A 54,727-nucleotide genomic window follows, 5' to 3' on the forward strand; every position below is an offset into this window, starting at 1 on the left:
TGTTTAAATACATGAAGCAGGGCAGATACTCAGACTGGATAAACTGAGGAAACGCAATTTTAAATCCAGTAACGTTCGGGCATGGTATGAATTTTAAACATGAATTTTAAACATGAATTTTAAATTAAAAAGAACACCCGCTCAAACTGCGGGACCACTCCGGAACATGCCCTTACGTCGTTGCTTGACTCGAAACTATTTTCCCCAATCTATCGGACCTGAGTGTATATGCTGAATACCCTTCATATATTCAATACGGTTCAAAATAATAAATCAAAAGCAACGTAGGGTTTAGGTATTTTTTACATAGGATATGGTATGAAAGTTTGAAATAAATCGGTTAAGTAGTTTTTGAAAGGCAGATAACGCTGCAAATCGTGTTTTATCCAGGTACTTTCTGCAAAAAGCTTCGTCACTGAGTCGCTTGTCGATATTTTTGCATAGAAAAATTACAGAATAGTTTTGAAATGATGCATTATAATATACAAAAGTTTTGATCAATTCACATCACCCGAATTTTTAAAAAATCGCAAAAAGCATTTTTTCACGCTGAAACCTTTACTTCACACCCCCCCCCCCCCCCCTCAAGCTACCTACATCTGCGCCACAAAACAGCTACATTTGTTTGCTGTCCGTTGCACCCTTATTTCCTCTACTTTCAGTATTTTATCTATAGCTAATACCCAGCGGAACCTATTCGCCGTCTTCTCGACTCTCTCGCTTCATCAGTTTACCTGTGTCGTACTACAGTTGATAAGCGCAAGCCACCGAACGATCGTCCCTCGAATAAAATCTGTGTTGCTTGCTTCGGATCGGTTCATTCCTTGCTGACTTCATAGTTATGGTACTGGTCGAGTATAGGACTCGCAGTCTCCACAAAACCGTCCTCAGTGTCACACGTGCGCTCGTTCAGACACAGTAACTCCAGGTCGCGCGCGCTGCTCTAGTTTCTACTAAGCTGTAAAGTTCCTTCCTACTTCCCGATCATTCTAAAGTGGTTTTAATAGCTAGCGGTAGACCTATCGGTTTGACTAACCGTGAATAAGTCGCTTCATATATTCGTATAGTGTGATTGGTTTATTTATTACTGAAAAAGTGCTTTGGGTAAAATAAGAAGTTGCAGTCAATTAATGTGGTGATATACATGTCAGAAATTAAGTAATAAAAACCAATTGGTAATTGGTATCGATATCGAATATGCCGTCTCCAGATAGTAAAAAAATTTAGTGTTATGTAGGATGTTGTTGTGGTATCAATAATTCATAACAGAAAGTGAGAGATTGCGAAAATGCGTCACACCAATGCGCTCGCGGTTGTGTTTTTTGCTGCCGTTCAAATCACCCTCACAACAAACACGCCTAATTCCCCAACGACGGAGACCCCCAGGGTAAGCACTCTGTTAAACCTGGCCAACGAGACGGAGCTCGTCGATACGACACTACTAATCAAAGAATTCAAAAGTACGAACCCCGCACACGATGAGTCGACTATTGCCAGTAGTAGTACTAGCAGTAGCAGTAGCAGTAGTGATCCAACAGAAAGCCCCATTAGCACTAGCAGCACAGCTTCGATCGGAAACGCAACCGAGCCGTCCGGCGCAGCAGAAAACAAAACGATGACCCCTCAGGAAATCCAGAAGCTACTGATCCCTCCGGCCAAAGTCAAGGCCGCCATTCTACACCTCAATGAGTCGGAAGATACACATGAGAAGAATACGAAGTAAGTCACTGTTATTAATATTCCAGCAGCCAATGCACTGCGTGCAGCTACTTGCGTATCCTTGCGAATCTGAATCGTAGGCGTAACTTTATCAAGTATAGTACGCCGACGTCGGCTTGCATTAAACAGTTTGATTCGTTGCGGGCCGCACTGGCAGTAATTCAACTTAGAAGCGTCGCTTACCTTTTTTTTTAAAAATTACTCGTTTATTTCATCATACTTAGGGAGAGGTCGTGGGTATGTGTGTTTTGCCCGGATGCTTCCATTGCTGCAGAATTAAATGTTAAGGTAAAAAAATAATAGATTTATCGAATGAATTTCTTTCTCGATTACGGAGACATTTATAAACGATTTTATGTTCGAGTTCGTCGCTGTTGTGCTATCTTATGACAAACGCCATTTTGGGGTAAACTGAGTTAGATATGCCACATTACTTGTTTGAAAAATCTCTACAAAGTGGCGTTTTCAGAATTTTGAAATTCTACTTGGTTAGTTAGATATAGCGAGAAACATGATGAGAAACTGTGAGCTTTTTGCTTCAAATTACTGTATCTAGGGATTTGCTCAAGTTATATTGAAGTTTTAGATGCTTTTATGTGTGAAAATGTCTGAGGAACATAAACATTTTTAAAAGAAAATTACACGAGTTGTGAGAAAAACACAGTTTAGTTTTAAACTGGAAATAAAGCATATTAGGCAACACTGTAATCAAAAATAACATTTTTTTTCTAGATTCCCTGACCCATTTCCTTCAAAATGCAACTCACCGATTGTTTATAGACCATATGAACGCAAAGATATGAAAAAGTTAAAAATTGATGATTTTTTCTATGGAAAATTTTCCATGACACGTCCTACAAATTTTGTCATCAATACACCTATGACACGTGTGAGTGCGACTTTTGTTTACATTCATAGTAAAAACTCGCAACATAGTCAACCGATCTTCGTAATGCATCGTAGATTAATGCAGAATAGATAGAAGCATCAATTGTCTTCTTTTAATTGTTTATACCATTTATAAGTTTCAAAATATTCAATCTCGAACTTTAAAAATCGTTTTTTCTCGAAATGTGCTAAATGGCGCTTGTCATAAGATAGCACAACAGCGACGAGTTGGGCAAATCACACAATAAGTCGACCCCCCAATTTTCACCAATTCAAATATCACAATTATCTTGGCTTGGGAAGTAATAAAAGATTTGTAGCGTATCATTAGAAAAAGAAAAAGTGGTATTTTCATTTGAACCTATAAAAATTTAGCTGCGATCATATTTCATTTTGCAACAATTTTTATTTTTATATTGAAATGTAAGCATTTAATGCAAGTACTATACCACAATGTGTGCTTTGTGAGGACTGGTTTATACTTATTTTTAAAGTAGATTGCTTTTTGACGGTTCAATAGAGAAGCCTGTTCACTGTTTGCTGCATCTGTTTTTTTTTGCTGCCTAAAAGTGAGCCATTTTTGTCCTATTTGACATTCAATTATCAATGCCACGTAAAACTTTTTTAACTGTCTACTACCAAGTTTTTGTTCTGTTTAACATAGCTTAAAAACATATTGGCAGTTCGCGGAAGCTGCGGATTTTTCATTTCAACTACATATAAAACTAATAAACACTGTCATTTGAACGGATTAGGTTCAACTGAGAACGCCTGAAAAATCAACATCCTTGAATACGAAAAAACAGTTTTTATGCTACCCTTTACACAACCTTCATGAAAATAAGTAAATGTATTCGGGTCATTGTTTGAATACTGCTGATTTTGTGGTGCAACTGCTTTTTTCGTTTTTAAAGATGGCTGCTTTTCGAGGCGTTCTCAGTTGAACCTTAATTTTTTTGTTAATACAGTAATGTTTCGATTATATCACGCTTATATATCCATATATGTATGCATGCATCTGTGTATATACATATGTATATGTACGCATCTTAGTATGCATATGTAAATCAGTATGTATATATTTAAATGAATATATGTACATGCACTTATATATTGTTTTATACATATATACATCCATCCCTATATATAACTAGGCGTGATATAATCGAAACATTACTGTAACACTAACATTTCTGAACTAAGCCGTGTGGTGTCCGGCAGGCTATTTTTTGCGCTATTTCAACCAAGAATAGAACCACTGGAAACTTGCTCCCATGTCGTAAGAGGCGACTAACAACATGTTAGTTCCTAGGTCAAGGAGTTGATCCGTACCAAAGACTTAACCTGGACATAACTTGAGGTTTTGCATCATAGCCTTTAGGATTTTTTTAATTGGCTTAAGATGAAGCTGTCGAACCACACACAAAGTTTTTTGATTGGCAAGCGATCTGTAGATGTGTCAAAATGAGCCAGTTTGTTTTTAAATCTGTAACCGTCTACCGACAAATCTACATTGTCGAATACCTTCGAAAGTGACTTCTTAAGCTCTCATGAAGATCTGACTCTAGCTTTGTACTAGTTTTGCTTTCCTAAACAGTGGTAAACATTTCAACACTCCAGAACTTCACTCTGTTAAAAAAGGTGCGGCCGTCGGAAACTAAAACTTCGTAAAATCGCACTCCTGATCCTTTCTTCAAAATCATCCAATGCAGATCTCTGCGTCACTCTTCCGAGTTTGAACCGCTCATATGGTAGTCGGTCTTTTCCACTTTCCACTTTCCACTCTTCTTCTGGGCCGCCTGTGGATCAAAAGCCCTTGTCGTTGTGCTTATTACATTTATTACGCATAATAAACATGTTTGCAATTTGGCATTTAACCCAATTATGGAAACGTGTCTGATAGGGAGAGTGGAGATGTCATTAATATTTCACAGTTAATTTCTTCACATTCCTTTGAGCTATCTTTTATACTTTTTGTACGCTTACTTTGTTCTGCAAACTTTGGAAATGATCATTGAAGTGTTAGTAAGAAGCAATACTTTCCATGGCCGGCTGTTCGGAGTTCAAATTGCTCGTTTCGAATTATCAGAAATTGAACGCGAGCGACTTTTTTAGGGGAATGTGTTTGCTCAATATATGGGAACAAGCATACCAATAGAAAGCTAGAACCCTAATAATAACTGATAAAAGAATTTTAATTTATTCTGTCAACATGAAAAAATTATTAACAATTTCGTAAAATGATAATTTTTCACCATTTTGAAAAATGTGGTCGGTTGTCAGCACCCTAAGAAAATTTACAAACAATGAAAAAATGTGAATGAAAATTATCAAGGTTCAAAAAGAAACAGAAATTTATTCATTTCAACAACCATCAAAGGCGTGTTGAACATCATTCTTCATCAGAACCACAATCTGTGTATATGAAAAACTGCTGCGAATATTACGCACTGCTAATGCACTGACGGATCGCATTCACTACAATTCTCGACAAACATGTGATTACGGCTTAAAAGCCAACTGTCAAAATTCTCTTTGAAATGAAATTCCGGACAAACCGTTACTCACCAATCACAGATGTTGGTAGTAGACGAAAGAGAAAAGTTTTGAACTGTGTTTAGCCAGTAACGGTTTGTCCGGAATATCCTTTCAAAGAGAATTTCGACAGTTGGCTTTTAAGCCGTAATCTGACGGCGCCAGTGGTTGAGTGGTAAGCGTGACCGCCACTCATTTCAATTTGCCTGGGTTCAATTCCAGCTGAGGTCGCTGAGATTTTTCTGAGTTGAAAAAATCTGTGGTCACGTCTTCCTTCGGAAGGGAAGTAAAGCCGTTGGTCCCCGGTCTATGAGTTTGGTGGATCGATATCATCTAGTCCAGATAGTTAAGTCACCTCTGGCGTCGGTAAAGAAGAAGTGATCCAACTTCTATACTCTTACTAACAAAAATATCCTTCTCCTGTGATATTTGTGGAGTGCGCAGTAGTATATACGGCCTATAGCAAAAGCAAGTATCGGACTACCAATTCCTTCCCTTTCCTTCCGCGATCAACGTTCGGGCCTGGCCGGCACCGGTATTGATCAATACTTTAGGATTACCAGGAGTTGCATATTGGAAGATGTTTCGCTATTCCCAAGCATAATTATCTACTTATTCTCTGTGCAACTTCAGCTAGTCCAGATCGATAACGGAGTAGCAGCCAGGGGTGGTCGCACAAGCTCAAGCTCAAGTTGGCTTTTAAGCCATAATCATATGTTTGTCGAGAATTGAGTGAGTTTCAGGCAGCCCATTTTTTGACCACTGCTTCAGACAAATCAGATAGAAGCCAAAGAGGGAGGTTTCTGCAGGGTAACCCCCCCCCCCTTTTTGGTCCCCCTTTTTTGGTCGTAACAATCTGGTGTATACAGTGCGACGCAGTGGTGAAAACACGACCAGCTGAGTTTTCTTTATGTAAATGTAAAACGCTAAACCGGAGGTCGCCTTCCTGGGTTTCAGAATGGTGTTAAAGATCGATCTCTGGTATCTATTCGTAAACCCGTACCAAAAATTCCCGTATTGATTAGGTTATCGAGAACTCAGCATTTGCTACAAAAATGGGGTGCCGACCACCGACCATGTTTGAGTGCCGACAACCGATTTTAGTAACCTTTTTGAAAACTGAACAAAAAAAATTAAAGGGTTGTGTACAGGACACGACCACGGTGACATTAAAAATGTAGCTTTTTTCAAGATCGTGCAAATGTATTTTATCTATCACACATATCGACTCAAGTTCTTGCTCACTCGCCTGTTTTTTATGTTACAATTTGCTATATACCCTCCCCATTAAAACATAATTTATTGAAGGTCTTTTAACAGTAATCTATTAATTAATCAAGTATCTCACTAGGTAATTGGCATTATTTGGCTAATCCATCTAGTAAAAATAGGCTGGTCTGTCCAGAAAATATATTTAAAAGAAAAGTTCCATATTTAGAACCGTGACGAGGAAGCCCACGCCCAGCAACGGAAATATACAGATTCTTCATGAAATATGAAATTTCATTTTCCATTTAAATTTTCAATAATGTATTAATGAACTTAAGTAAACAATCTTAAGGTTAAGTATTTCTTGATCGATTAGTGGTGAAAAAAATGAAATTATTTGATAAATTACATTGTTATGCAACGTTCGCACTACCAGTTAAAACGGGTTTTATGCTATCTTGGTGACATTTTCTCTTGTTGCTAATTATTAAAACGAGTTATAACTCTGTAGTGTAAACATTGTATTATTAAACCAATTCTGCAGCGTTTTATGTTATATAGGTGTTTTATGTGGTAATAGGACTGACATAATTATATCTTCAGTACAGCGGTTTGTTGCATAATTTCAAACAGATATATTTTAAAATTTAAATTAGTATACCCAACCGTTCTATTTGTTGTATACTTTAAAACGCAATTAGAACTGTGTTTTAAATACATAGGGCAGGACAGATACTCTGACTGGATAAACTGGGAAAACAATTTTAAGTCCAGTAACGATTAAGACATGGCTTGAATTTGAATCGAATAAGAACACCCGCCTAAACTGCTGCTGGGACGGTAAGTTCTGTTTCAAAATTTTCCGTTGTGTACAGTACGAAACAAAAGTGTTTGAAATTAGAAAACAAAAAGTTCTGCTGGGAATGTGATTGTTTCCGATGCAATTACTCTCAGGTTTTTTTACGCAGGGGATACAGGCCGTGCAAATGAAAACCGCCTAAATTTAAAAAAAAACGCGTAAATGAAAACCGCGGAAATTTCAAAATTCGCGTAAAAAATACCGCGTAATAAAACCTGAGTGTACTCCCCTATATAAAATACTACGCTGCTGAACAGTGCAATAACTACAGAAGCACGTTGTCAGATGCCTTACTGATAAAAAACATATAACCAAAATATGAAACATATGAAAACCAATAGGCTCTTTACCCTAGGCAGCTACAATGTGCCGTAAACATGGATTAACAAGTTACAACGCACACGCATGCATAAAAATAAATATATTTTATTCAAACGCAACACTCTTAAGCAGCACACACCGTATTGAATTAAATCCAAACCACCCCACCCACCCACTTTGCAAATCATTCTGTGACACCGTGCTGGTACCCGAAAAATCCGCACACGGCCACCGCTGCCGAAAATGCATAGCGTCTACCGCTTATTGTAGTGCCCAGACGCTGCAGCCATGATCTTACCCGTTCGACATAAGAACAAAAACTGATTCAAACGGGTACGCGTCACCTCTATTTATAAACTAACCGTATATGGTTTAGTCACTTAGGTGCGAGTGTGTGCAAATGCCAACGTTACCGAAAATCGATAGCGCTTATTGCATCGCCCGGAGACGACGTTGCTCGTATGAGACAAGAGCAACAACTGATTTAAACGGACATGCGTCGCTTCTATTTATGACTTTTCGTCTTTCATTGAGTCACTAAGCTGCCCTCTTTTGACGGCTGTGTCTGAGAAATCTGCCTCACGAATGGTAATTTTCCCGTTTTTCGTGAACTTTTTAATTTTACCAATTTCCAAAAGTCTACTTTTATTGGGGAGATATTAAATTATTACCAATATTTAAGTTAGGTGTTTCTGAATCGGTTGGTGTATGAATGATTAAAATCCATCTAGTAATATCGGAGTTATAAGCGTGCAAACCTTACATAGTTTCGTTACATGGGAGATAGTTTAGATTTTAGAATGACACCTAGCCCCAGATAGTGGAGTAAGACATTTTTAATGTCAAAAAATTGTGGCGAACTTTTCAGTGTCATTCAATGTTGAATCACAAAATAGAATAAATTCACATCGTAAATATTCAATGCGCATACTTTTTCGATCGATTTACTTCTTTCTATAGCACTAAGCAAATCATCAGAAAAAACTTTTAAGTAGAGTTTCACTTGTTCAAAAAATATATTGGTTGTAGAACAGAACATTCGAGTCTGTTTGCTTCAGCAATCGGCACAGAAAGATCGCGCTAATATAACACATAAATGATATTTACTAGAATGTCCATGTCTACTTTCTGTCAAAAGTTACGTAGGGGTACCGACAAACGACCAGTGCCGGAAACCGATTACTTTCCCCTACATATTGCAAAGATCATATTGTCTATAGATGAATAGAATATCTCTATTATAATCGACGCGGCTTCATCCTTTTATGTAACGCCCCGCGGAATAATAATTCTTAAAATGCCTATTCGGCATTCATATTTCTACTGAAGGTCGCACTCCAGAAAACTTTCATCCAAAATTAAAAGACAAATCGCGTGCGTACTTAGCTAAATCACAATATCTAGCAAGATTCATTTCCCTACCTACTATCACCAATCCTATTCTACTTCACTTGTGGATGATGGAGAGAATTCCTCGGTTATAATAGTCACAAGTGTTGAACTAACATTCCATCCCATCCCAAAAATGACCTTCATGGGCGTGGCCACCTACATTATTGATCATACTATAATCTTAGTCGCTTTAGGTTGCACGTTGAGTACGATGTACTACTCCCAAGTATCACACAATTGGTTCAATGTACAATTCCAACAGGCTTTGATCAATCACGGGAAACATACGAGCGATCAAATAAGCTAAGCTAAGCTATTGACTTGATTTGGATATCTGTTCATTTGTACCCCCTCCCCCAGGACCGTCGGAACACTTCTTTCCCAAGTGGGTAGTAAGATTCGGAATGATTTCTACCCGTACTGACGAAAGCTCAGACATGGCGTGGTTAAGTGAAAATGAAAATTCCCTGATAATAGCTGATGGCCATTTGAAAACACCCTTTGTCGACAGGCTGTATGACCGACGGCTCAGTTAAAATATGTTAGTTGATTACTGATACTACATGGAACATTTGTACAGCTAAGCCCACATTACGCCTTTTATTTGAATTACGTTGCATTATTTTTCCTTTCCCTGCGATAGAGCCTTCTTTGGTGGGTACTGAAACCCGCGTGATAGTGTGGACTAATGGGAAGGTAGCTCCGTCGACTAACATCCTTCCAGGCTTAATGGGTTTTGAATACCGAGGGCAAAAATAATCTTTTTCAATGCAAATCATATCCATTTAATACATCTGGCCCCTGGATGGTCTACTTCCGGACCAAAGATCATTTAGCATCATCGATATATCGCGTTATCAAACTAAACACTCTCGGGCGTATACAAAGAAGTAGCCGCCCGGGAAGTAGAGATCGATGGTGTAGTCTCCGAGAGGGGCCTTGATGGCGAAATATGGGATTTCTTCAAAGGTTGACTCCCTTTGGTTTAGTAAGTGAAAATTCTAGTATGCAAGCAATTGCGTTCAACCTTTTGCCAGATCTGGTTTTTAAAAATTGCTTTTTTTTTAACGGAACTGGTCTACCTGTACGCCTTTATGTGCTGCAGGGCTTGAACTACCGTCATTGCAAATAATGGGGCCATAGACCCTCGTGACGATTGAATATCTTTTTATAGTCACGTAAATAAAACAAACAATAGAGTTACCCATTAAAGAAACAAAGTACGGTGTGGAAAATGCGACTCCGCATGAACTGTCGACATATCCCACATATAAATTATACGGGGAAAATAGAAGCATTCTTTTGAGGAACGCTCCGAGAAGAAATGCTAAAGAGGGCCATCGGCTACAACTAAGAGCAGGATTCTGGCAATCCAATTGAGGAAACATTTTCTAATGTCCCTATAAATTTTCGAAAGAGGAGAATCATTTCTCCTAAGCTTCCTCGTAAAAGCCCGAGAGTGTCCCTTGATTGATGTAAGTATGTCAGTTCTATCATTTTCCTAGATTTTACACAATGCATTTGCATTATATAAAACCTTGTAAACTTCCGACGTAGATCTTTCACAACATTTTTCGCCAGGAGCGTTTTGGGGATCAAAACGTGCTATTATTTCCATCAGATTAGCCTTTATTCGGTACCAGGTATTGAAGTTTGCTTTTCAAGTCCGAATCAAAAACAAAAACTTATTGATAGTTTCCAGCTGGTTCTAGAAGACTTTAAATCCCACGATATACTACGCGTCCACTATATCAGAAACAATCGAATAAAAACAAGAATTTTCTCCAGTGGAAGTGTACAACGGTTTGACAAGCTTGATTATCTACACTGCGATCAAAAGTGAGACGAAACGAGTACCCAGCGCAAACAACCGCGGACGGTCTCCCCCTCCGTAATGGGCAGAGAGAGCACAGAATTGTACGCGCAAAAGTCAAAGACTTTCTGAGCGTCGGATGGCCCGAATTTTTTCGAAAAAATGCTGCGTTAGAAGCGCAAATTAAAAACTTGATGAAGCTGAAAAACGCGGTTATTGGCACCGGTTCGTCGACGGATTAACGAGAAAAACAATATTTCGTCTAATGGCTAGGCCCTACGTTGTGTAATCGATTCAACCTTTAATCGAAGTACACTGAACCTAGAATCCTTTTTCGGCGACAACAGCATTACAATATTAAACGACAGATAGAGGTTCGAGATGAAATGATAATACTGTATATAAAAGTAATGATTGTTCTTTAAAAACACAAATTTGTCTGACAGCAAAGATGCTCGCAAGCATTGTAATGTACATATCACCGTAACATTCATCAGGTGATGCTATGCATAGCTTCTATGCTAATTATTATGACAGTAGTGGTGAGGGCGGTAATAAAGGAGGCGGTGCTGCAAACATTGCACAGTGGTCCAGATCGCTAATTTAGGAGGAATTTTTACTTTCTGACAAACCTGTATAATTTAGCCGTATCTTGTTTTAGGATGAATTTGTGTACTTTAGAAGATGCTTCTTTTTATTGGAATAGTTATTAGGGTGGTTCTAATTTATCTAAAATACGAAAATAAACTTTTTACTGATGAAAGATAGAGCTCCACAGTCTTCCACAAAGTTGTAAAGTAACTTATTTTGAATAAATTTGTTGAACATATTAAAGCTCTATCTCTTTTAGTTTTTGTTATACAAGAAATTTAAAAAAAAAGATTAGGGTGTTCCTGAAAAAAACGTTTTTTTAGTATAACTTTCGTATCTTTTACTTTTTGTTAACACAACCTTTGAACAGCTTATTGAAAACTTCAAGCCGAGTATTTTTCTCCAAGACACCGAAGGTCTAACTTTTTTCTTTAAAAAGTTATGGACACTTTTCGTTAAAAAAATAGCCTATTTCAAGGCTCAATATCGCTGATGCGGGCACCTAAAATTGAATTCTGTTTCCACCACATGAAAGACCATACTTATTAGTATATTTGAGCAAAAATTGGCGAATACGATATTTTTTTAAAATTTGCAATTTAGATTTAAAGTTTGTAGTTTTGCATGTTCAACGCATTAAAGCATTTACACACATATCGTTGTATTATGAAAAAAGCCACTTTCAAATATCATTCTCTCATCGCAGCAAGCTTTGCATAAGTGAAACGACTGTCAAAAAAGGTTTCTGATTTTATTCGTTTTAAATAAAACTAGTAAATATGGAGTTGTTAGTGCTTGTTAGTGCTCGGAAGAAAATAAAAATCTTCATGTTGGAATTTAGAAGGTTGTGGATTCGGAGTAAGCGCACGCAAATTCGGTTTGAGCTGGAAAATTTTGTGTGGCTTGAAGGAAAGCTAAGATTCGAAGTCGAAGGTAAAGGTAAAGGCCGAAAGAGGAAACCATTTTCCGAAATATGTCGCAGAGCCAAAATAAAAAGATTAGGAAAGTTGCGCGATAAGTATTCCACGGAAGAACTTGGTTTAGCGTCAGCCGTCAACGCTAATTCTACTGGTTTCCGTTTAGTTGGCAGACAAATCGAACGATTGTCGAAAAGTCCCGTCAGATCTACCGTAGAGAATTTAGGATCTATGGCTGTCCCGATTGCAGAAGCGTTTACTGCGGAGGAGGCACTTAGATTTATTTGTGAAAATGATTTTTCTAAGGCGCAGTACCAAAACATACGCAGCTCAGTTATGCAGAAGGGTTTGGACATTTATCCCGCGTATAATAAAATAGTAGAAGAAAAGAAACTATGCTATCCGATCGGTATGTACTATTCTCAAAGATTCGTCCCTGAATCAACAATTTTTTTCAGGAATTTCTGTTCAGCCTTCTTGTGCGTATGTTCCCCTTCAAGCTCTTGTTAACCATACCGTGGAACGACTCATCTCGTTTCTGAATATTGGAGTTCTACCACTGCATCCTGAGGATAATACGTTTGTTATCTTTAAGTGGGGCTGCGATGGAAGCAGCAACCATTCCCGGTAGGCAACATTATTTTTCTTCTAAACTTTGACTGACAGTCTCTTTTCCACTTGAACATAGATACAAGCAAATGTGCGTTGACGAAGATGAAAATGGAGAACTATTCGAGTATAACGATTCGCATATATTTGCTCTATCTATAGTACCTTTACGTGTAGTTAGTCGCCGGAAAGATGAGTCAAGAGATTGCATTCTTTGGAATAATGATTTTCCATCTTCAGTATCCCTGTGCCGACCAGTAAAATTAATTTTCAAGAAGGAAAATCCTGAACTAACAAAGGATGAAGTTGCCGCGATGAACAAGCAAATCGATGAATTAGTCCCGACTATAGTAAATGTTAATATGCGCAAGATTCCGATTAGTTCAAGCTTCATATTTTCCATGGTTGATACGAAGGTAGTGAATGACGTAACAGGCACACCGTCTCAAGCGTGTTATATATGCAAACGCTCCGGAAAGCGATTGAATGATCCTTTACTGGAAGCCAGCGATCCACCGGATAGTTTATATGTTTTTTCACCTTTACATGCATTAATACGAGCAATGGAGTTACTATTGAATATTGCTTACCGTTTAGCTCTAGCAAAACCGCGTTGGCGCGTAGGCAAAAATACCAGCGAGCTTAAGGAACGACAAATAAAAATTCGACAAGCGTTACGTGACCGTTTAGGTCTTCGTATTAGCGAACCTTTGCCAGGTGGCGGAAATTCTAACGATGGTAACACAGCTCGAAAATTTTTCAGAAACCGAGATGTCGTTGCAGAAGAAACCGGGTTGGACGAAATGTTGCTAGAACGTATGTATGTGCTATTAACAATCATCAACAGCAAATTGGGAATTAACGCGGATGCTTACCGGAGTTACGCCGAAGATACACGATTGCTTTATGTACGCCTGTATGGTTGGTACGCTCTCTCACCAACCGTGCATAAACTCCTGGTCCATGGAGGAAGCATTATTCAACATAACATGCTGCCAGTAGGTATGTGCAGTGAAGAAGTTCAAGAAACCAGGAATAAAAGTATTCGCAGATTCCGAGAATTCCACGCACGCAAATTCGATCGACTCGTCAATCTTGATGACGTTTTCAAGAGACTTCTTGTTTCATCAGATCCTATAATTTCTCTTAAATGTAAACGTCGAATTCAACGAGCACCGCTGGATATACCTGAAAATGCAATGCATCTACTTTTGAATTAATTGGCATTGAATAAATTCTCCTTATATAAATCATAAATTGTTGTCATAGCCAAATTATTTTTAATGAACACATTCTGTATTGTTGATATGTAAGCAAAACAGAAAAGGAAATACAAAGGCTTTAGGCAATTTCTTTTATGTCGCTATGCGATAAAATTTAAAACTTTGGTTAGTAAATTTAAAATTACATGCTTAAAAAAAATAATATTTTCCAATTTTTGCTCAAATATACTTAAAAGTATGTTCTTTTCTATGGTTCAATCCGAACTTACTTTTATTTGCCCCAATCAGAGATAATGACATTTGAAAAAGGGCTATTTATGAGCGAAAAGTTTCCATAACTTTTGAAAGTATAAAGTTAGACTATCAGAGTTATGAAAAAACGTGGATTGAAGTTTTCTAGAAGCTGTTCAAAGGTTGTTTTAACAAAATATAAAATTTCTTTCGAACATTAACAAGTCTCAATTTTACATTTGGATTACTACTTGTAATGAACTTAAGCAGTTCATCTGTCTTTTTACCAGCAATAAGCAAATTCGCCAACTCTCTTCGACTAATATCCATATTTACTAGTTTTATTTAAAACGAATAAAATCAGAAACCTTTTTTGACAGTCGTTTCACTTATGCAAAGCTTGCTGCGATGAGAGAATGATATTTGAAAGTGGCTTTTTTCATAATACAACGATATGTGTGTAAATGCTTTAATGCGTTGAACCTGCAAAACTACAAACTTTAAATCTAAATTGCAAATTTTAAAAAAATATCGTGTTCGCCAATTTTTGCTCAAATATACTAATAAGTATGGTCTTTCATGTGGTGGAAACAGACTTCAATTTTAGGTGCCCGCATCAGCGATATTGAGCCTTGAAATAGGCTATTTTTTTAACGAAAAGTGTCCATAACTTTTTAAAGAAAAAAGTTAGACCTTCGGTGTCTTGGAGAAAAATACTCGGCTTGAAGTTTTCAATAAGCTGTTCAAAGGTTGTGTTAACAAAAAGTAAAAGATACGAAAGTTATACTAAAAAAACGTTTTTTTCAGGAACACCCTAATCTTTTTTTTTAAATTTCTTGTATAACAAAAACTAAAAGAGATAGAGCTTTAATATGTTCAACAAATTTATTCAAAATAAGTTACTTTACAACTTTGTGGAAGACTGTGGAGCTCTATCTTTCATCAGTAAAAAGTTTATTTTCGTATTTTAGATAAATTAGAACCACCCTAATAACTATTCCAATAAAAAGAAGCATCTTCTAAAGTACACAAATTCGTCCTAAGACATGATACGGCTAAATTATACAGGTTTGTCAGAAAGTAAAAATTCCTCCTAAATTAGCGATCTGGACCACTGTGCATTGTCCCCATAAAACTTATGGTTTACCTATCAACGACCATGCCCACACCGTTACAGTTTCAAGGCGGCTCTCCGTTTAATGGAGCATGGAAAGCACTTCTTGATTTTCATGGGGAAATGGGGAGTTCCTGAGTGCTTTGTTTGAACAGTCGTACCAGATTATCAGATACAAATATTAGTTTGAGTTTCTTCACATTGCTTTTATTCCGAGTAATGAGAAATGCGACACTTGGATTAGAATGGTAATGAGAAGGCGGACACTTAGGCCTTCTCACTTTTTTAGTATTTATTGTGAGAGGATGCTCGAAACTTGGTAAATTTCGTAGGGAAGTTTAGGAATCATAAAGATATTAGCGAACCGTGGTTTAAAGGATATGGATGAAGGTCGTGATTTGCTTTGGGTGATATCTCGCTTCATCTCCAATCATTGTACTTTGAATGCGCATCTCCGGCGTATTCGTAGTGCGGTCATTGCGCTTGTGATGACGGGTATCACAACATTAAACATGTTGTCTGGTCGTGCGCCGAGTGTTGTAGTTGTAGCCAGATCTCCGTTCAACGAATCTCTTCGGCCACGTTCTAGTCCAGTGACTATCTCCGATCGCTTCTATATGTCTTTCATATACATATTTTTAAACACGTAAGATATCCAAATTTAGTAATCTCTTCTCTTTTGGTTTATATGCTACCTTGAAATATGATCCCAAGAGTTCTTAGTCCTGTTCATCCTGTGATCTTCCGTTCGCCAAAAAGTAAGTCTAATTTCTTTTTCTCTGTCTTTTTTATTTCTATTATAGAGGTTTTAACCTTAAGTTCCTTCGCCTCTTCGGATTAGAAAAATCTCTTATGAAAAATTTCTAACTCTGTGCGGGGTCGGGACTTGGACCCAGGTGCGCTGCGTACAAGGCAATCGATTTACCACTACCCACCACTTTTCACTGTCATGCTTGTCCACCCTTTCTTCACTTTTCCTGATACGGTATTTGCTGCTGATGTTGGAATCAATCCTCTTGTTGTCTCCTAGTTTCAATTTTTAATCAAATCGTTATTCTTGTTAAAAGATGACAAATTGAGCATCTAGTCTTAAAAAATATGTCTCACTACATGTTTTAGTGTGAATAAAATCGTAGATGAGTCAAAATGTATACCCCTTAATATAAATAAAAAAATATTTTCAAATTTCAAAAAAATCCTTATTATTATTCCATATTTCCATAAAAATTTAAATTGTAAAGCAAAGAAATTTGTATCTGAATAAAAAACTGAAATTATTGTGCATCGAGAATTTCAGATGCGAGACATATTTGTGGTTAATCTCAGGTGTTGGTTTGTTCCAAACTTTCAAGTGGGTAATTCCCCCCTCGGTAATTTTCGAGTATTGCCCATAGTACCCACGTATTCCGCCGGCCTTGCTAGTAATTTTGATTCAAATACAGTGAAGACCCGTTTTCCTTGGTGAATTTTAGGCTGATAAAACGGGGACATTGACAAAATCGGGACACATATTTTTCTGTCATTTTAAGAAACTCAAGCTCTTAAAATATTCTTCTTTAGTCCATAGATAAAGCCTCATAACCTTTCCTGATTGTCTAGCTTAAATGTCCCTTAAGGGGGTCTGACAGTGCAAAATTAAAAAAAAATGAAATTTCAACTATCAATTTTCATATGAGGCTGATAAAATCAGGTCAAAAAAACTGATAAAATCGGGAATCAGTCCCGGGGGGATCGGGTGCTGATAAAATCGGGTCTTCACTGTATATGTATTATAATTATAAAAATAGCAAGAGGTTAGTATATCTTGAGTAAATTATATTTCATTGTATAACGAAAAATCAAGCTTGTCGTAAAACTTCGAAAACGAATATTTCCGCCATGGAGCCACTTGGGGCACACCTTGAACTTCTTTGTATCGTATGCGGCTTTCAACTATATTCTCCATGTTTGTACATATGGTATCGCCCGGCCTGCACAGAACAATCGAATCAATAATGGCAGACGTATGTGAAGTAATACGATGGCATTATATCTGGATGTTTGCGAAAAAATCATAGAAACATTTTGAACTAGTTGCGATAATTTCATTTAATGATCAGCTGTTTACCACGGTTCATTACTAATCTGGAACCCAGATACTAATATATTAGGGAGTCATACATGAGTTGCATTGTATTCGAGTAAACTTACCTCCCTAGTGACTATTACTTATAGCACTTTTTGGCCCTATTCGCACAAATTAAATATAATATCCTCATTTGCCTTCACCCATCCTGCTAATCTAATGTATAACTTGTATTGTTGAAGTAAAATAGAATTACAACTTCTGGAACTAGTAAAAACTACATTAATAGCACTTTCAGAAATTCGTTTAAAGTTATATCGAATTGATTTGTCTTACTCTACTTACTACTATATTATTCTACTTACTACTATATTTTGTTTGTCATTTTCCTCGGTCCCGAATGACGTCCCAAGAGTGCCTTCACGGTCCCATAAATTTCAAATCGAAAATCAACGCCCCCAAACCAAACCTGTGCTTACCTATACTTTTCATCTGCATAAATTACATTAGATCATTGCCGAGCATCATGCGCAATGCAAATTATTGGTGAATTATCCTTCGAAAAAAACGCGTGTTCGCTACCGCGTGCAACAATCAGACAAAACCTATTGCTGGTAAGCGGCTCGCGACCCTCCTCCTCTAGCTGTATAGTACATATTAAAAGGTACCAGGACAAACTGCACACGCACTACCGTTAGGTCTCGTGCTCGCGTAGCAGTGTCGCGGCGCAGGTTTACTTCGCGGTGCAACGAGCAGCCCGAGCCGGTAAGGATCACTTCCTTCTTTTTTCTCCTATTCCTCCGTTGCCATGATTTCAGCAGCACGACCGGTGCACACAAATCATCACCATCATTTGTTAATAATGCGCGTTGCAGATTTATGATTAGACGCGTCCACGATGTTATTGACGATTAAAATTATGAATTATAATGTGTACAATTTGTGCGCAGCGACGTGACAAAGTTTATATTAGTTAATAAAATTTATGTCATGATTAGCATCGGAACAGAAAAATTAGTAGTATTCGACCATTGTAGAATACTGTGCTATGCAACTCACTTTGGAAAATACTCCAAAGACAGGGAACTTGAAAACTGGAACCTTCCACGGGCAGGCAGGGACACTGACAAATTCGGGACATTGCCATTAGAATGAGCAGAATATTAACGAGGTACTTATCGAATTCGATTACCAGTAGATCTCTTCGAGTTAACAGTTTTAATTAAAACATCAGGAACTTTGTTCGATCACACCTTAGTCGCTTTGCCGTGACAATACATATTTGTATTGAACAATAATAACATTTAATATATAATATAAGTAGAGGCTTAGCGCCAGTTTGTCTGGTATATATCTCATTGGATAGTTGGTTCAGGCAAATGTATTGCCATAAATTAAATTAAATAATTACTTAATTCTATCTGGCACAAAGACAATGTCAGATACTGATGCAACGAAATCGAAGCACAAATTCCTCGATTTACTAAAGTTAGGTATTGCGCCTTTCATGCACCAAATGATTTACTCTCATTTTCTTCTGTTGCATTGATACGCTAATCGAATCAACATTTTATTTTTAGATAATAGAACTTCGGCACTATTGTTGCTGAAAATTGTATCGAAACGTTAGAAACACATTTCCACATAGCAGGTCGCGTTTCTGATCAAAATTATTATTAGCATTTCTTGCTTGATTTAAGGAACTAACCTGCTTTAAGACACAAAAAGAAAGCTGCTATTCGCAATTATTCTGCAAGGATAAAAAAAGACCTATCCTAATTATTTCGTTAAAAAATGCCACACAGTGGTATAAGCGGCAGTTTTCATATAGTTATTTAGTGAAGTGATTTGTACTTCTATAGTACCTAGTTGGGAGAAAAAGTACATCTTCTAAGTTCTTGTTTAAAACAATGAAATCAGAAGATTTCCTAATTACAGAAGTATAGGTATAATAATCCAAAACAAGATGGGTGGGTAATGTCCGTGACATAACCAGATTACCGTGACTACACTTCGGCCAGTTATTTCATTTTTTTTTATAATTCGTTTATTTGACACGGCTCATAGCGGTAGCTTAACGGAACCGTGAATCTTTTATATGTTTACAAATGTAAAAATAAAAATATAAACAAATATTATTATAATACTGGATCTCGTGCGCGCAACTTTTTTATTGCGAGCGGAGACCTTCTTTCGCGGGCTTTGCTGGTAATCTGCATCTGGGGCGTCATTTAATTCTATTTTGTTTTTCACGTCCAGGTCGAAGCCGGCTTGGTGTCCGCGATCAGATGTTTTTCCCTGTTTCTTGCACTTATTGTTGACCAGCGTGAATCCGTCACTGTTATTGTTATCCTTGCCAATGTCGCTTACAGTTGATTTTGCGGTACTGGATGCTTCTTTTGTGGTTGTCATTATGGTCTGTGCAACTGCTGCCACAAATTTGGCCACCGTTTGTGGTTCAGGCATTGGTATTGAAAACTCTGTTTTGGGTTGGTTTGCCATAGATGAGTTGGCAATCGGTTGAGATGCGCCTTTCTCTGCATCTTCCGCGCAAGGTTGTCAATGATGAGCTGTCTGATTACAATACTTACACGTAGGAGTTTGCCCCTCATGGGTGCATAGCGTAGTTTGCATAATTGTAGTTCAGTGAGTTTTGAGTTTTATTGTCAAGTAGGAGGGTATAGGCCTTTCAACCCGCATCCTCACTACAAAAACGCCGTTAGGAGTACCCGGGAAGAAGTTTCTCCAAGTATCAGGTGTAACGGATTCTACTTCTCCGTATTGCGACATGCATTTTGCAATTGGCTCAGGAGGGGTACGAGGCGATAGGTCATATAACCTTACATCTATATAATCATTCTCAATATATACGGGAATCTTAATTCCAACGTTGTCACTTTCAACCACGTGTTTTAAGCTGTTCTTCAAAACGAAGCGCTCGGCTTGTGCTAACGTGTTGAATGATATTAACACTGCACTGTGAAGATGATGATACTGAAGGTACAACACTTCCGTAAGTCTAAGTTGCATTTTTACCTTCAGAAGGTATTCCACTTCACTAAAACTCGGTCGCTTTAAACAAAATTTAAAGTCAACGACCGCAGCGTTGGGTCGGCGTAGAGCTTTTTCGTCAACTTTACTCATGATGACAAGAATAGTCCGATGTTTTCTTTGTTCTCGAGACAATGCACACTAGATCAAGAGGCCTGTTGTTCACTTGGCTCGATTGTACGTCTGACTGCGGCAGAAGTAGAAAGTAGACTGATATTTATTTCAAATTTATTGATATTTAACAGAATAACTTTTGAATGGTAAATTTTCAAATTATTCTTTATGCTAATTGTGGTAGATCTGAAAAGAACCGTTGATGTTGGCGTTGTTGGTTTTGATAGGTGATTCGCTGCGTTCGAAGTTCGATGGATGCTGCTGACCTCTGCCCTCCATGCTCAGGCTAATTTGTTAATATTTATCGCAGTTATGGTGAACACAAGGCGCTCAACGAAATCAAAAAAGTAAAATAATGGAAGAAAAATTTATTGTGGCGTACTGTTCGATCTTTCCAAAAAATGTTTTCCAATAAAAAACATTGACACAAATTTTTGGAGGTGTTCAAAATGAATATCTGCCGTTATACTGAAGGAAAAAATAAAATTATTGCGCTAACTGATTGAAAATATGTATAGGGTAGGGTGGGGCAAATCCGACCGTTGGGTAAACCGGACCGTTACCGAAATTCAGAAGCACTACGCGAACTAATATCAATGTTGTCGTGTAGAGCATCGAAAATAATCATAATGGTGGTATGACAGCATTTTATTAGTCTACATTGAGATGCTCATACGACAAAAAGTGTGTTTTTACAACTTTTGATTTGACTTTTGTGCATCATTGACTACAGGATATTTCTGATTGTTAAAGTGATTGCATAATAAATGTAAGTGGATTTAAATTCTTTGATTTAAGTCCTACAAAGTGCATAGATGAATTTAGTTCAACCTTTTTCATTTTTTTTTAATTGCATCGTAATGAAAAATGACGCGGTGGGCCGACCTCTAAATATTGGGGTAAATCCGACCGCTTTTTTGCTAAGAAAATTTTTATTTATCGAATTGAAATATATTTTTATTGTTATTATTTATTATTTTTATGTAAAATGGTTCATAATTACAAACGAAAGACAAAAACATAATGATTATAGTATTCGTCGAGCAATTGCTCCGATGCACGTGGGAATATCATTACGTGCTACTGTTCGTGATTTTAGCATTCCAAGATTGACATTGAACTCCATTTTCTTCATGTTACAATTCAATAACACAACATTCATTGATTTATCATTGACAAACCATAAAATTTGAGTAATATCTGCACTAAATCAACCAAAAACATAAGGGGTCGGGTTTACCCCACCATTTTTGAAAACAGTAAAAATGAACATTTTTGTAAAACCCTTGTATCTCAAGATATTACCAAAATCCAAATAAAATATACAGAAAGTTGCCCAGGAGTCTAACCTTTAATTTGGTATATAAAACGACTTTATCCAATGTAAAATGAGCATTTTACAGCCAAAACCATTTACTAGGTCGGATTTGCCCCACCTTACCCTAACAATTTTGTGTCCAATGACGTAGGATGTAAAATTACTCCCTCTCCTAGGTTGACGGGTTTGACAGTATTGCAAACATCTTCAAACATATTTGAGCAGCCCAAACTAACAGTCAGCTAAGAGCCTGTGCACACTGGCATGGCCGATTGGCGGGTCGCCGTGGATTGACTTTTTCTGTGGGCTGTGTTTGCAGATATTGTTCAACAGCTTAACGGCTGTCTTTTTGAGCACGGCTCGCAGTGGGAGTCATTGTGTGTCGATTTATCGGTCGACCTCGTCAACGTGCACAAGCGCATTAAAAAAATAACAGTTGAACCCTATTAGTTGTGTTGTGTTGTAATAATTGTAGTTTTTAGTACTAGTATAAAATTGTTATATGCTAGTCGTATGTCTATTTGTGTATGTGTTCATCTGAGTATTTGTGACATATGGGTCAGGGAATGGATGCAGAATTGGCTTATATGATAGAATAGTGGGTAATCCTTCTTTGGATCGCTTTTTACCGGTGTTCAATTCGTGCATTCGATTCGACTCATTCGGATTGGATAAATGAAGGTACGATTAATTTACCGACGCACATCAATCATCCATTCCCGGTCAGCATAGCATGAGAAACTTTTAACGGAATGCAATTGTCGTTAATAGTAAATATATATCATTTTCTGGCATTTAGACGATTCCAAGTAGTTTTATTACATGTTACATGTGTGTTGTTCAAATAATACTCAATAATAATACTAACTCTTCTCTTTATTTCATTTTGTTTTCTTTATTTTCGGTCTCATGCGTCACATTCCTATGATGACCTCTCCGAGTTCATTTATCAAAAAAGGGTAACATTGCTGCCAACAATGACTATTCGCCACCATCAGACATCGCCAGGTTTTAGAAGAATTGCGATGTACTCTCATACTCAATTGAATCAGATAAGTAGGAACGACCAAAAACTGCAAGTAGCATATTACACATGTCTTATTTTAACACATTAAATGTTATTTGTATTAACTTATTATTTACAGGTAAAACACATATCTCAACACACAACACTTCCCATACACACGTAAACATTCAAACTCGCAAATATACAAATGCTCGACAGGGGACTGGGCCAAGTGCATTCACTCGTAGGATCTATCATTTCGATGATCGCCTCGATTCTACGAAACCAGTGCACAATTAAGCTGACATAAGCAAGTCTCGTCTGGTGAATGCATGTAACCTGGAAGCCCCAGACACGACAGGACGAGACGGACAGATGACGGACTGGACTCGACGGGGTCTAGTTCAGAGTTTTAGGCATTCTTCAATGCACGGCTAGCAACATAAAAAAAGAAAGGATGTGCTATGTGTGGTGGTTGGCTATTCAAGTATTGGTAGAGTTTGAAGTACTAATGTATGCCTTTCATGTGATGATCATAAATTCAGCTGTATCTTGTACCTATCTAATCTATTACGTCTCTCATATATTGTCCTTTATTTCTTCTTTTCGAGTCCTATACTGCCATTCTACACCCGCCTTCAGCTGGGTCAGCAAAGATGGCGATAGTGAACGTCTTAACACTCACACATTCTCAAACGCGGTCTCAAGCGGGAACCTACAAAAATGCCCTCGCGCACGCGATTGCGAATCGATCACGTCCGGAAGTCTATTCTTGATCCTAGAAGCCTAGGTCCATGCCTTCAGCTGGACCAATTAAGAAAATACCCCCATACCTATTAGACAACACGTCTCATGGCGACATGACCGGGAACCCTATCGATATAAACGATCCCACTCTCTGCCAGAATTCTAACCGCGCACCGAAAATTTAATATCAGACTCACGGTTCGCGTGACCATTCAAGAACACACGTCACAAAATCACGTCAGCGCACAAACGTTAGAGCCCCTCGCGATTTTCCAAGCAACCTACGCCCACGAACTCGCAAACATGATTACACCCCGGTGATAAGATGAAAATCTCAGCACTCATAAACTTAGCAACACGATCTCAAGCGTCAACCTACAAACTCCCGCGCTCGCGCCATCGTGAATTGGGATCGTCCGGAAGTCTCTATCCTCGGTACCAACAATCTAGGTCCTTTTTAATTAATAAAAAAATAATAAAATTGAAAAATAACTCCCATATCCACTAGACAAAACGTTCCATGGCGACATGATCGGAAACTCTAGTGATATGGAGTAACTCTCTCCCTGTCAGAATGTGATCCGTACACCGAAAGCTAAAGATCAGAATGACGGTCCGCGAATATATGAATGGCCGCAGGGTTTCAAAATCGAATTTATACATGCGAAGTCACATACACGCGAGCACACGCGACAAAAACGTCAACATGCGAACGCTTAAGCCCTTCGCGATCATCTACGCACACCTATGCCTGCGATCGCGTAAACTTGATAACACTCCGGCAATTGAACGTTTTAGTACTTACGAAGTTACAAACGCGGCCTCAAACGCGCGCGATCATGAATCGGTCACGTCCGGAAATCTTTAGCCTTCATTCTAGCAATTTAGGTACATACATTCAGTTGGACCAATCAAAAAAAAAATAAACCTCATATCCACTATACCACGCGTTCTACGGCGACATGAATAAGAATTCTAATGATATGTAAGAACCCACTTTCTTCTGGAATCTGAACCGTACACAAAAAATTAAGTATCAGATTCACGGTCCGCGCGCGATCATTCTAGAACGCACGTGAATATGCGAAAGGCACACGGTTATGAAATAGAATTTACACACGCGAAGCTCATACACGTTAGCACACGCGACATACAAACGCACACGCGATCGAGTACGTTAACGTACAAATGTTCGAGCCCTTCGCGATGATACACGCGATCGCGAGTCCCTACGCCCGCACATACCTGAACCGTACAATGAATATCACATTCAGAATCACGGCCCGCTACAATTGGCCTAATGCAGTGTTTTAGTGGGCGACATTGCCTGTCTCGTCTGCAAATTGTAGTATGTGATTCTGACGGGGAGCCCTTCCGAGAACCTAGCTCTACAGCTCCAGTAGGACAACTCTCGAAAAAAAAATTACGTAGGATGTAAAATTACTAAAAATGACGGAAATAATGGATTGTATGAAAGCAGTTATTATCTGATCCATGATTGGTCGGTACTATTCGACCAAGCAGCGAGCTTTGCTAGGACAGATGCTTTGTCATCGAATGAACGGCTACACATATAAAAAGGGAACATAAGAAAAATTCGTTAGTTTGTGCTCTGACATTGTAAGCGTAGCAGCTGTTGCGTTTCACGGTGGTAGGTAATATATCCTATGACTGCCGCCAGGCGCTGATAGTATTTCATTCTAATGATGCACTGGCGTGCCAGTTTCGTGCATACACGGAATATACGATGATGACACACCACAGAAAAAGCAGAAAGTTCTTTCTTTTGGTGTCAATTTAAAGATCAAGAGAACCGCGCTCTCTTGATCTTTAAATTAAATGTGGCGTCAAGTGCGTGTACGTATAAATTTACCACGATTCAACTTTATGCAGTGAATACGAATACTGCAATTTTTACTAATTTCTGAAAGGTGTCATAAGGGGGTCTTCAACTCGCGAGCACTTTTTTGTGAATAAATTGTAATTGTAATTGTACTCAATGGATTTTGAAACATTTTTTGAAGGTACTTGTTTTGACTTTTCAATTTTACTTTTGAAGACGACAAGAAAAATCTCTTGCGACCTTGAAACTTCATTGATGACATTGATGTTGAAACTGCATGGGTCCGTCTTAAGTAAAGTTGTGGCAAATTGGGTAATCTGTAATCAGAAAACTCATATTTTTTACAATCATAGTCACGTTGGCTATATTTTCCCGAGAGGGATTTTTTAATTTTATGATTTGTAAAAGTTATGCAACGATTTGTGAGAATTTCCAATATTTAGAATATTTTATGGCCTATTAGGGGCTATAAAAATGGAACAAATTGATATTTTGCGCATCCCTCTCAGGAAAACATAGCGATATGTCTTCTGAACAATTGGAGAAAAAATTATTGAAATCGAACCTGTACTTCTATGAAAAGTCTTACTTGATCGCATAAAAAGCACTACTTTCGGGAAAACGCGTTTAAAGATAAAGTACGATGTATAACTCGATTGTAGGACCTTACTAGCTAATCTGCTATACCAGGGCCGTAGAATTCACCTTCCTCATCATGAAAATGTTCCTTGTTGTCCACACTTTGCTCCCTCTGTTGAATTCGGGCCTGTTTTGCCACCACATCCACTTTGCGTTCAGAGTGAGTGATACGTTCACCGTAATTCCCATCACCTCCATAGCTTGTTATATCGATGAAAATTCTTGTTAACTCGCCGATTGATTTGTCCGTCAACTTTTCCTTTCCTTTCTCCATGATACCTTTGTTATCTTTCTTCAGTTTTCGTAATCTCGTTCTCATACGCTTCTCAACATGTCCGACGCATTCTTTCTTCCGTACGATTTTCTCGTCCCAAAAAACAAGAACCCATTCACAGACGCTTACATATACATAAATCGGCCAGAATGGACCGGTGAATTCTTCAAACAATTATTTTTCCAGAGACAAGCGCCATCGTGGTGCGCCGCGTTTAGTATCTCAGAAACGGCCGGAGCCGGAGAAATATGTCAAGGAATACGATTTTTACCAAATCCTTTCTGTGGCGTATTCTAAGAAAATTAAACAAAGAAAAAAAATCGTTAGCTTTCGAAAGATTTTGTGAAAATCAGTTTTTGCTTTATTTATGAAAATCATACATACTTCAAAATTTAATACAAAATTTATTCACATTTTTTTCCGACGGGTTAATGCAACCATAGTGTAATTTGGTTCAATACAATGAAAGTTACTAGCATTTATCAACTCTATCTACTGTTTCTTCCGAAATTTTGAAAATAGGCCATAATAGGGAAAGTAAGTCGTAGTCACGACAATAATAGTAAATAGTCAAAGGAATTAAAAGATATTACTTGTAAAGAAAAACACGATATTAGAAATGTAATGTAAACTGCAATATATACAATAAAATAAAGTTAGAATTCGAAAAATGCGCCGAGATAGGACCGTTTTCTGTCGACGGAAGCGCCCAATGTCACTCGAAAAGTCTCAAAACCAACAGCTAATGCAGTTTCAGTGTACCACCTGATAACGATCTCCTACAGCGGAATTACATCAGTTCCTATGAAGATTGGTCGCGGTCGGGCTGAAAAATGGCAATTAATTTTGAAAACATTACCAGCTACTGCTGGAGGCTAAGGCTGAGGGCTGAAAAGATCAAGAAACTTTTCGCTCGTGACTCAGATCCGCTCGCTTAAATCACGTGTAGATCACTGCTGTATGTTAATATGTTAAGCGCTACAAAACTGTTGACATTCGAGGGCAATATCTTCTAATAAGCGTTTGTTATTTTAATGGGGACCCATAAGCACGTGACATTAGCTCATGATTAGTCAAATAAAAAAAATACGCTAGTGTTTTGCTGTCTACAAATACTTCCGACTCGAAGCTTGCGTAGACGCCTCTAAACCTGTTTTTCACGACATAATCTTGTTGTGCGTGGCTATAATTCATTCATAATATTAGCCGGCAAACCGATTGAACCAGTTAATAAAGTTACGGTTATATGTTCGTGAATCATGTGCATAACTAGACAATTAATTGCCACCAACTACACAGACTCTACAGGATGTGAACCAGGCGGAGAGAATATTCACGTTCAGCATTCTGTTTTCTTGCATTGCTATGGGAGATCCAGATGATTGACGCTCTGTCACACGTTATATAGTTTACACTAAATACTGTAATGGTGAGGCAGCCGGCGGGATTGGGTACAGATACACCCAAGCGTCACCGTTGCAGCGCTTTTATTGTACAATTGAAGAATCGTGCCCTTATGTTGAACGCTGTATGATTCACTAGAATCGTGATTGTCGAGCAAAAAAATAACGACGTGCCGATTGAATAAAGTCGTTTATTGATCCAAACTCGATTTATGTGTAATGTTTGGTGGAGTGAAATTCTTTGTGAATCATCTCACTAGATGATCCATCACATACAAAAACATTGTTGAGATACGGCTAGTGAGAGATATTCCTTATCACAACGAAGCTGCTTTCTTCATTTATTTAATAGCACGAGATGCGATACGGCCGTGCTACAGGTAATTATTCATCTTGCGCAAAATAACCACACTCGTGATTAAGCTGCAGCGTGAAATGTGGATATGACAAAAAGCAATTACCTACCAGTACTTTGCAGAAGTCTTTATACTTATGCTGCAATTAATCTGTACTAAAATTAATAAGTACATTACAAAATTATCTACCATAAAATATCTATATTAAATCATTTCAATTGTGTTTAAGAACATCAATATATCATAGTTTTCATTCATGTTGTAATTGTTCCAGTAATTACTTTTTGAGGTATATGCAATCAAGTGAGCCCGAATGCACAGTGGGGCGAACCCGGACTTAAGTCCATATAGGAAGATTACGTTAAATTCTCGGTAGTATTTTTCTCATCTCTGAGCTCTCAAAGACATTTTTGCGAGTTTTTATTTGATATTGACATGAAATGAGCTATTAACAGCTTTTTGAAGGGCATAACTCAAGCGTTTGGCATAATTTGATCATAAGAGCTGTAATAGCCCAGAATCAAGACATCAAATACGACCGAGAGTGACTCACTAAATGATGATTTATTAGCAATTAATTTCTAAGCCTACTAGATCATATAGGTAGACACTACATCAATTATCATTGCATTCATATACTGAATAATCGTTCAATCAACTAGACTTCTTAGATTAGCTTTTGGTTTCATAAAGCCTTATTGATCCTGCTGCAGTTCTGTCATCATTTTGTTCTCTTGCTTCTCAAACGGATTGGGTGGAAAGGTTTTTTTTAGTGATTTACATCTCTGTCCTACTCAACTCCTGTTGCCATGCTTTTCACATTCAATCTTGTTCCCGTTCTTTTCAACACCATATGAGAGTACATACACTGAAAAATAACTAAACGTTAATTCTATTTGCTTCAAACCACTTAAAATCCATATGAAGACGAAATGCTTATGTTATCACACATGCCTTCTATGTGTCAACTGTATAAACTACACTCAAAAAAAGTAAACGTTATGCCTATTGATTTTACACATAGATTTTTGCAATTAACGGAGGCATATAGACACTATTTGCTGGCACATAAACCTAATGTGTGTATTTACAAGAAATATTAATCTTACATTCACATTTCATAACTATTAGGCACATAAAACCCCATTCTATAACAATATGCACATATATTTTATGTGTGTGCATACATAGTTTATACAGTTGACACGTAGAAGGTATGTGTGAGCGTGATAACAATAGCATTTCTTCTTCATATGAATTTTAAGCGGTTTGAAGCAAATAGACGTTTGGATTTTTTTCAGTGTATGTATGCGCACACATTAGTTATATGTGCGTATTGTTGTAGAATCGGGTTTTATGTGCCCTATAATTATGAAATGTGAATGTAAGATTAATATGTCTTATAAATACACACATTAGGTTTATGTGCCAGCAAATAGTGCCTATCTGCCTCCGCTAATTGCAAAAATCTATCTATCTATCAATAGCACGGTGTGTATATACAAAAAAATAAGCATCGCTGAATCTTTCGCTATTCGATAGCAGACCTTTTTACCTTTAATTTAAGACTTGTTTGAAAATAATCCACCGAGGGTCGACGAACATTTTTATTTTTTCAATTCAATGAGGGCGGCTAATTATCGCCAAAAACAGAAAGGGCCAAAATAATCAATCATGCCATATCGTCGCTGTTGTGCTATCTTATGACAAACGCCATTTGGGGGAAACTGAGTTAGATATGCCACATTACTTGTTTGAAAATTCTCTACAAAGTGGCGTTTACAGAATTTTGACAATCTGCTTGGTTACTTAGATATAGCGAGAGACGTGCTGAGAAATTTTTAATTTTTTACTTCAAATGAATGTGTCTAGGGATTGGCTCAAATTATCTTGATGCAAAAGATGTTTTTATATGTAAAACTATCTGAGAAATACAATGGCATAATCATTTTCAAAACAAAAATGCACGAACTGTGAGAAAAATGCAATTTAAGTTTTAAACTGGAAATGTAGCATATTTGGCAACACTGTAACCAAAAATAACTATTTTTTCTAGATTCCCTGACTCATTTCCTTCAAAATGCATCTCATTGATTGTTTATAGACCAAATCTAAAGACAACAAGTATCCATCGTTGCCAGATTCCATTTGCATGTTTTTTACAATTGCTGAAAATAATTGTTCCTCAAATATTGACCCTCTGTCAATTGTGAATTAGCTGCATTTAAAAATTGATTTTTATGTTAATTCGTGTCTCTTTTAACAATACACATAGTTATATCGTCATTCAGGGTATTTATTCAATTTGCATGAAATGTTCATGTGTATGAAAAGTAGCCAAAATAAATTCAGCAGCACTGTTTTTCATCCCGTTTGAAAATATTATGAACGCTCTTGACTGGAAATACGACCAATCAGAAGCTGGTTCAATATTGAGGTTAGGACTGGATCAAATTGGCTACGCGATTGTCTTCTCTTCTCTTAGGACCAAATGAAGTCAAAGATATAAATAAAAGTTAAAAATTGATGATTTTTTTCTATGGAAAATTTTCCATGCAGGATTATGACACGCCATACAAATTTTGTCATCAATACACACCTAAGACACGTCTGAGTGCGACCTTTGTTTACATTTATAGTGAAAACTCGCAACATTTGAGAGATTAATATAGAATAGATAGAAGCATCAATCGCCTTCTTTGAATTGTTTGTACAATTTCTAAGTTTCAAGTGATTCAATCTCAAACTTTAAAAACCGTTTTACTCGAAATGTGCTAAATGGCGCTTGTCATAAGATAGCACAACAGCGACGATAATTCGATAACATATAAAATGGTTTCAATTTGAGTATATATTCCTTGTTTTGTCGTGAGCCTTTGTTTTTTGCATTTTCAAGGATTTTTTGGAACGTGTCCACTGGAACACAGACAGAGAAAAAATGACCGGAACGGAGAGAATGAAGAAGCGGTGAAAATTCACCTTTTTATTGGAAGCACTGAGAAAAGATATGTTCTCGAGCAGATATCGAACCTGCAATCTCCCAGTTTCTAGTTGGATGCGTTAACCACTCCGCCATCGAGGAACTGTGATGATGCCATCACATATTCCCAACAGTATCGTGATTACTGCCACAGCCTCCAATACCTACTAATTGACCTATCGACCTCCGTTTCTTCATTCTCACTGTACCGGTCATTCTTCCTCTGTCTGTTTTCCAGTGGACACGTTCCTAATATTATATTTGAGTGTTTTATTACAAGACTTATCATACATTAACATTAATAAATAAATCTAATCAATCGTGATTGTTATACTGGTTATAGCATCATTAAAGTTATCATTTCTAATTCGAGAAAGTTGTTGATCATGCACAATTCCATAAATGTCTCAATAACTACCTTAGAATAAGATGATAAATTCCACATATGGAAAAATTTGGTAAGATAGAGAGAAATCCTTTTTTATTTGACACCCAAATACCCACACTGGTCAAATTAAGGTTGAGATATTGATCAATTTAAAAAATGTGAAAAGGTTTAATGGTTTGAAAGCATTTACTAAAAATGCTATATCTCAGACTCCCGATCGAATTTTCACAATATTTTTTCACGAAAACTTTTGCAATGCATAGAACTTCTCAACATATGCCTTTGGTTTAATGAAAAAAAATTATTTATTTGTGTTGATTTTATTCAAAATTGACTAAAAAATATTGTTTTCGCTTTGTTTAATCATTTGCAGTCGTTTGGTTCTATCAATGCTATAAGCACTTTTTATGAAAAACTTTTAAATGGAAATTCTCGAAGGTCCACAGAAAAATAAAAATATATCTAAAATATAAACGGACTTTGAAAAAATTAGGAAAACCGCTTATATACGACATTTTGACTCAAAAATGGTTATTTTTCATAAATCGCATTTTCGGAACCTCTAGATGATTTTTTAGAAACTTGATTTGTTCTACAAAAGTGTTTAAAATATTCTTATCTTTCATTATAGGATTGAGCACCATGACTTTTCGAACATCAATTTTTTTGGGACAGCCTAATATAGTATGTTTCATAAATCATGATATTTAGATTTGAACTGGAAAAAAAGTTGTTCTGGATCCCTCGGTGGATTATTTCCGAATTAGTTTTAAATTAAAGGTAAAAGTTTATTTCATCCAATAATGAACAATTCAGCGATGCTTATTTTTTGTCATAATTTTCAATAACTACATGATCTTCCATCATATTTGAATATTTAACCTTCCTTTTGATATCTCCCAACGCTTTTCTTTTTCCTTGTTTGTCAGATATTCGGACAGTTATTTATCTTTGAAGATAATCTAAATTTTCAGTTGCACCTGCGTCTACGAGGAACTTAATTTTGACTCCACCTACGTCAACCACAATTGATTGTTTTCCTTCTAGGTGGAACAAATATTGAATTTCGATCTTCTCTGTAATATCATGAACTTCTTGACGGCGCCGATGGTTGGGTGGTTAGCGTGACCGCCACCCAACCCAGTTGGTCTGGGTTCAATCCCAGTCGAGGTCGTTGAGATTTTTCAGAGGTGAGAAAAATCTGGGGTCACGCCTTCCTTCGGAAGGGAAGTAAAGCCGTTGGTCCCCGGTCCACGAGTTGATGGGTCGATATCCAATCCAGATAGTGGGAGTGTCACCTCTCTAGCGTCGGTGTTTGGCCTCGTAGCGGAAATAGGCCGACGGAAAATAAACAGAATTGGAAGAAGAAGAAGAATGAACTTCTCGATTATTTTCCTGGTTGCGTGTCGGTTTTGATTAAGACAACTGTATGTCTCAACTCCTAGCATGTCTTTTTTTCCTTGTTGATTCGTTTTTGTGATGCAAAACTGGAGGAATCCGGGGATGTGGAAAAACATTTCCTGGATTTGGGTTCTCTGTTTGAACGCGTAGAAGATACTGTACTTGAGCTAGCGGAGAAACTGGAAATCGCGATGGTTTTGCGCAGTATACCGGAATCATACCATTTCCTCGCTTCTGCTTTGGAAGCTCGTCCGGATCAGGGTTGTTAATCGATAATTAATAGTCATCGTCGATAACGTTAACCACCCGTCAACGTCATCGGAAACTCCGTTAACGATAATTTATCGTCGGATTCATCGTCATCGTCGATAATTCATCGGTGGTTATCGCGATACATTTTGCGTTACTTTCCCGTTTCTTGGAGTTGAAGTTGATGCGGTCAGCTTTCAATTGTTTTGAAGCAAATAACTTTGGGGGGACATGTTGTTGCCAGTTGAAAATCAATAGTTTTGGACATTTTCTATGCACAGGGGGTCCGACGATGAATCAAAATGGAAGCAATGAAGTTTTTAGCTCTTTTGTTTGCATAGTTACAGGCGATTTTCAAAACAAAAATGGTTTTTTTCAAAGCTATATATCTTCCAACATTGCAAATGGATTTTCAATCTTTTAATTTCATTTGAAAGATCGGAACTTCTGAAGTTTTTGGTGGAAAAATTGCGGGAGCGTTATTTCTGTAAAATAAACAATTAATTTTTGAAAATGGTGTATTTTTCAACAAAAATCGTTCATAACTTTTCAAATAGACGAGATAATAACTTTGTTACTTCAGCAAAAATATTCGCCATACAAAGTTCTAAAAGTGCTGCAAACAAATTATTTACGATAAATCAATGTATGAAGTGACAAATGAGAAATAGTGATTTTAAGGGGTCACGTTTTCAACGTTCAATCTCTTATGATAAAATCAACTGAGAAATAGTCATTGAGTGTGATAATACCGAGTGTCATGGCAATTCTATTGGATTGGTAAACGTTCTTGAAAGAATAATCTACCGTACATCTAAATAGTACAGTGGATTTACAGTAGTGTTAGCTGCAAACTATCGTTAATTCTAAATTGGCCAATAAAAGTTATCTATGCTCACTTAAGTAAATCCTTTTTGGTTTGGACTAGTGCTCAAAACGAGTGCTAGTAAGAAAATGTTTTAGTTCACGTCTTGTTATCTTAAAATAAAATCTTGAAGCTAGTTTGTTATTCATAGCAGCGGAAATTATTGTATGCTTTCCCAACATTTATGCAATGTTTGAAAGTATAAATTAATTATCGACTACAATGACGGCTATGGGTAAGTAAAGGAAAGATTCTCAATTTTTTGTTACTTCAAAACAAATAAAAGTAAGAGGTCTGAAAATCGCTAACCGCGAACTGGTAAAATAACTCATAAAGCATAATTCCCTAACATCTATATCCTATGCATGATGACGGTATTTGCTTTACTGGCCCCGTAATAGATAACTTTTATTTAGAGTTTATTATAGTACGCTATTAACACTTTTGTGAATTCACGCTAACATGTACTTGTACGGTAAAATGTTGTGTTTTCAAACAGTGTCACATATTCAATAGATTTTCATTATAACACACATTGACTATTTCTCAGTTGATTTTACCATAAGAGATTGAGCGATGAAAACGTGACCTCTTAAAATCACTATTTTTCATTTTTCACTTCATACATTAATTTATCGTAAATACTTTGTTTGCAGCACTTTTATAACTTTGCATGGCGAAGATTTTTGCTGAAGTAACAAAGTTATTATCTCGTCTATTTGAAAAGTTATGAACGATTTTTGTTGAAAAATACACCATTTTCAAAAATTTATTAGTTATTTTACAGAAATAACGCTCCCGCAGTTTTTTCACCAAATACTACAAATGTTTAGATCTTTCAAATGAAATTAAACAATTGAAAATCCATTTGCAATGTTGGAAGATATATAGCTTTGAAAAAAAACAGTTTTGGTGTTGAAAATCGCCTGTAACTATGCAAACAAAAGAGATAGAAACTTCATTGATTCGGCAAAAATGTGTATTTACAAAAGTTCTAAAAACCTCTAGAGCAAAGTATTAGCGAGAAATTAACACATAAAAAGATATTAATAGAAAACCAATTTTTAAAGAGCCACCCCACCTTAAATATTGCAAAAATCATAGCACATGAACCATTAGAGATAGCTACATAGTTTCTTAAGAAAAGTTGCTTCAATTTGATTGATTTATAACTATGTAGAACATTATGTAGCTGAATTTTACATATCTAAGAAGTTGATACTTTGAACACCCTAACCACAAGGACCACCCTAATTCAACTAATATAAAAAAAAATCGGCAAGAAAGTACTAACAAAGTTTGCCAAAGATACTATATATCTAAAACCAATAGTTTTGGCGCAAACAGTTTTGTCTTCCTAAATACAGCTTTGAGACCATAGTGCAGTGCACAGTGTTTCCAAAGTGGCAAAAAGGTGAAATAAATTCTTTGAACCACGAAAAACATTTTTTAGCTATAGTGTCTTCAGAAAAGTTTATTTATATTTTTTTTTTTGCATTTAAAAAGTATTAGTTGGGTGATTAATCCCTCTAAAGCTGAGCAGCAAGTTTTTGTTTGGTCATTTATGAAAATAAAAAAAAACTTTCTTTGGCAAAGTTGTTGAGAATATCTTAAGTATTAACTTCGCTGAAGAGACTATGTGTCTATCTGTCGATTTTAAATTACATTTGTGGATATTTCTTTGATATACCCCTGAAAATTGCTTTTTTAAAAATACTTTTCCTGTAATTTTGTAGAATTTAAAAAGGTCCAAGATTTTGTTCAGCATAAGAAAATACAGAATTTTTGTAATGTAAGTTTATTTGTATCTCTTACAATTTAGAAGTTATCGAATGTTGTGTCCAAAAAGCAAATCAAACACTATCAAAATCGTTTGGTGGGCTCTAACCTACGTTCAAGTCAAATTCGAGTAAATTCCTTCTTTAGCATATTTTTCTTATCTTAGAGATGCAAAATATACAAAAATAATAATACTGTACTGTAAGACCTCCTTAAGGGAAATTTTTACTAAATGATCAGAACGGGTTATGAGGCTTTGTCGAGGGACTAAAGAAGAATATTTTAACCGCTCCGATTTATTAAAAAGAAAGAAAAAATATGTTAGTCCAGGTGTTTGCGTTTCGACTTCGTCTCTTCAGAACCAGAAAAAATATGTGCCGATTTTGCCAATGTCATCGTTTTATCAGCCTAAAATTCGCCAAGGGGCTGATAAAAACGGGTCTTCACTGTATTCAAAAAACCGACTAAAACTCTATTATGAGGCCGTTCATAAATTATGCTGGTGTGCTACCCACCAGGCTAGAAAATTATGTAGTTGTTGTAGCAAGGACGGAGTCACGTGAACCAAGGAACTACAAGGAAGCAATTGAAAGTTCAGATCGGAAGGAATGGGTGCAGGCAATGGACGATGAATACAAGGCTCTATTATCAAATGATACCTGGTCGCTCGTTCGTTTGCCGAAGTTAAGTTATGCACAGCGGTTTGGCGAAGATTTCAATGAAGTGTTTGCACCAGTAGCTATGCAACTGACTTTTCGAGTGCTGTTAGCGGTAGCAGGTCATCGTAAATGGAAAGTGCATCACATCGACGTAGAACGCCTACTTAAACGGGTATTTGGAAGAGGACATATTCATGCGACAACCACCAGGGTACGCCGTGAAGGGAAAGGAGGAATATGTTTGCAAGTTGAATCGCAGTCTATACGGACTAAAACAGGCAGCAAGAGTTTGGAACATGTCGCTGAAGGGGCTCTTGTTGAGTTAGGATTTAAGCAGTCACAATCAGATGTATGCTCATTTTCGAAACTGATGGACGATGGTGAATCAATCTACTTGCTCGTTTACGTGGACGACGTGATTGTTGATTGCAACCATGAAGTGCACATTGGCAGTCTGGTACAAGAGCTGAATAAGAGTATCGAGATCACATCGTTGGGTGAAGCTCAACATTTCCTTGGTATACGAGTGAGGAAGGATGGCGATGGTGTATTTCTGCTCAGTCAACAAGCTTTTATACGCGAGATCGCGCAACGTTTCGGTCTTGAAGGAGCTAAGACAAGCGGATATCCTCTTGACACTGGCTATTTGAAGCAGCAGGACAGTGAACCTTTACCAAAAAAAACGTACAGTACCACAGTTTGGTACCAATTTTGAGCAGAAGAACGAAGAATCTGACGCAGCGAGATTGGGTGGAACTGAAGAGAACCGTGCGGTATTTGCTCAGTACTCAGAATTACGAACTAAAACTGGATGGAGACAGCATAAAGCAGGTGGACCGGAAATCTACCAGCGGCTACATCTTTCAACTCGGCTATGCATCTGTAAGCTGGGCCAGCAGAAAGCCGAATTGTGTGACGACTTCAACCATGGAGGCTGAATATGTCGCCCTCTCAGAAACGGCGCATGAAGCAGTGTGGCTGCGTAGGCTTCTAGCGGACCTAGGAGAAGTGCAACAAAAACCAACACAGGTGTGCGAAGACAACCGTGGCTGCATTGATTTCGTTTCACTTGAAAAGCAGAACAGACGGAGTAAGCACATTGATGTCAAGTACTACCAAGCAAAAGATTTATGCGCACGAGGAGAAATTTGTTTACGTTTTTGCTCCAGTGATGAAATGGTTGCTGACGTTTTTACCAAACCACTCGGACCGACAAAGATGAAACAGTTTGCTGCTTGTTTGAGATTGACGAATGAACGAAACTGATTACTTTTTTAGTGAACAGCGAGGAGTGTTGGCGGAAATTACTAAAGGGACGCTGAGTCACTAAAACTGGCAACCATATCTAAAGAAAAAAAAATGCTCCACCTTTATATATATATATATATATATATATATATATATATATATATATATATATATATATATATATATATATATATATATATATATATATATATATATATATATATATATATATATATATATATATATATATATATATATATATATATATATATATATATATATATATATATATATATATATATATATATATATATATATATATATTGTTCTTTTTACACAACGCAATACACATGCGTCTTTTCCGAGTAACACGATTTCCACGTTTCTTTACGCGACACAAATACCTGCGGTCTAAGTTTCTCTGCTATAGGCACTCCTGATTAGGGTGACCATATCAGACGAGTAAAAACCCAGGACAGTCGAAAGGAGAGTCCCACCTTCCATTACCTCTCGCTCGAACGTGCCTGGCAAAACTCTTCCCAGGAGTCTGCTGGAATATCTTTCGTGAGAGTTTGAACACCGAGCGCTTCTTCAGATTAACACAAATGCGGTTCTTGCTACACTACAGTTGTGGTTCGTTGGTTGGGCCACAGCCTATGTCCAACTAACGAATTTAATTCGCTAGTTGGACCGACTGACAAATGTCAAAAACTCTCCAAAGAAGACATTAGTAGCTTAAAAGATCGTTAGAAAGATTGTCAAAGTCAATTTGACATGAAATTTTTACGTTTAGATGCTTTTCAGTTGGACAATGGTCCAACTAGCGGAGGTCCAACTAAAAAGCGGACCAGTTAAAAACTACCCAAAAAGCGAATCACGACTGTACAATAACCAAAGATTTTTCTTCAATTGAGTGGACGAGACGATATATTTTAAAAATGGTCTGCGAATGACCAGCGATGAGTCTTCAGCACTAAACACACGTCATTAACGTAAAGTAGATAAAGTAGAAATATCAACGGCACCAAGTGGCTTCCCTGGGCTATTGATTGTTATGTCGTGGTTCACTCTATCGAAAGCGGCAAATATGTTAGTGTAAATAATATTAGTTCGAGTCAGTCTCTGTCAAGTATGATGTTAGATACGCACCTTAGTCGCTGAAGTGGTTCCATTATCACCAACTCGAGACGGCGCTCAATGCAGTTATTCCATAATAGTTATTGATGTATTGCTTATTTCTTTTTATGAGCTTGAAACATTTTCGCGGGTTTCCAGCAAGATGGAAATATTTCACAGATATGGAATAATGAAATAAAGGTGGACCAGTGCGGCAGAATTATAGTAGAATTCCGACAGCACCATTTTGAAATTTTTGACAGCTGACGAAATCTTGACAGATATCTGCCGACAAGAAGAGACATTGGTTGGTATATTGGTAGACTAGAGTGTTTATGGTTTTGTTTCGCGTACTTCGCTTGAGAGTTAGTTTACCTTGGAGTCTTCGTTGCAGTTATGTTTACGGTTGGCCGCAACTGTGACCTGGAACATAGTGATTAAAGCGAAGACTCAATGAAAAAAATATTTTAGGCTTAGAGGAGAAAAACCAGGACAGTTCAAGCGTTTTACTCGACATCCCAGGACAGTCAGTTCAAAACCAGAACATGTCCTGGGAAACCAGGACGTATGGTCACCCTACTCCTGATCCAACATCACATATGTCGTGTGAACTGTATCGAATTTTTTGTCTAACTAGTGCTAATTTGGCTACTAGTTTAGATACATCGTCTAACTAGACAGCCAGACGGTGCTAGTTACTGACGAGATGAATTCGAAACACAAAAAAGCAAAACTTAATTTATGTTAGGTCTTGTGCCCTTAACGCGCAAAACGGTTTAGTCCAATTTTATTGCATAACTTGCAAACCCCAAGAACATAGATGTTCAACCGAGATAATCAAACACACCGAATATATGTACGCGTCTTATGTGGTAATTCTATACCTCTTTTAAAAGCTGTCCATCGCATCCAAGATGAAATGCATTATGATCTACCCTTACCATGCCTAAGTACACAATGTATACATCTACATATACAAGACACGATCGTGTTAGCTGAATGTCAGATGCCCCCGTTCAACCTGAAATGAATCATTTCGTATAACATAAAATAAACATTTAAATATACCAGAAATTGAAATCGATCCGTATTCGCATAAATCCAAGCGAGAAGCTTCTCCTGACAATTCCTTAAAGCAGCTGTATTATTATCATTCTTACAAACGTGTGGATCACTCTGCAATCAATCATGTTTATCGTTATTCAACTATTATGAGCAAAAACTTGTAAATCGATTTCCCCTTCTCTTCCACAGCGATCCGAACTGCCCATCTTTGGAAGACGCGGATCACATGTCCCAGACACAGTTGCTTTCCCGACTGACACACGTTTGCCGATTCGATCGGTTGGAGCGACCGATGACGAGTAAGTCTTAATCATTTCATGTTATCATGTACATGTTTGCATAGAATTGCTAATCCTTGTGTGGTCATTTAGTGAATATTTAGTTTATAGCAATACAAATAATAAACAATTTACTGTAATTGTAATTTATCAAATAAATACGGGAACCTTTTCGTTTAAACTTTTACAAGGTCAAGGAAACCACATTAGGAGTTTGAACTTAACGGAGAATTTGAGTTATTGTTGAATAGTAGATGTGCGTGAAATATTGCAATTGACGTAATTTTCATCCAATTTTTTTGATTCATAGTTCATAGTTTACATTTATGTACCTATGGCGGTTTGGTTCTCGAGTCTATATGGACGCTCTTGGAGATTCAATCTCCTAACTCTGACAAAATGACACGAATTGATAAATTTAACCAAACAAATCACACATGAATGATGTTTAACTCCACTGTGTGACCGGATGTGCATGCTTCGTTGACCGGGATTGACAAATGATTTATTACATTCGTTTCACTGAAACGGTTTGTCCTGCATGTGACTACGGAAGTGAACCTCCAGATGACTGGAATTAGAGCATCATTTATCACACTAGCTGCTGCAGCAGGTGTATGGTTTTTTTTCTTAAGTATGTGTTCTAACATGTTTTTAAAGGCTTCGCATGTGGTTAAATCTTTTCGAGCAATATTCACATTGCAAACGTTTATGGTCGCTGTGTCTCAGCTGATGTAAAGATAATTGCTTAACGAATTTTTTTCAAACATGGCATACTTTTTGTTTGGTTGTTCTATTGAATTTGCTAAAGTCGACGACTGATATTACCTCCTTTCTGTTTTTAGGAAATAGTTGTATTTTCTTAGTGTGCTTCGAGATATAAGCGAACGGACGTTCTTTGTTGGCCTGCTGCACTAATTTCTGCAATATTATTCTTTCCCATAGAACGACCAACTGTAATTCTTTCGAATCTCATGCGTCCACTTTCCTTGACTCATCACTATGGTGGTCAGCATCTATCGTAGCTGATTTATCGTAGGGTTTATTAGTGAATCGGTTTTCCTGCAAACCCCTTCTCACAAAATTTAGTTGTTTTGTAATTGAGCACAATAACCTGTTAGTAGACTTTGAATCAGGTCAATGAAGTTAACGTTTGTTATTCGCGAAACAATTCAATCAAAGTTAAATATCTGAAAAAATAGGTTTGGTAGGGATACGCGTAGGTACTTCTAACGAACTATCATAGTTTTCAGCTTCGAATATTGGTCGATAGTGTGCTCATTCTGGTAAGCACAACCGACAGGTCAATTCAACCGATCTTTCGCCTTTGTTCGATATTGGCAATCACTTTTCTTTTGTGATTTATAACAATAAAAATGTCCCTAAAATAATGTTTATCCACTATTATTACGATGATAATATTATAAGGTATCAGGGTGGATAATAATATGAAAATCAATCACTTGACGTTTATTTATTTATTATTATGTTTATCAATGAATTGTACTAAATGCCCAACGGGTGATTAATAGGGTGTCCCAAAATGACATCATGTTAAAAAAGTCATCGGGCTCACTTCTTAAATGAAAGGTTAGGGTATTAGGACCACTTTCTTCTTCGGAGTGAATTTGATAAAATGCTTCCTACTGGTGGCGAATTTTGATTTTTTGAAAAATGAGCCGATTTTGGATAATATTTCAAATTTATGCCTGGTGAAGTGGTCCTGAACTGTCTTAAATTTTTTTCAGCATTTTTTATTTTTCTGGAGATCTAAATTGAGAAGTTTGATTAGTTAGTTTGTACAAATTTTGAATTATAAGAGCGGCAGAGCCATTAAAACTTAGTAAAAAGTGAATTTTTTTGTGTTTTTCAGTATTTATTCTTCAAAACTGGGTATCTACAAAATTTTAAAAGTACAGAAAACACTTTACATAGTTGAGCCGAATACAGGAGCCTAATTTTACTGAAGAAAGTGTATAGCTACGGCTAATGGGGAATGAGTTATTTAAGTTTTTGTTAAATAACCTTTTGACATTTTATAATATTCATCAAAAATAACACTGTTCTACAAAATAAAACAACTTAAGTGTGCTTAGTCCGCATATTATTTTTCGGAAAATATAAAGAAAATGATGAAAAATGGCGTTTTTCGCTTGTCTCTAGTACATCAGAGTCGGGTTTTATGAGCATTTGACGATTTTTTGTAAAATTATTTTGTATACTAATTGCCACCTAGCGGGTTTGAAAATCACTAAAATTAAACAAATATGTCGAGTTAATGGCAAGGTATGGCGTATATTTGAAGGCTGAATTGATTGGCGTATTCACATTTTGTATATAAGGTCTTATTTCCATGTTAGGAACTTTAAAGTGGAGAAAAATGGAGAAGAGTGAGGTGAGTGTTGAAAAACTGATATTTACTGTTTAGATCACATAATTCCGAAATAGTCACATTTGGGGCAAAAATCTTCGAAAAAGTTACAGAATACAGCGCATCTTTTGACACAATTATTTTGTTTTGCCTCCTAGAAGTAATTATGAAGAATCAACTCTTCAAAAAATAATTAGAGACTTGGCGTCATTAGCAAAGTTATCATTATTTTTATAATTTTAGTTACAAAAAAATCATCAGATGCTCATTAAACCTCGTCCTGACATATTAAAAACGTACAGAAAACGTCATTTTTCATCATTTTCCTTCTATTTTCCGAAAAACAATGTGTGGTCAAAGCACATTTGAACTGATTTACTTTTTGGAACAGCATTATTTTTGATGAATTGCCAAAAAATGTCAAAGGTTATCTAACAAAAACTTAAATAACTCATACCCCATTAGCCGCAGCTATACACTTTCTTCAACAAAATTACGCCCCTGTATTTGGCTCAACTATATAAAGTGTTTTCTATACTTTTAAAATTTTGTAGATACCCAGTTTTGAAGAATAAATACTGAAAAACACCAAAAATTTCACTTTCTACTAAGTTTTAATGGCTCTGCCGCTCTTATAATTCAAAATTTGTACAAACTAACTAATCAAACTTCTCAATTTAGATCTCCAGAAAAATAAAAAATTCTGAAAAAAAATTTAAGACAGTTCAGGACCACTTCACCAGGCATAAATTTGAAATATTATCCAAAATCGGCTCATTTTTCAAAAAATCAAAATTCGCCACCAGTAGGAAGCATTTTATCAAATTCACTCCGAAGAAGAAAGTGGTCCTAATACCCTAACCTTTCATTTAAGAAGTGAGCCCGATGACTTTTTTAACATGATGTCATTTTGGGACACCCTAGTGATTAATCTGTAGAACAGTCAATATTAACCAAAGCAAGATGTCCACAACACAAAGGTATGCACATTTTTCGTGTTCCTTGATGATTCAGAATCCGTATAAATAAACACCATACCAGAAGCATTTTGAACTATTTCCAGACTATTCATGTAATACTAAATATATTGCGAATAATATTTCATATTATTATATATTTATATATAATAATATGAAATATATATTTCATCATTATAATTTAACTATTAATCTGCCATACTAATTTTAGTTACCATTTTCAATATCTTTCGTGTATCTTTATACTGGAGAATTGTGATGTCACATTGTAAATTTCTCGACAAACATATGATTACGGCCTAAAAGCCTGTCTAAATTCACTTTTAATGGAAATTCCGGACAAACCGTTACTAGCTGAACACAGTTCACAGTTCAAAATCTGTGATTGACATGTAACGGCTTGTCCGGAATTTTCATTCAAAGTGGATTTTGACAGTTGGCTTGTAGGCCGTAATCATAAGTTTGTCGAGATTTATGCCAGGGGTTAATCCAGCTTTTTACGTGCCATAATGGCGGTCTAAATTGTTCAGTTCGTAATACGTTTAATAGGGATCTTTCATTTGGAAAAAAAATTGTGGCAGTTTTTCGTATTTATTGACAGCAGGTGTCCTTACGAGTGCATTCATATCATTCTTAAACCTTAATTATTCTTGCTGATTTTTAAATTTAAAAAAACCAAATTAATTTCAACCAACAAACTGACAGTTGTCTGACTAAATGACGTACCTGAAAATATCTCGTTCGCCTCATTGTTAACCGGGACAGCACCCCACACAGCATGATCTGGTACTTTGTCAATCCGCTAACAGTCTGCCATCCCAAGTTTCATCTGCAAACTATGGTAGATCTGATAAGGCAACCTATAAGCGGACCCTACACGTGCAGAAATATTGACAATAAATCGATTATTGATCAATATATTGATCGTGTAAGGGTATCTTGAAAATATTGATCATGTAGAAATCAAATGGGATTGACGGATTGATGCCATCTTGTCAATATTTTTATTGACAATATTCTTGTCCCGTGTAGGGTCCGCTATAGAGTCGTGCAAGTCGCACGGGTTTGTATGTGTGTCCTAAAAGGAAACAAACTAAAAAATGTTTTTTTCAATAGTTTCGGGCCTAAAAATTGGAAAAGGACTGAGATATTAATCCGGATAGAATTTTACAATAGCATTTACTCTACAAACAATCATAAAATAATAAATATTATAGTTATTACTGTTTCAACATTGTTCGATGCCAAGTTCTCACAGTAGATTTACAATAAAATTTCACGTAACAATAAATTTCACTGTTCAGCAAAAAACTGATACAGTGCATTCACATTAAATTTTACTGTTTTCGAGAAAAAAAATATATGAAGAAAAATTGATTTTTTTAATGTTAATATACATAACCACCCCCCTTTTTCACTGTAAAAATCTATTTTACATTGAAATTTACTATAAAAACGTTAAAGTTTATTGTTTTTGTATTGTAGCATAACACTAAAACTTACTGTAAATTATTATAAAAATACTGTACTGTCACAGTGAAAATCAAGGTTTTGTTTCTATTCGGAAACTCACGTTACTAATCTGCATCATAATATGCCTTAACCCGCACATCCCTAAAGATCCCTATTGCCCTGGGCAACGCCCAGTTGAAAACTTCGTGCGTTCATTGAATAAACATCCAACGCATTGGACTAACGTAGGATGGCTTAATCTCACTGGGCGGTTAACGTAAACGATTATTGTCAAAACAGGGCCATTCAACGTATTACAAACTGAACAATTTAGACCGCCATCATGGCACGAAAAAAGCTGGATACTGCTCTGGTGGTCTTTGTTATTCTTACATCTGTTTACCTTGATCCAATAAACTGTGATCAAAAAACCTCGTCTTGCGATATTACGGCGATAGCTCAATTGGATAAAGCGATGATCCACTTAATGCCAACGAAGCTTCGTTCAGAAGATGGCGTCTAACAAAATTAAGAAAGAAAACTTCATGAATCGATGGAGTTGAAAATGTGAAAGGGAGAAATAAGATTTTTTTTTCTCCTCCATAATATTTTAGGCATCGCTTTAAATTTAAAATATTCATGTCACCATAAACTGTTTGGTTCTTGAATGGTATGTTGTCAAAAAGTTAATGGGAAAAAGTATATTTTGGTATGGTGACCGCTCTCAGCAACCCATTGTTCAACAACTCATTGTTTGTATGGTCGAGTATGGAAAAATGATAATGCTTATGTACGATATTATACTAGGGAACGGTTGTTCTGTTGTTGAACGAACCTTTCCAATACGGTTTGGCACATGGTACACATTTCTGTGGGAAACCAACAGAAGCTGAGTCAGGCTATATGCTATGTTGTTCCATAATGAGAAAAATTGGTTTGAAGCAACTTTATGCTGTAAAAGCACAACACCTAACTATCAGTTAAGCCAAGGGGCAACCACTAGCAGGTTTGAGTGCGTCGTATTGAAAATACCAATGTAATTTGAATATAATTTAAGTACACAATGAAAGTATTTAAAATTTCTTCTGTTCTACTTAATAAGGTACTTAATGGAATTAATGTCGATGTGTACGTACTTAAAGCATTTAAAGTACATTTTAATGGTAATTAAAATTTGTCTCATATTTAAAGTACGAAGGCGCTATACTTAAAATCGTTTCAGCAATTGAAATAAAATGAATTTGACGAGTACCTTTTAAATCTTTGTGGTACTACTTTATGGTATTCAACAGTACCCAGGGATTATCCATAAATGACGTAGCGTTATATGGGGAAGGGGAGAGTTTTGTATTTTGTGATGATGTGTGACTCATGTCATGCTACGTAGCTTTTTTAAAGGGGAATAGAATATAATTAAAAAAAAATGCGTGGACAAGGGGGGGCAGAGTTACCGTCAAGCTACGTAATTACCTGGGGGGGGGGGGTATTTACAGGTTTGTGACGAAATGCTACGAGGGGGGAGGGGGGTGTTAAAAATCGCTCAAAAAATGCTACGTCATTTATGGATCATCCCTAATTATGTAAGACTTTTGGCACTGCGTCGTATTGAAGACTTGCCCTTCGAGTTAAGCATTTTGCATTTCGACTTCATCTCTTCAGAATCATGACATTGCTTTAAAATGTGATAAAAGTGTACGAATTGTGCAAAATTCCCAAATAGGCAAAATTTTGGAAAAGACCAAATTTTTGTGCATAAGAGAACAAGACCTTACATAAAGTATGGTTTTTGTTTTTAGTGTTTTGGATTCTTCTCGCCAGTGACTAGCACCAACTGGGTGTCTAGTTAGACGATGTATCTAAACTAGTACCCAAATTAGCACTAGTTGGATACTAAAATCCGATTAAAGCCCAAATAAACAAACAAACAAAAAGTCACATGTCTTGCGTGAACATTAAACAACTGGCTTATACCGAGTGCACAGAGGTTCGAAACGCAAAATTCTAGAGTCAGGCTCAAACCGCAAACGCTCTCAGTTACATTTTGATTGCAGGTAACGTTAGAACCTGACACAGATTCGACACAAGCAAAATTGTGGGCGATTGTAATTTTATTAACGAACAGGAAGGCGGATAAAACAACAATATGGCATTCCAAAAAAGTGTTATACGATACGATACGATGCCATGAATTTCCAGAGTGACTTGCACGTTAGCAAACAGAACTTGTGCTTGTGAGTCGTCACTTGTGTCTAGTATCAGTATCATTAATTGGGCTTTAACCTGTAGGTCATTTGCCCTACCCCTATTCTTTTTGTAACTGTGGTAGTGAACACAAGTAGTGTTTTTCTTTCTTGAAGCTTTTTGGCGGCCAAGTCGTTCTGCCTTTTATTGGTGAAATGAAGTCGATATGCAAATTTCTTGCCATCTTAATCTTGAACTGGTGTCGGATATGTCATTTTGTTCTTTCAGGTTCCAGCGTAAGAAGAATGACAGAGAAAGAAACTAACAAAATAAAATTCAAATTTTTCTTAGAAGCGCTACTACTACTTTTCGCTACTAGCTGAAATCAGAACAGATTAATGAATTGACATTTTATATTCTTACATTGATTCTTACATATATTTCATTATTCTCTTTCTTTCAGTTCAAAATGGCAAAAAACTACCAGTAGAAGTGTTTGCACGAGCTTACATTTATTTTCTACAAAACCTAGAAGCCCATGATTTGGTAAATATTCTAAAATGTATTCATCACCATTAATGTATTGATATTTCTTTTTCCTTATAGCAATTCAAAATTCACGCACTTCTCCAGCTGCGTTTCGTAGATCCTCGATTAGTTTTCGAAAAAGTTGCACCAAACCGAACAGAACCGATCATGGGTGAACAGTCGCTACGTGATGTCATCTGGGTACCGCATGTTTTTTTGGCCAACGAACGTAGCTCCGACATTTTGGGAACAGCCGAAAAAGATATTTTGACATCGATTTCCCCTGATGGTACCATCATCATTTCAACACGTATCAGTGCTACGCTATATTGCTGGATGAATCTACAAAAGTTCCCGTTCGATGAGCAGCATTGCTCGACAGTGCTTGAAAGTTGTATGTTTGAGACCTGCGCCTTACATAATACCTTAACTATATTAACGACGACTAATTTTACTGCTTGATTTTAGGGATGTACAACGAAAGTGACCTTATATTGAAATGGGAAAAGAGTACTCCGGTAACACTGGCGCCAGAATTGCATCTAACCGAGTACGTACTTCTGGACATGTTCACCAACGAAACTATTATCAATGCCGATTTGAGCGATCTTCGACATGGCGCTTTCGGTAAGTAGTTTTCCACAATATTAAACTTCATATTAACATTTTTTTTGGTTTCAGCTGGTAACTACAGTTCATTGAGCTTTACTGTGCATCTTGCTCGAGAAATGGGTTTTTATTTAATGGATTATTTTATTCCTTCGATTATGTTAGTCACGATCTCGTGGGTAACATTTTGGCTGCAAGCAGATCAATCAGCACCTAGAATCACTCTGGGAACAAGTACTATGTTGACTTTCATAACATTGGCTTCTGCGCAGGGGAAAACACTTCCTAAAGTCAGTTACATTAAAGCTTCTGAAATTTGGTTTTTGGGATGCACAGGTTTCATCTTTGGTAGCCTGGTTGAATTTGCATTTGTTAATACTATTTGGAGGCGAAAAAAGAACGTTGAATTAAAGAAAAAGAACAGCAAGTATATTTTCAAGTCTTTAACACCGCTGCCAACTCGTAAAGATATTGGCGGCTTACAGAAATCTCACTCATGTACCAGTCTTGATGGTCAAGCTACAGTTACAGCTTCAACAAATTCATTCAATAATTATTTAACAGTGCATGTGAGTATAATCACAGAGAACAGACATACAAGCTAGTACAAACTTTCCCGAAAAACCTGTGTAAACATTTAAATAAAAATACGTTGAAAATCACCATCGCATACAGGTTCGCATGCGTGAGTCACCATTGTATCCAAGTTCGCACACAAGTCCCGTATAACCATTGCTGGCCGATCGAATCGCGCGGGCCAGTGGCAAGTTGCTACTTGCTGTTGCCATTTCAAAGCGACAGTTTTATTTCTTACACAAGTTGAAAACTTTACTTGTATGTCAGTTCTCAGTGGTATAATGTTGAACAATAGCCAAAACGTCAAAATATCTTCATTTGATTTTAGTCCTTTCCGTCAAAATCCAATTCCACGCTTCCAACAATCACCACTTCCAGTGCTGATAATATAAATCGAAGTGGCAATGTTTCAATAAGGATAGAGGATACTTCACTGATAAACGGCGATCAGAAGAGGACGGGTGATCAATCCGATGTGAATGGAAATGGATGGACGACGATGACACCACAGGAAATTGCTATCTGGATTGACAAACGGTCGAGATTCGTGTTTCCACTCTGCTTTCTAGTTTTCAACATATTTTACTGGTCATTTGTGTACTACACGTAGTAGATCGCAGTTTCAATAAAAGATTTCATTTGTGATTTAGATAGGATTAAAAAAGTAAAAGTAAACATTTGTGCATATACTATGTAAGAACAAGTGATGTATGATTCAAACGTAAGTATAATTGTAATTGATTTAATTATATTTTGTTGTTGTTACACTGTACAATGATTTGTTCAAGCAGTGCCGATCATAGAAAATAAGTTCGAAAGTTAAACTAAAGAATAGTCAAATATTTATTGAATGAGCTATATCAATATGTTATAAACCTTTATCTTATAAACTATCCTCAATTTGGCGATGACATTCCAGTTGGACTTAAAAAAAGGCACCGCTTGTTTGTTTGAATCATTCGTATACAGAGAACAGACGTCCATCGCCAGCATTGACGTTGTGTAAAAATTGAAGACATTTTTGAAGGTAAAATTGAAGACATTTTATAAGGTATGAAGATATGATGTCTCCACCAGGGTTAGTTCGACTGAATTGATAGCTAATTACGTACACTACCAGTCAAAAGTTTAAGTTCACCCTACAATGTACCCTACAAAAGATATGGTTTTCATTTATTGTTAATAAAAATTATTATTTATAATTAATTTTCGTTCAATTTTTCTACGATAGAGACATAAAATACGTAATTTTTTTCACTTTTCAATAATGAGATGATAATCTTCGAATTAGGTCAATTTGAATAGATATTTTTTCGACAGTTACGATTTTCAATATAACAATTTTTCTACTTACCTTTTAATAAAGATAAATTTAAAAAACAATTTGGAATATAATTTTTAGAGTGAGCTCTCGTAGCACTAAGATGTTAAACGTATTATCTAAGAGAAGAGAAGACAATCGCGTAGCTAATTTGATCCAGTCCTAACCTCAATATTGAACCAGCTTCTGATTGGTCATTTTGCCAGTTATGAGCGTTCATTATATTTACAATCGGGATGGAAAACAATGCTGCTGAATCTATTCTGGCTATTTTTCATACACATCAACATTTCGTGCAAATTGAATAAAAGACCTGAATGACGATATAGTTACGTGTATTGTTAAGAGAGACATGAATACAAATTTAATTTAATTTTTAAATGCAGTTAGCATTGTAAATTTTTGGTAGAGGTGCGATCTTTTAGGTGCAATTATTTTCGGCAATTGTAAAAAGCATTCAAAGGGAATCTGGCAACGATGAACGCTTGTTGTCTTCAGATTTACGGCAGGGACAAGTCGAGAAAATTAAGAAGAGCAAGAAGCCTGTTGTCGTCTCTTCTCTTAGCGTATTATGCACTCGACGCATCAAATGAATACAACTGTCATAACAAGATTGTTTGTGATCTACGCGTCACCCAAAGGCGTCAAAACCCCTCCTACACTGTGACCAGTAGCGTGTAGCAACATGATATAGTGAAGACGCACGTACTTGACAAAGTCTACTGAGAAACCCACTCAATTATGTAAAATTCAAAAAAGCAAATGAACTTAAACTTTTGACTGGTAGTGAAGATATTTTAAAATGGTCGGCATTCCGAAACCGGTCGGAATCTTGTATGGATTCTAGCTCGCATGCAAAAACCGAGGCAAAAACTGAGAGTCGGAATTGGTTGTTGCATTTGAGTTAGAATCCTTACTGAATTCATTTAGGATTCCGAATCAATCGGTTTCGAAATGGATTTTCGAAGTAGTTGGGATAGGCTCTAGGGGCAGATCACTTGTGATGCATTTTTAAAAATCAGCGAAATTAAATGCATTTATTTCCATCAAAATAAAAATTCATAATGTATTTTGCGTTGCGTGCAATTTTTTTGCGTTGCGTGTAAGACGTCAAAACCCTACAGAAAAACTAGCCCTACATTTAACAAAACGTCGAACAAAGTGGATCAACGTAGGACGTTTGTTAAACAAACTTTTTTGCGAGGCAGTGCAAAGCTGATGCAAAAATGGAAATTAAATGCATTTTTTTCAATTTGATGCAAATTTGTTATACATTCTTAAAGTGATCTGCCCCTAGGATAGGCTAGTGTGGCGGCGCTAGAATTTATACATACATTCTTCAAATATACAAGTTATATTGATATATTTGTTTGATCATGGATGTCTGTTCACTGTGATTCGTAGCGGTAGCTGTAATAGACGACACGTTCCGAGCATCTTTCAATAACTTGCAGTTCTAACCGCTGATCAATTGATCCAATGGTCGTACGAAGATAGTCGCTTTAGAAGTAGAAAGAGGAATAAAAGCAACAATAAACATCTGGACATCTAATAATGTTACTTCCTTCGGCCGGGCAAAAAAACGCAGAAAAAGACTCAACTGCATGTGTTGTGCAGAGAAAGATTTTTTCGAGGGCAAGAAATTTCTATCACAAATGAAACCGCACATCCGAAATAACAGAAAAACCTGGAACGGGTTTTTAAATAGAATTGTATCTTCCAATTTAATACAAAATTAGCTAACCAGAATTTAAATAAACTTTCCTTAATAACATTTAAAACACCAATTCATGTATTGCATGAAATATTTAAATCTTGTAAAGGTGTTTTCAAAACTATATTTAATCCATCGGCGAAAGCCATCTGTACCATCTTCCTGGATTGTTCTGTAAGATATAGTTAAACGAATATGGATTCAAATTTACTCGCTGCAACCGTATTACCTTTTCTTGTGATACTGCCATCGCTTTTAAGGGCAGCTTATGATACGAGATATAAACAAACTGATTAATTTCCTCAAACTTACACTTTCCCGCCAGTTCTAAAGTCACACGCCCACTTTTTCGGAGTATCGCAATAATCGATAGTAAATTTGCCACTGCCTGAACGTTGTCCATAATACGTTCTTGTAATTCATTGCCAAGGCGCATACACAAGCCAGATCGCAAATATTCACCTAGTTAACCATATAGGTATCTACTTTTCCCTATCCCTAGACGAATCATCTCAGTGCCTCCATCGAAGCTGGACTTTTCCAGTGGATATATTTCTGTAGTTTGTGAAACAGTGCGAGAACAAACGATTTTTTACAACATGTGACAGGTAACCAGCGCGGTGTCGCTGTCTTCGATGAGGTTAGCACAAAAATTGAGCAGGAACGTTGATAGTTAACGCTGATGACAGGCAGATACAATCTTTTAAATCTGATCGGTGGAATTTTTGAATCATTCTTCGAAGTCCCTAACAGTAGCCGTTGGTTGTTTTTTGCTAAGAGCGGAACACTCTTACTTTTTTTAATATTTTTTTTCTGTGTGTATAGTCGAGTCTTAGAAAATCCCACGATCTTAAGCTTCTAGGGGGTACGTTTAGATTTATCTGTGAAAGTATATTTGGGGCATCTATTTCACCTGTTAGAACCGAGGTTAGAATTTTTCCTACAAAGACTGCTCTGGAGATATTCCATCTTTTTGAAAGGGTGCCCATATCAAGCAAACGACAGCGATCAATGTAAGGTGGCAGCTCTATCGGGTTGCGCCATGGCAGAGATTTAAGAGCAAATCGGAGAAATCTAGCTTGTATAGATTCAATCCTGTTAAACCAGATACTCGCATACGGACACCAGATGATAGCTGAAGCTTCCAGGACAGAGCGAACGAGAGAGAAATACAGTGATCTCAGGCAATATGGATCAGTAAACTCTTTGGCTCTTCTGATGATAAAACCAAGGTTCTTGTTGGCTTTCGCAATGATGTGGGAATAGTGATATCTGAACGTCAATTTAGAATCCAGCAGTACTCCAAGGTCCCTGACAACAGACACTCTTTGAAGTGTTTTCCCTGAGATAGCATAACACCACAAAATTGGATTTGTTACGCGTAAGAGAAATTTAGATACACTAGTCAACCGATTTCGAGTACACCAGGTACAAAACTCATCTAGTTGTCGCTGTAGTTGAATGCAATCCAATTCAAATCGCACAATGAGGAACAGTTTAAGGTCATCTGCATAGATAAGTTTGCATCTTAGTGGAAGGATATAACAAACGTAAGAACAAATAAGGAGAACAGCAAGGGTCCAAGATTACTACCCTGGGGCACACCTGATAAATTTATAAAGTGACTCGACATTTCCTAGTTTGTCAGATAAGGTACGGCCTACAAGGTATGATTTAAGCCACTTGGTGAAGTTGAGTGAGGCACCCAATCTTACAATCCTCGCCAGTAGGAGCGAGTGATCAACACGATCGAACGCTGCTTTGAGATCTGTATAAATAGTATCTACTTGTGCTCCGCCTTCTATACTTTTAATACAATGTGAGGTGAACTGTGCTAAGTTCGTTGATGTTGATCTACCTGGGAAGAACCCATGTTGATCCGTCGATATATATGTTTTGGCTTCCCGGAACAACACATTGCTTACTAGAATTTCGAACAGCTTGGACCCCGCGCAGAGAGAGGTTATGCCTCGATAATTTGCTATGTCCTGCTTATCACCTTTTTTAAAGACAGGAGACATAACTGACTTTTTCCAACACAGAGGAAATGTCCCTCGCGACGATTGATTAAAGATCAGTTTTAGAGGAGCAAAAACAGTTCTATAATATAAAACTGAAAATTTTAAAGCTAGAACTAGCAGCAGTTTTAGCGGGTGTTCTATTTAGTATAAAGTTTTTTTCAATTTTGAAACAAAGCTGTTCGAAATTATAAAACAAAACGCTCTGCTGGGGATGTGAATGTTTTACTTCCAGTTCTAGTTTGAAACTTCTATATAAAATAAAACGCTCCTGAACATGCCCTTAGAACTGTGTTTTAAATACATGCAATGTTTTCTGCACAGACCTATATGATAAATTTGAGACGGCGCCGGTGATTGAGTGGTAAGCGTGACCGCTACTCATTCCAGTTGGCCTGGATTCAATTCCAGCCGAGGTCGTTGAGATTTTTCTGAGGTGAAAAAATCTGTGGTCACGTCTTCCTTCGGAAGGGAAGTAAAGCCGTTGGTCCCCGGTCAAAGAAATTGGTGGATCGATTCCAGGTAGTGGAATCACCTCTCTGGAGTCGGTAAAGAAGAAGTAGATCCAACTTCTATCCTCTTACTAACAAAAATATCCTCCTCCCGTTATACTTGTGGATTACGTAGTAGTATATACGGCCTCTAGTAAAAGCAAGTATCGGACTAACCATTCCTTCCCTTTCCTTCCGCGATCTACGTTCAGGCCTGGCCGGCG

General features: G+C 36.9%; 1 protein-coding gene across 1 annotated transcript; it reads left to right on the forward strand.

The window, feature by feature from the left end:
* The first annotated feature begins 757 nt into the window (after positions 1 to 757).
* LOC131679258 (pH-sensitive chloride channel 2-like) lies at positions 758 to 49,849 on the forward strand. Its single transcript, XM_058959962.1, has 7 exons — positions 758 to 1,719; positions 40,177 to 40,286; positions 47,710 to 47,792; positions 47,853 to 48,168; positions 48,243 to 48,401; positions 48,456 to 48,952; positions 49,288 to 49,849. Exons 1-7 carry the CDS (start codon positions 1,289 to 1,291, stop codon positions 49,567 to 49,569), a joined length of 1,878 nt encoding a protein of 625 aa, XP_058815945.1. The 5' UTR covers positions 758 to 1,288; the 3' UTR covers positions 49,570 to 49,849.
* Positions 49,850 to 54,727: the final 4,878 nt, after the last annotated feature.

Source organism: Topomyia yanbarensis, chromosome 2 (assembly GCF_030247195.1).
Source record: "Topomyia yanbarensis strain Yona2022 chromosome 2, ASM3024719v1, whole genome shotgun sequence".
In the NCBI taxonomy this organism is placed as follows: domain Eukaryota; kingdom Metazoa; phylum Arthropoda; class Insecta; order Diptera; family Culicidae; genus Topomyia; species Topomyia yanbarensis.

Bases quoted from the DNA above. Each gene is read 5' to 3' on its own strand.
- LOC131679258 (XM_058959962.1), top strand. From the start codon at position 1,289: ATGCGTCACACCAATGCGCTCGCGGTTGTGTTTTTTGCTGCCGTTCAA. The intron at 1,720-40,176 runs GTAAGTCACTGT...TCTCTTCCACAG, and splicing joins ACACATGAGAAGAATACGAA to CGATCCGAACTGCCCATCTT. The intron at 47,793-47,852 runs GTAAATATTCTA...TTTTCCTTATAG, and splicing joins ACCTAGAAGCCCATGATTTG to CAATTCAAAATTCACGCACT.